Raw genomic sequence first — 72,089 nt, 5'->3', positions numbered from 1 at the left:
CATATGCTGATTATGTTGATTGTGATGTGGTACCCATGCAAGCATGTTCCTTATTACTAGGTAGACCATGGCAATTTGATAAAAATTCTGTACACCATGGTAGAAACAATCAGTATACTCTTGTTCATAAGGATAAAAATATTACTTTGCTTCCTATGACTCATGATTCCATTTTGAAAGATGACATTAATAGAGCTAATAAAGCAAAACAGGAGAAAAATAAGAGTGAAAATCAGATTGTGGCAAATGAATTTGAGCAACAAATGAAACCTAATAATAAACCATCTAGTGTTGTTTCTGAAATTAAATTGAAAAGTGCATGTTTACTTGCCACAAAATCTGATATTGATGAGCTAGATTTCAGCAAATCTGTTTGCTATGCTTTTGTGTGCAAAGAGGCATTATTTTCATTCGAGGACGTGCCTTCCTCTTTGCCCCCTACTGTCACTAACATTTTGCAGGAGTTCGCTGACGTCTTTCCACAAGACGTGCCACCGGGATTACCACCTATTCGAGGGATTGAGCATCAAATTGACTTAATTCCCGGTGCATCGCTACCCAACCGTGCACCATACCGTACCAATCCAGAGGAGACGAAGGAGATTATGCGTCAAGTACAGGAGCTGCTCGACAAAGGTTATATACGCGAATCTCTTAGTCCTTGTGTTGTTCCTATTATACTAGTGCCTAAAAAGGATGGTACGTCGCGTATGTGTGTTGATTGTAGAGGCATTAATAATATTACTATTCGTTATCGTCATCCTATTCCTAGGCTAGATGATATGCTTGATGAATTGAGTGGCTCTACAATATTCTCCAAAGTTGATTTGCGTAGTGGATACCATCAAATTCGTATGAAATTGGGAGATGAATGGAAAACTGCATTTAAAACTAAGTTTGGTTTATATGAGTGGTTAGTCATGCCTTTTGGGTTAACTAATGCACCTAGTACTTTCATGAGACTAATGAACGAAGTTTTACGTGCTTTCATTGGACGATTTGTGGTTGTCTATTTTGATGATATACTGATTTATACAAATCTTTGGAAGAACATTTGGAACATTTACGTGCTGTTTTTATTGCTCTACGTGATGCACGTTTGTTTGGTAACCTTGGGAAGTGCACCTTTTGCACCGACCGAGTATCTTTTCTTGGCTATGTTGTTACTCCCCAGGGAATTGAAGTTGATAAAGCCAAGATTGAAGCTATTGAGAGTTGGCCGCAGCCCAAAACGGTCACACAAGTGCGGAGTTTTCTTGGACTCGCTGGTTTCTATAGGCGTTTTGTGAGAGATTTTAGCACCATTGCTGCACCTCTCAACGAGCTTACAAAGAAGGATGTGCCTTTTGTTTGGGGTACCGCACAGGAAGAAGCCTTCACGGTATTGAAAGATAAGTTGACACATGCTCCTTTACTCCAACTTCCTGATTTTAATAAGACTTTTGAGCTTGAATGTGATACTAGTGGAATTGGATTAGGAGGTGTGTTATTACAAGATGGCAAACCTGTTGCATATTTTTCTGAAAAATTGAGGGGGCCTAGTCTGAATTATTCTACTTATGATAAAGAACTATATGCTCTTGTTCGGACTTTAGAAACATGGCAACATTATTTATGGCCCAAAGAATTTGTTATACATTCTGATCATGAATCTTTGAAACATATTAAAAGTCAAGCTAAACTGAATCGTAGACATGCTAAATGGGTTGAATTCATTGAAACTTTCCCTTATGTCATTAAACACAAGAAGGGTAAAGAAAATGCTATTGCTGATGCATTGTCTCGTCGCTATACTATGCTTTCACAACTTGACTTCAAAATATTTGGTTTGGAGACCATCAAAGATCAATATGTGCATGATGCTGATTTTAAAGATGTATTGCAGAATTGTAAAGAAGGAAGAACCTGGAACAAGTTTGTCGTTAATGATGGATTTGTGTTCCGTGCTAACAAGCTATGCATTCCAGCTAGCTCTCTTCGTCTTTTGTTGTTGCAGGAGGCGCATGGAGGAGGATTAATGGGACACTTTGGCGTGAAGAAGACGGAGGACGTACTTGCTACACATTTCTTTTGGCCAAAGATGAGACGGGATGTTGAGCGTTTTGTTGCTCGCTGCACTACATGTCAAAAAGCTAAGTCACGACTCAATCCTCATGGTTTATATATGCCTTTGCCTGTACCTAGTGTTCCTTGGGAGGATATATCTATGGAATTTGTTTTAGGTTTACCTCGAACAAAGAAGGGGAGGGATAGCATATTTGTTGTCGTGGATAGATTCTCGAAAATGGCACACTTTATACCATGTCATAAAAGCGATGATGCTGTTAATGTTGCTGATTTGTTCTTTCGTGAAATTATTCGCTTGCATGGTGTGCCAAATACTATTGTTTCAGATCGTGATACTAAATTTCTTAGCCACTTTTGGAGATGTTTATGGGCTAAGTTGGGGACTAAACTGCTTTTTAGTACTACTTGTCACCCCCAAACTGATGGACAAACTGAAGTAGTCAATAGAACATTGTCTACTATGCTTAGGGCTGTTTTGAAGAATAATAAAAAAATGTGGGAAGAATGCTTGCCTCATATTCAGTTTGCTTATAATCGTTCATTGCATTCTACTACTAAGATGTGCCCTTTTGAAATTGTGTATGGTTTCCTACCTCGTGCACCTATTGATTTGTTGCCTCTTCCATCTTCGGAGAAGGTTAATTTTGATGCTAAACAACGTGCTGAATTGATCTTAAAAATGCATGAGTTAACTAAGGAAAACATTGAGCGTATGAATGCTAAATATAAACTTGCTGGAGATAAGGGTAGAAAACATGTTGTGTTTGCACCTGGAGATCTTGTTTGGTTACATTTGCATAAGGATAGATTTCCTGATTTGCGCAAATCAAAGCTAATGCCACGTGCTGATGGTCCTTTTAAGGTGTTAGAGAAAATAAATGATAATGCATATAAACTTGAGCTGCCTGCAGATTTTGGGGTTAGTCCCACTTTTAACATTGCAGATTTGAAGCCTTATTTGGGTGAGGAAGATGAGCTTCCGTCGAGGACGACTTCATTTCAGGAAGGGGAGGATGATGAGGACATCAATACCATTGTTACACCCACAGGCCCTGCTGCTATACATACTGGACCAATTACTAGAGCTCGCGCACGCCAATTAAATTACCAGGTACTTTCGTTTCTTGGTAATGATTCTAATGTTCATGAGAATATGATGCTGCCTAAATTGGATACATTTGTTTTGCTTACAAATGAAGGGCCTAGCTTGGAGAAGGATGAACATTGGAGCAAGAACAAGCATGGAGATGATGGCATGCGCATGGGGAACAAGAACGGAGTTACAAGTGATGATTTCAGGACGTTGAAGCCACCATAATGCGTGCATGAAGCCTTGGACGAAATATACAAGATGCTACTTCATAACTTTCGTCCAGAGGCTATTCTAGGTGCTGCGTCACCTTATTATTGAGCCAGGCCCATGTAATTTCGAAATACATAAGTATAGGCTGTTTTTAGAGTCCGTATGTGTGGGGAAACAAGAGATAGGGTTGGTTTCGGACCCCTTCCTCAAGGGCAATGAAATTCCCCCCTCTTCCTCCATATATACAGCCCTTAGGGCGTCGTTTAGACTTTGGGTTTTGTTTAGATTAAAAGTTCGCCATAGCCGCAACTTCGCGTACTTCGTTTGTGTTCAGCGACCAGACAAAGGCGTCACAGAACTCCACCTTGATCAATAAAGCTTTCATCTTATATTCGCAATATCCAGATTGCAATCTCAGTTTCTTGCTTGTTCTTCGTTTGCTCGCAGGAAACAGACCCTCGTGGTCAGGTTGATCGTGCTCCGGCGTGGTCAATAACCTCTCGGAGTTGGTTTAGCGATTGCTAAGGCGCGACGTCCTCGCACGTTCGTAGTCGGATCGTCAAAGTCGACTTCCATCAAAGCGATATTCATCATCTCATCGAAAGACGGGACACCTTTGCCTCTATCAGTTACATTTGCGTAAGGATAGATTTCCCAATTTACGCAAATCAAAGCTAATGCCACGTGCTGCTGGTCCTTTTAAGGTGTTAGAGAAAATAAATGATAATGCATATAAACTTGAGCTACCTGCAGATTTTGGGGTTAGTCCCACTTTTAACATTGCAGATTTGAAGCCTTATTTAGGTGAGGAAGATGAGCTTCCGTCGAGGACGACTTCATTTCAAGAAGAGGAGGATGATGAGGACATCAATAACATTGTTACACCCACAACCCCTGCTGCTATACATACTGGACCAATTACTAGAGCTCGCGCACGCCAATTAAATTATCAGGTACTTACGTTTCTTGGTAATGATTCTAGTGTTCATGAGAATATGATGCTGCCTAAATTGGATACATTTGTTTTGCTTACAAATGAAGGGCCTTGCTTGGAGAAGGATGAACATTGGAGCAAGAACAAGCATGTAGTTGATGGCATGCACAAGGGGAACAAGAACGGAGTTACAAGTGATGATTTCAGGACTTTGAAACCACCATAAGGAGTGCATGAAGCCTTGGACGAAATATACAAGATGCCACTTCATAAATTTCGTCTAGAGGCTATTCTAGGTGTTGCGTCACCTTATTATTGGGCCAGACCCATGTAATTTCGAAATACATAAGTATAGGCTATTTTTAGACTCCGTATGTGTGGGGAAACAAGAGATAGGGTTGGTTTCGGACCCCTTCCCCAAGGGCCACGAAATCCCCCCCCCCTCTTCCTCCATATATATAGCCCTTAGGGCACCGTTTAGACTTTGGGTTTTGTTTAGATTAAAGTTCGCCATAGCTGCAACTTCGCGTACTTCGTTTGTGTTCAACGACCGGACAAAGGCATCACAGAACCCCACCTTGATCAATAAAGCTTTCCTCTTATATTCGCAATATCCAGATTGCAATCTTAGTTTCTTGCTTGTTCTTCGTTTGCCTGCAGGAAACAGACCTTCGTGGTCAGGTTGATTGTGCTCAGGCGTGGTCAATAACCTCTCGGAGTTGGTTTAGTGGTTGCTAAGGCGCGACGTCCTCGCACGTTCGTAGTCGGATCGTCAAAGTCGACGTCCTCCAAAACGATAGCCACCGTCTCATCGAAAGACGGGACACCTTTGCCTCTATCAGTTGGTCTATCCAACAATTCGCAACCTCAAGGTCACAAAGATGTTGGTCAACGGCGGGGCTGGGTTGAATCTGATTTCCCCAAAGGTTATCGGCAAGCTTCAGATATCAGAGGAATAACTCAAGGTCACGGGCACGTTTCATGGAGTTTATCCCGGCAGGAGTCATCCTAAGGGAAAGATCACATTGCCCGTGACATTTGGGGGAGAACTGAACTATCGGACTGAGAAGGTTGTGTTTGATGTGGTCGACCTCCCCCTGCCGTACAATGGGATCCTTGGACGCCCAGCTCTGGCAAAATTCATGGTGGCATCCCACTATGCATACAACACCTTGAAGATGTCAGGGCCAGTAGGAGTCATTTCCATTCCGTCACATGAGAAAGGCGCAATCATTTGCATGGATAAGATGTACAGGGACGTAGTCGCGGCAGAGGCTTTCGCAGCGACAGTTCCCGCCAAGGAGAACAGAGGAAAGAAGAAGGATAGCAGGGACACCAACAAGGAATCCGGGAAGCGTACCTCTTCGGAGTGCGCTGCGCCTGTTGATGACTTGCCGGAGAGTTCCAACAGCAAGAGATCGAAGGTCGCTGCATCACATGTGAAGAAGGTTCCGGCAAGGCTGGCTGGCGTTGATGGTACCTTCACTATCAGCGCCACCCTTGATGAAAAATAGGAAAGCACGCTCGTTGCCTTCCTGTGGGCGAATGTCGATGTGTTTGCCTGGCAACCATCTGATATCCCCGGTGTTCCCAGGGAGATAATCGAGCACCACCTTGTTGTCTGCCCACATGCCCGACCTGTCAAGCAGAAGGTTCGAAAGCAGGCCTTGGAGAGGCAACAGTTCATTGCAGAGGAGATTAAGAAGCTTGAGGCAACTGGTCTGGTCAAAGGAGTACTACATCCGACATGGTTTGCAAACCCAGTGGTCATTCGCAAGGCTAACGGGAAATGGAGGCTTTGCATAGATTTCACATATCTCAACAAGGCTTTCCCGAAGTACCCATTTCCCTTGCCGCGCATTGACCGGATTGTGGATTCCACTTCAGGTTGTGATTTGCTCTCCTTTCTGGACACATACTCTGGATATCACCAGATCTTCATGTCCAAGGAAGATGAAGAGAATACCTCGTTCATCACCTCATGTGGTACGTACTGCTTTGTGCGCATGCCTTTCGGGTGAAAGAGTGCCGGTTCCACTTTTGCAAGAGCAGTCCAGATTGGTTTGGAGCTGCAGTTGCATAGAAACATTGAGGCTTATATGGATGATATTGTGGTCAAGACTAAGGAAAAATCAACCCTCATCGAGGATTTGGAGGAGACATTTGCTAATCTGCACAAGATCAACTTGAAGCTAAATCCAGAAAAGTGTGTGTTTGGCGTTCCCTCCGGCAAGCTACTTGGGTTCTTCGTGTCCCATCATGGGATCGAAGCCGACCCCGACAAGATCAAGGCTATCAAGCAGATCCATGCACCCAGGACAGTCAAGGATGTGAGGCGTCTGACAGGGTGCGTTGCCGCACTTAGCAGATTCATCTCCAAGTCTACCGAGCGCACCCTGCCGTTTTTCAAAATTTTGAAGAAGGCAGGGCCCATGAAGTGGACCCCGAAAGCAGATGCAGCTTTACGAGAGTTCAAGACCTACTTGTCCTTTGTGCCCACTTTGGTTGCCCCTAAACCACAAGAGCTGTTGCTGCTGTATTTAGTGGCAACTAATCAAGTGGTCAGTGCAGCCCTAGTGGCATAGCGGGAGGTAGAGGAGTCAGAGAGTGAGCAAGGTCCGGCAGGACCGAATGAGGATCAGGACAGAGAGGAGCACGATAGCAGGGGCAACCCCAAGGACACGGCAAGGAAGAAATTGGTGCAGCGCCTAGTGTATTTTGTTAGTTCCCTGTTACAAGGGGCTCGATCGAGGTACTCTGGCGTGCAAAAGTTGATTTTTGGCCTCGTCATGGCCTCAAGGAAACTGCGCCACTGAGATACTCCAAAACCCTGAGGCTACCGGCAGAATAGTGGAGTGGGCTTTGGAGTTATGCAGCTTTGGCCTAAGGATTGAGAGCACATCAACAATTCAGAGCAGGGCATTGGCAGAGTTGCATAATGGAGGCCAACTCCTGATGAAGAAGTGTTGGAAACAGTGATCCCCGACAAGGAAGCGCCCCAGGAATGGATTATGTATTTTGATGGAGCATTCTCCCTACAAGGTGCAGGGGTTGGTGTGCTTCTCGTTGCCCCCACTAGGGAGCACTTGAAGTATGTCATCCAGATGCACTTTCCCCGGGAGGAGGCAACCAACAATACAGCAGAGTATGAAGGGCTCCTTGTCGGGCTCAGGATTGACACATAATTGGGAATCAAGAAGCCGATCATTCAAGGAGATTCACAGCTTGCGGTGAGACAAGTCAACAAGGATTACCAAAGTCCATTGATGGAGGCATACGTTGAGGAAGTGAGAAGATTGGACGAGCGCTTTGATGGATTGCAAACAGAGCACGTACCCCGTGCGGAAAACAGCATAGCTGATCATCTGTCAAAGTGTGTTGCACAAAAGCTTCCTGTGGAACCAGGAACTTTTGTTCTCCATCTTACACAGCCCTCCGTATCCCCGGCAACAATGGCCAGAAAGAGGAGGAAGTTGGACTCTGGTAAGACTCTCCCGGTAGAGCCTCCCGGGGCTCCTGGTAGGGACCCTGCCAGAAACAACTCCCCATCGATTGTCGGGCTGCGCCCTCCTGCTGGACAACTGGTCCCAGCGGTCGAGGAACGCGCTCCCGCAGATGAGGAGGTGCCGCTAGTCCTTGTTACCAAGCCCCAGGATCCAACTTGGGCAAGGCACATAGTCCATTTCCTCCAAACTGGAGAACATCCCGATGAGCAAGATGAAGCTGAAAGAGTAGCCCGGAGGGCCAGTATGTATTAGTTTGTCGATGACACTCTATACGGAAGGAGGCCCAATGGTGTGAAACTGAAGTGCATCTGCCCGGAAGAAGGAAAGGAACTGCTGGCTCAAATACACAAAGGCATGTGCGGCTCCCACATTGGATCAAGGGCATTAGTTGGGAAAGCATTCTGGCAAGGATTCTATTGGCCCACAGCCCTCCAAGATGCGGTCGAGCTAGTCACCAAGTCTGAAGCCTGCCAGTTCCTTTCCAAGAACATCCATCTGCCTGCACAAGCTCTTAAGAAATTCCATTTGTCATGGCTGTTTTCGGTCTGGGGGCTCGATATCCTCGGCCCTTTCCCCCGAGCTGTCGGGGGCTTCGAATTCTTTTTCGTTGCTATCGACAAGTTTACAAAGTGGCCGGAAGTAGCTGACGTGAGAAAGGTAACTGATCAGTCAGCTATCAAGTTCTTGAAAGAATTGGTGTGCCGCTTCGGGGTCCCTGCCCAGATCATCACCGACAACGGCACCCAATTCACGAGTCGCGCCTTCATGCAATATGTTCATGCCCTTGGAAGCAAGATCTCATTTGGCTCTGTTGCACATCCCAGAAGCAATGGACAAGCTGAGAGGGCGAACACTGAAGTGCTGCGAGGACTCAAGACGAGAACCTTTGATACGCTGCAGAAGTGCGGTAGGCGATGGATCGATGAGCTGCTGGTAGTTCTCTGGTCCCTCAGAATGACACCAAATCGAGCTACCGAACAGACTCCCTTCTCCCTAGTCTATGGGGCAGAAGCAGCTATCCCCATGGAACTCATTTACGGGTCACCTCGAGTGCTTGCCTAAGATGAAGTAACATAGGAACAACATCGGCGTGACGACGTTGTGCTTCTCGAGGAGAACCGTCTCCGGGCTGCTACTCGTGCTGCACGCTATCAGCAAGCCCTGCATCGCTAACACAGCCACAGGGTTTATGCCCGGTGTTTTGAGGAAGGCGACCTTGTCCTTAGGCGCGTTCAGTCCGCCAAGGGTACAAACAAGTTGACGCCGAAGTGGGAAGCCCTTACCGGGTAGTTTGAGTCATCAGACCTGGCGCAGTCCGTCTGGAGACCGGAGAATGCATTCAATTGCAAAAGTCATGGAATATTGTGCATCTCCGCAAGTTCTACCCATAAGGCGCGGCTGTCGGGCCCTGCCCGGCAGCCACCCTTTTGTACAGGCCTTGCCTCAGTTGCATGTAACCCCTTGTACAAAGCCGGGCACAGACCCTGAGCAACAGAGAAAATGAATGAAGCGCTGGGGCCCCCAACAAGTAAGCATTTCATGAGCATTGCATATGCATATAGATAAAATTGCATCTGGCATCATTTCCATCTGCATAAAACTGCACGTTCCTGCCGAGAACTTGGCCTCTGAGGAAAGCTGGAAAAATGAGCCAACACTGTGATATCCGGCAAGCCAAACAGATAAGTTTTACCTCTTGTCCATACATGTTCCGTAAGCAAATACTTGTGCATGAGAAAACCTCGCCGCTTTTTGAAACTTAGGTGCTCCCATTCCTTGACTCGAATGCTGCTTCGGTCAGGATGGTCGCAGTGCCCTTTGATGAAAAAAATTGGCGGGGGGCTGCCCCTCATCACAATTTGTGCCCGGCAGGCTTAGTCCCCGGCAACAAAATAGAGGGTACCGGCAGGATAGCCTGCCGGAGGAAACTCGTTTATTTACAAATATAGAGGCATTCCACCTCTGCATGGACATATACATGCACGAGTTCCCGGCAAGGTTCATCTTTTTCATTGATATGTTGATCAAACAATTGCAGACCTTACAGGACACAAACATGGACTTGAGAGATTACATTATTTGGACTAAAATTTGGCAAGTGCCTACAGGTTTAAGATTGAAAAAAGATAAGTGCCCCGTAATGCCCTTTCTTGTCCCTCTCCTCCTAGGCACGGCAATCGAAGGTGAAGGGGGCAAAAGGAGCGCCTGGGCAGAAACCCAGCCTGGCCCTGTCGGGCTCCAAGAGAGGTAGCCTGGGGGCAGGAGGGTGCCGGCGAAGGCATCGATGGAGAGCATGGTGGAGGCGACCCGTCAACCGCCACCACCAGGACCAGTAGGACACGGCATGGCTAACGGAGCTGCAGCCCGAGAGGAAGCCTGCCGGGGTCCACCTGGAAGGCTGCTGGAGGAGCCGAGGGGCAACATCCCCACCTCTGCATCCAACTCCCCGGCAAATCACCTTGCCGGAGAAGAGATGCAGATGCAGATGGTGCTGCCGGCACCTGATGAAGATGGTGCGGCCGACGCTTAGCCGGAGTCAGAGTCGTCACCCTCCCGGTCGGTGCCGTCGTCATCATCGTCACTATCCTCCTCGTCGCTATCGCTCGAGGAGGAGCTTTCGTCATCGGTCAAGCTCTCCGCGCAGCACCCTAAGCGAACACCCGAGCTCCCAAAAATCTTGACAGATAGGAAATCATCCTCCATTAACTTAAAATGGAGGACGTGCCCTACCGACAAGTTATGGGCACGAGCAAAGGTCTTCCAGCCACAGCGGAAGTACATAACATGGGGGGCGGGGAAGTCTACGTCTACTCAGAAATTGCCATTCCCACAGCCCCTCATGTGAAGCCTCAACGCTCGCGGTCGTTCAAGCTCCATCCCCTTGCGAATGGAGTAGGAAGGCGGAGGCGACCGCGCAGAGGCTTGTACAGCCTAATGAGAACTCCCGAGGTTGGGTCCCAACATGGCCCTCCAACGGAGGAGGAGCGTCTGACGGAGGCACCGCCGGAGCGCCTCCCCGTCTTCCTCCTCCTCGAGCACCGCGACGACCACGATCTTGCCCCCTCCCTCCTCCTCTCACGGCGTGCTCCACCGCCGCGTGATCCGGAGAAGGGGGGATGCACTGTCGAGCAGAAGCTCTCGTCACCACCACTGGAGTACCACCGCGCCCTCGACCCCTCACCATGGTGAGCAAAGAAAGTTTGAGGAAGGGGAAGAAGGAAGTGTGTGCGAGCAAACACGCCGCTCCTGCCCCCTTTTATAGAGGGACGAGACAGGGGGGTGGCCTCTCACTCAGAGAGCAGCCACCCCGCTCCCCCAATACGGCCTCCCTACGCCTTCAACGGCTCGAGGAATTAGGACCAACCCTCTGCTCCAACTAACGACGCCTGGTTTTCTGCCGTAGCACTCGTCCCCGCGCTCTCCGCATCCACCACCTACCCTATCCAATGCATGAAGTACCTGTGGCGGGTGCGCATGAAGGGGAGAGCAAGTGGGATGGCAGTTTTCACCCCGTGATCGTGGGGCGTGGGCAATCCGCGGGCCACGATCTGAGTTTTTCCGTAACGTTGCGCACGATGCGCGGGAAAACCAAAAACTGGCCCGGATTCAAGATTAATAAAGAAGAAAAGAAGATCTCAAGGGGCCAGCCACCTCCACGCCCCTGCCTGTGCACTTATTAGGGCCTACCCCGATGACGCCCGGCAGCGCGTTCGGGACAGGCCCGAGGGCTTCTGCCGGTGCAACAAACCCTGGGTCCATTGCCCAGACTGTGCACAAGCGCAAGAACAAGATCACAACACCAAGGTCAGACCAAACCACAAGAGATCAGTTCTTCAAGGGACCAGCATGCAGCACAAGAGGACCAAGACTAAGCCAGGGAAGCAAGATATTGCTAAGGAAGAGACCTCCCTTGCCAGGCAGGCGAGCCTGGCAAGGATGGGGTCACCCTCGGAAGCAAGCCTTCTGGTCGTCCCGGCAAGCCTGCCGGGGCTTACGGAAGCGGAACCACCTCACCGCACCACCTCATCACGACACAAGTCATCGATCAGTGCAGTGTCAAGCCGCAAAGTGACTAAGTGGCGGCCATTTGCCACATGGCAGCCACCTCCTACAGAAAACACCTACAAGCCACCTGTCCTGCAACGTGTCGAGCGAGCAGGCGCGAAGCTAGCAAAACAGCCCGGCAGGGCCTGCCGGGCAAGCTACGATGTGACGTTGAGCGGCGCATTTAATGCACTCTATCAACCTGCAGAGTTAGGTATGATAGCACTGTTTGCTATCTAATCAGTGTGTAATGACTGATTTGCCACTGTGGTGACCCCTTTGCCTATAAAAGGAGGCCCAAGGCAACCATAGAAAGGGTTGGCTAATCCATCCCCCCACACACTCATACGCGCGTAGCCGCCCTTGCCCCAAGGCAACCCTGTCGGGCAAGCGTGTTACGTTCATCGCCATTTTTTCACCATCAATCCACCAAAGCAGGAGTAGGGTTTTATGCCTCACGGCGGCCCGAACCTTGGTAAAACTGTCCGTGTTATCTCTGCCAAGCTGTTCTACGCTCCTCTGCTCTTTGTGCAACGTGCCATCCCCCCGCCGAACCAGCAAGGGACTCTTGGTCCCATAGGTGGCCGTGGTTTCCCGCGACAGGTGCCTTGGGCATCCCCAAGCTTAGGTTCTTGCCACTCCTTATTCCATAGTCCATCAAATCTTTACCCAAAACTTGAAAACTTCACAACACAAAACTCAACAGAAAACTCGTAAGCTCCGTTAGTATAATAAAGCAAATCACCACCTGGGTACTACTGTGAACTCATACTAAATTTATATTGGTGTTATATCTACTGTATTCCAACTTCTCCATGGTTCATACCCTCCGATACTACCCATAGATTCATCAAAATAAGCAAACAACACAATGAAAACAGAATCTGTCAAAAACAGAACAGTCTGTAGTAATCTGGAAACTTTCCATACTTCTGTAACTCCAAAAATTCTGAAAAATTATGACAATCTAGGCAATTTGTATATTAAGATACTGTAAAAAATCAAAAAAATTCGACGCTCCAGTGATTTTTAAAAATTATGTGACTGGGCGCAAAAGTTTCTGTTTTTGGACAGAGGTGAATCAACTATCATCCGCACTATCCCAAAGGCTTTACTTGGCACTTTATTGAAACAAAAGCTATAAAACATGATTACTACAGTAGCTTAATCATGTGAACATTCAAAAACAGTAGGGGTAAATATTGGGTTGTCTCCCAACAAGCACTTTTGTTTAATGCCTTTATAGCTACGCATGACGATTTCAATGATGCTCACATAAAAGATAAGAACTGAAACACAAAGAGAGCATCATGAAGCATATGACTAGCACATTCAAGTCTAACCCACTTTCTATGCATAGGGATTTTGTGAGCAAACAATTTATGGGAACAAGAATCATCTAGCATAGGAAGGCAAAACAAGTGCAACTTCAAAATTTTCAACACATAGAGAGGAAACTTGGTATTATTGCAATATGTAGAAGCATATGTTCCTCTCTCATAATAATTTCAGTAGCATCATGAATAAATTCAACAATATAACCATCACATAAAGCATTACTTTCATGATCTACAAGCATAGAAATTTTACTACTCTCCACATAAGCAAAATTCTTCTCATTCATAGTAGTGGGAGCAAACTCAACAAAATAACTACCATGTGAGGCATAATCCAATTGAAAATTAAAATCATGATGAAAAGTTTCATGGTTATCATTATTCTTTATGGCATACATGTCATCACAATAATCATCATAGATAGCAACTTTATTCTCATAATCAATTGGAACCTCTTTCGAAATAGTGGATTCATTACAAAATAAAATCATGACCTCTCCAAATCCACTTTCATCAATATTATGAAAAGATTCAACACCCTCCAAAATAGTGGGATCATCAGTACCTAGAGTTGACACTCTTCCAAACCCACTTTCATCTACATAATCATCATAAATAGGAGGCATGCTTTCATCATAATAAATTTGGTCATGAAAACTTGGGGGACTAAAAATATCATCTTCATCAAACGTAGCATCCCCAAGCTTTTGGCTTCGCATATCATTAGCATCCCAAAGAACCTAATACTCGTCCGACGGCTGATGCATCAACCTGTGATCAGCCAGCCCAACTTTGTGCCGTACAGGCCATGTCATCATCCGCCCCAGAGCAGCCAGTGGCGAGGCCTACAACTGTTGAAGACGCACCACCGGTTCAGATGTCGGCCGCTGAAGCAGCGGGGGGAGACCCAGCTGTAGCACATGCTCAGCAGACCAACCTCGTGGAACGGACTGCTAAGCAGTCTGATGCTTTTGAACCGCCTGCTAAGCAGTCTGTAGGTCCAGAACCAACTGCTCATCAGTCCGTCGGTCCGCAGCCGCGTGATCAGCATACCAATGCGTCAGCACTTCCTACTCAGTAGACCAACGCGTTGGCACGGCCTCCTCAGCACACCGACAAGTTGGCACCACCTGCGCAGAAACCCGACATAGCTTCGACGCATGGTCAGCAGTCTGATGCCTCTGCTCCTATAGCCAGCAGTCTGTCACAGCAGCACCGCCAGCTCAGCGGTCTTGCATAGCTAAATCGTCTACTAAGCAGTCCATCGAAGCTTCACCGTCTGCTTGGCAGTCTGCCTTTCAGCCAACCAGACATTGTACCAGAAGTGCTTCAAGTACCAAGAAGGAAGCGGGCAAAAAGGCTGCACCCGTGAGGAAGCGCGCCGTGAGAGCGAAGAGGAAAGAGAACGATGGCCTCTTACTTAAAGCAATCATCACCCAAAACCAAATTAACAGCAAGTTGTTCGAATCGGGGAGTAATATTATTTCTGACGGCATGGATGATGAAGAAATAGATTTGCTGCTTGCTAAAACTAAAGCAGACGTACTTGAAGCACGCAATTACGTCCATGGCCAGCCATTTCTTGTTGGCGAATACTTTGATGAGTGCAGCTCCAGTTGCCGCAAGTTACATAAATATTGCATGGATCAAATGTTAGCAGGTCATCATGTTCTGCTAGTCCACTACAACAGAGATCATTTCCGACATGATCCTGGTTCCATTAGTGTGAGTTTCGAGGACTTACATCTCTTCTTCAACTTCAACGAGCTCGATGCCACTCTTGTTAGATGCCTGATTCTGTAAGTACTAGCAGAACATGATTCTGTAAGTACTTAACAAACTCTGATCAACTTCCCCATACAAGGATGTAAATGCTAAACAGTTAACTACATTTTATTCCTCTCAGGGGATTGAACACGCAGAGAAGAAAAAGGGGGAGTTTGTATTTCATAGATCCTGCATTAGCAAATGCGCAACATTAGATGGTAAGGACTAACGGGACTAGGACATTAACACGGTCGTCCGTATCTTCGAAAACACGTCCCATGCAGAATCATTTCTTTGGCCATATCATGAACGGTAAGTCAAGTAAACAACCACGCATACACTGATTGTCTTTCAGATTTTGACATAATTCGTAAGTTCATGGATTTCTTAATATGTAGCAATCACTGGATATTGGTATTCATTTTTCCAAACAACAACACAATTTACTACATATATTCTCTCAAAGAGTCAACAAACGCTCAGGATCTGACGCATCTTCAGCAATTCATGGATAGGTATTGAATTCTATGATGTTTATATTAATTTGCATTCATATCTGGTTCAATAATTGATGTTGTAAAAAGTCATTATCTTCAAAATATTTTTGTATGCACTTTGATTTGACTTCATGAACAGAGGGAGATCTCCACAAAGCAAAACCTACCATGTGCATTTGCATTCAAGAGCAAATTATTTATATGAATATCTTCAGGCGGGCCCTCCAATTTCATGAAGCTAATGACCACTTCTTTAACTTTCATATATTTTGACCCCGTTGAAAAATTCAACCAGTTTGTCATCAATCACCAAAAAGGGGGAGATTGTAAGTCCATCTAGTGCCACCCCTAGTTGGTTTTGGGGTATTGACGACAAACTTGGTTGAGGAACTAATGTGTTTGTGAGATTCACATGAGAACATAGGTAGAAGTCTCCATTGATTCGGTTTACCCATCGAAGATGACCCCTAAAAATGTATGAAGACATTGAAGACATTGGTGGTTAGCGAAGACATTCGTGTCGAAGATAATGATGCGTGAAGACATTGGCTTGAAGACAATGGAGTGCGAAGACATTGTTTCTTTCGTAGTTCCATTCTCTTCTTTCCTGAGTCATAGGAACCACCGAACTGTTAAGTGGGGTCGAGGTAAACAAAGTCAAAAGACTGACGTGATGCTCAACCTAAAATTCTATGTCTTCGAGTGAAGATTATGAGAGAAAATGTTATCCTGTATTGGATGAGTCAGCTTTACCTGGAGCCCAGTCAAGCTATCGCGTGTGTTTGAAATCTGATCGTTGGACACGTGTCGGTTGTCCATTAACCCAGGGTCATTTCAGACATATCATGTCGGGTTGCCTCCTGGCTATAAATAGCCCACCCCCTCCACCATAAAATTAGTGGATGCTCCGAGTTAGTGCACGGCTTTTGTCGTTTGAGAGCAAGCCACCTCCGAAGCCTTTGAGAGAGAATCCTTGCAAGGACAAAACCCAAAACACCCAGAGCCAAAGAGTGTTTGGCATCACTGAAGTCTTCCTTCCGCGCGAACCGAAGACTTATTACACTTGAAGACTGTGATCTTCCAGTCGGTTAGGCGTCGCGTCTGAGCATCCAAGAGTCATTGTAGATCGCCGGTGAATGAAGTCTATGAAGGTTTGGAAGTCTAGCTTGAAGACTTACCTGGGTGATTGGGCGAGGTCTAAGTGACCTTAGCTCAAGGGGGATAAGGTGAAGACATGGTCTTCTGAGTTCAATCTCAGCCTCCCTAACTAGATGTATAGTTGTCACAGCAACTGAAACTGGTCTACCAAATCATTTTCTTCATTGAGCAATTGGTTCTATCACTTCACCCCTTTACTTACAGTTTAGCTTCGTGAAGTCATTGCTTGTCTGCCTTGGTTGAATACATTGTGTGAAGACATTCACTCCGATTGCACAATTGGCTTCATACTGTCTTCCGATTCTGATCTGGTCTACCTAGCAATTGCTTGTCTTAGTGCCTCTTTTGTACTGTTCTTTGACCCTTTTGCATGGCTAGTGTAGTTTATCTTCCGTTGTATCCTGTTTAGTTATTGTATAACTGCCCGTCTTCAAAGACATTGCCTGTTTCGAAGACTTTCATAAAAATCGCCTATCCCCCCCCAGTCGATAACTAGCACTTTCAGTCTTAGTTCCAAAGATTGCCAGATCAAAACATTAGACAAAATTTTGTCCTATTAGTTTGTGCAATGTTTTGTACAAGATTGCTTTCAAAGTTTTACCAATCGCTTGAAGGTGATTCTTGGTGTTCTAGTTTCCGAGTTCCAGAGTGCTTTTGTGCCAGGTAGACTGATTACTGACAATAATTTGATTGCTTTTGAGTGCATGCACACTATTAGAAAACAGCATTCGAAGCAACCTTTCTTTGCCTTGGAGATTGACATGATGAAAGCCTATGATCATGTGGAATGGAGTTATCCTCATGGTTGTTTGAGTAAGCTTGGCTTTGCTCCTATTTGGATTGAGTCTGTCATGAGATGTGTAACCAATGTCCGGTATGTTGTTAGAGTTAATGGTGAACTTACTAATCCCGTTGTTCCTTCCCGGGACATCCGTTAGATGGACCCCATCAGTCCCTACCTGTTTCTTTTATGCATTGAAGGCATGTCGAGTCTGTTATTATAGAAGGAGACTTGTGGCGAGCTACATGGTATCCGAAATGGCCTCTCTGGCCCACCTATCTCACATCTCCTGTTTGCCGACGACAGCATTTTCTTTGCCAAAAGTGACAATCATAGTGTGGCTGCTCTGGAATCTACCCTACAATTATATTGTGAAGGATCTGGGTAACTTATCAACAAAGACAAATCCCCTATCTTCTTTGGGAATCATTGTCCTGATGTTGTGAAACATCGTGTTATGCCCATGCTGGGTATTAATAATGAAACTCTTCATGACACATATCTTGGAATGCCTACTGAAGTGGGATGGTCTCCTATTAGTACTTTTAAATTTCTTCCCGATAGAGCGTGGCAACGCATTCATGGCTTCTCGGGTAGACCTGCTCCCGCGCAAGTAAGGAAACACTGCTAAAGTCAAGTATCCAAGCTATACCAATCCATATCATGAGCTGCTTCCAAGTCCCCATTGGAACATGTGAAAAAATTCGTCAAATCATTTCTAGTGAATGGTGGGGTAGGAGGATGGTAGGAAGAAGATACACCGGTATTCATGGGAATGGTTAACGACACCAAAAGCTCTTGGCGGAATGGGTTTCCGTGACATGGCACTTTTTAACTAAGCAAGGTTGGCGTCTCATCACAGAGTCGGATTCTTTATGTGCAAGGGTATTTAAAGGGAGATACTACCCTAGGGTGAATTCTAGACTGCGACGGCACCGCGATCAACTTCCTTTAAATGGCGGAGTATTTTGCATGGACGTGAGCTCTTAAAACAAGGAATTTGTTGCAGTATTGTTAACCGTAAGCGAACCCGGATTCTTGCTGATCATTGGGTTCCTTCAATACCTCCGAGTATGCTTAACCCAATTTCTCCAATTCCAACCAACACAATAGTTCAATGTTTAATTCACGAGGCTTCAGACACATGGAATCATGAAACCATGCATGCTTTCTTTGACGTACATGTTGCTGCAGCAATTCTCACGTACCTGTTAATAAATATGCATCTGAGGAGTTTGCTCGTTGGCCATCTACTAAGTATGGAGAATACAGTGAAATCTGCTTATAATTTGGTGCGCTCAAATCATTTCTTACTAGCTCTTCTAACAGAGCTAATGAAGAGAAATTTTGGAAATCCATCTGGTCGATCAAAGCTCCTGATAAGATGAAGATTGTGCTCTGGCGTTTCGCGCATAATTGCTTGCCTTCCGCTGAACAACTTCTTTGGCGTCAAGTTCAAGCTCGAGCTTGTTTCTGTTGCAGACTGAAAAGTATTGAACACACCATCCTGTTCTGTCCCCATGCTCATAACATCTAGGATAGCGTAAAATATTCTTTCAATATTAATTTGTGCCACTTAGATTTTCGTTCTACCATGCAGTGGCTATTTGACTTTCTTCTTCGGTCTTCTGACCGGGAAGCCACTATCCTTGCAGTAGCGATATGTGGCACGTATGGGAAATGAAGCTATTTATCACCATCCACGTGTTTCTGTTGCGAAGGTTCGTGCTTATGTTGAGATGATACTGACGCATTTATACAAGCCAATACATGTTAAAAGACGTGAGACTCATGCTTCTAGCTCTTGTTGCTCTCTGCCACCGGCAGGTACTGTTGTAGTTTATTCTGATGCTGCTATTTTTGTTAATCTCAAAAGTCTAGTTTAGGATGGCGTAAAATATTCTTTCAATATTAATTTGTGCCACTTAGATTTTCATTCTACCATGCAGTGGCTATTTGACTTTCTTTCTTCGGTCTTCTGACCCGGAAGCCACTATCCTTGCGGTAGCGATATGTGGCACGTATGGGAAATGAAGCTATTTATCACCATCCATGTGTTTCTGTTGCGAAGGTTCGTGCTTATGTTGAGATGATACTGACACATTTATACAAGCTAATACATGTTAAAAGACGTGAGACTCATGCTTCTAGCTCTTGTTGCTCTCTGCCACCGGCAGGTACTGTTCTAGTTTATTCTGATGCTGCTACTTTTGTTAATCTCGAAAGTCTAGTTTAGGTGTGGTGTCTCTTGATCATGATGGAAATTGCCTCGTGGCATGTTCTGAGCCCATCACTGGATACTTCGATCTGGAAATGGCAGAAGCACCTGCACTACATCGAGCGTTCACACTGGCCAAGGACAAACCATTCACACATGTGATATTCGCTTCAGATTGTCTCTCTTTGATGCAACAAATTAACTCCAACATACGGGATCGATCTAATGTGGGCTCCGTGGTGATAGATATCAAACAAGAAGGCATGGCTTTTACTTCTACATCTTTCAAGCATGTTCGTCGGTATTGTAATGTAATGGTCCATGATTTGGCCAATTTTTGTAAGAACTCTATTTTGTCATGTGTTTTCCATTCTGTTCAGGATTGCATCTTGGAGACTTTGTATGACTTTATTGCTTAATCAATAAAATGCCGACTTCCAGAAAAAAAACATATGCTAGCGCTTCGCTGAACATTCTCTGCCGTTGCTAGTGCCTAGGGAGTAAATGAAGACGACTCTTAGGGCGCGTTCGGTGTCCTCCGCTCCGCTCCCGGAGTGGACGGAGCTGGAGTTATAATCCCTGGGGCGAGCTAACAGCTGCTCCGTAGATTCTAGGATTTGAAGGAGCAGTGGACTGCCGAACGCGGCCTTAGATTCAAATGCAAGGTCCAACGGATTTTCTGATAAATCAGACAATCAGGAAAATAGGCACATCCATAATTCTGAAATTATAAACACATGCACTCCTTTGTCAGTCAAATAATGCTTCTTTGTGATTATAAAAAAAAAGGTAATGCTTCTAGTACAGATGCATTCATGCATCAGCAGGTCATCGTAAACATATTTGCACACAAAGATACATATTCTGCATCTCATACACCAGTGGGCTACCACGTGTAGTGTATGATCGTTGAAACCCGGCGATTAGAATTGCCGCAACACAGTCGGCAAAAGAATAAGGTTACAACATGGTATAAGGGCTTCGGCTGTATCTGCACGGCTACTCTGTCTCAGTGACCGGAGGCACTGCATCCACCTTGTACCGGAGGGTCTGGCATATGCAAATGGAATGGACAATCATTATCAGAAGAGAAGAAATAAGTTCTATTGAATTACATGTTGGGGGGGGGGGGGGGGGGGGGGGTTGTCTTTTCATGTCCCGGGAGTTGACCGGTTTAATATCTAGCGTTTTTCTCCTTTACTCATTTTTTAGCCTTTTGCTTTTGCTTCCATATTATTCATATTAGCAAAAGAGCCCGTGCGTTGCAACGGGAGAAAAAACACAACACACACTCTTAACCGAACAACCATCACTCAAGACCACAATAGGTCCATCTCCTTTATTTTAGCGACGCGTCATATTTGTGTTGCCGCTTATCCTTCTTCTCACCCTCGCCGGCGGTGGTCTTAGTGTTCACACAAACCAAAACGTGTTAGAATGTGGTTAATCCTAAGACATCTCTCTCTCCCTCTCTCCTCCCTCTCCCCCTCTCTCGCTTTCTCTCACACTCGCGATGAAAAATCTGTTGTTTTCCCCTGCAACGTATTCAGAGGTATGCATGTGTAGTTCTCGATGTTTTCTTTTCCCTATATGATTATAGTGGGTGTTTATTTGCAATCCGGATCGCCGCCTGTATGAAAGAAAAATGGATCGTGCGCTATAGTTATAAGTTTGCTTCCAAAACAATATTTAAAAAATGTTTAACAGGTAAAATTAACATCATATACAGATTTCACACATTTTTCTAATCAAATTTCATATATAACATATTAAAACCGGAGTTACGGTTTAAAAGATACGTATAATTTAGAAAACCATTTATTTGAATTAAATATCTTCCAAAATAATATTTATAAATACTAAACAGGTTAAAATAATCTTATATTCATATTCTACATATTTTTCTAATCAAATTTCATATATAACATGTTTAAATCGGAGTTACGGTTTAAAAGATATGGATGGTTTAGAAAAGCATTTGTTTGACTTAAATATGATCCGCGGATGGAATACCTAAAACGTCAGTTTTTTTTTTGAAAAACTGTAAAATAACGGTTCGGTGTGACTTAAATCTGGACTGCGGGTTGATTTCATGAAAATGCAGGGGCTTTTTTGCAAATTGGCACGACGAACGGGCAGAAACCCTACGAGCTTTATTATTAGGTAGAGATTTTGTGCTACCCAGGCCTTTTGCGATCTTTAATATCCATGATTTAGGGAGTTTCTTCCACTTTTGATGCCCTAGGACTTGACCGGTTTAATTTCTAGAGTTTTTCTCCTTCACTCATTTTTTGCCTTTTGCTTTTGTTTCCGTATTCTTCAAATTTTGTGCTACCCAGGCCTTTTGCAATCTTTAATATCCATGATTTAGGGAGTTTCTTCCAAATAGTCGGCAAAAGAAGGGTCATGCCATCCATGTCCAGCATGGCTGGTTCCAGCAATAGTCACAGAAACTGAACCTAGTAAACACACTGCCAGTGGGTTTCATAAGCAGTAGTTATTACGAAGCAATATGTGTTAGCCTTATAAATTTTATTACTTTATAGTTTAGGCAGAAATTCTAGCAGTCTTGGAGATGAACTGAGATGCTTGCTAGATGCAAATCAGGAAAAGGAGTTACAGTTTCTCCAGGACATTATAAACAAATAGGAAATGGCTAAAAAGTCAAGTCACTAAATATACAAACTGTAAATGACGAACAGGATTCCAATCAATACCTTTTTGAAGAATGTTGAATATGAATTGTCCCATACAAGCTTGTACGATCCAGCGAAAACAGTGCAAAAGTTACCCTGTGCAGGACAAACGAAATGTTAAGCATTAGATGAGCAGATACGGGTTTTACTCTTACACCATGGCTGCTAAAAGCTAAAGCAACAGTACTCTTGCCCAGGGTTTTTTCCTGTGCAAGGCGGTCGGATAATTAAAGCAAAAATAGGACAAACATTACCCTGTTTAAATCATTCCCTACCGGTTGGGATTGTACATCTAGCAATTTATTAGCAAAACCATATGTTTTCACATTTTTCTGAACCAAAACTTTAGGGGAGCCCCTACAGTAAATTTTATTGCAATATATACAAAACAAATGACTATGACATCAATGATGTTGGATAGAGGTATAAATTTGGCTGGTTGGACAATAGTAATCAACTATGGTGCCGAACTGCACACGTTTCTGATTACCTGATGATGAACCGAAGGTCTAGATCAAGGTGGGATTCATACTTTTGATTGGCTGGTTACTGTTGCATTAATAATACAAACGGCCAACAGACCATGTGGTTCGCTCGCTGTGGCCCATGTTATGACGGCCGAAGATGTATTCCACCAGCCTAAACATGCAAACTGCTATGCTAAGAATAATACTCCCTCCGATCCAAATTAATTGTCACAGCTTTAGTACAACTACTGTGACAATTAATTTGGATCAGAGGGAGTACAACATTTGACTGATCTGTCAAACACATAAACATGCTAATGCTATAACCTATTAAACCCTTTTTTGGAACTAACTCACTTTGAATGAGAACTATATTGATTGGACCACAAACCTGAAAAGTAGAATGTTTCGAAGCAAAAGAGGATAAGCATTAAAGTGAACTCACTTGGTCAGCTTCATAACGTCGGTAGGGAAGAATCAACTGGAAAACATATACATTCATTAGAGAAAACAATTAACAGATATAAAGGTCAAAATAAATTTATAGAACATGTATATGGAACAGTCAGAACATCTCTGCTTCCGAAGTCCCACGACTCCCGACGTTCCGAGCCTTACAAGGTTTCTCGGACTCCGAATCACAACCCCCCTTTCGAAAGTCGATTCTAAGGAGGGGGTAGGGGGGACTCTTCTTGAGTTTGTTCAAGTGGGGCGTGAATGAGTTACATGCCCATGGGGAGCTATTTATAGCACAGGGATCGTTGACAAATGACAAAGGCTGCCCTTGAGATGAGGAGGTGGGAGGGCAGAAAGAGGTAATCTTTGGTCTATGAGTCAATGGGATCCTAGTGGGCTAGGAGGGAAATTGTGACCCATGGGAGGAGGGATTCCCTCCACCATAGCTTTCTGGCTTGTGCTCCATCTTTAACTTAGTCTTTTATCTTCTCTTCTTCCATCAACTTGTTGACCATGAGGGCTCAGTTGGACTTCTGTTGACCCGCGCAGCTTGCTTCGGTTCATGGAGCTTGCTTAGACTTTTGTTGACCACCTTGGACTTGGGTTGAACCTTGAACGTCTTTGTGGGTGGTATGTAGGACTCGGGTGGGACCCCGGTTATAATTTTAGCTATTCTCTCAACACATATTCTCTTGTATAGGATCTTGCAGGCATATGTAGCTAACAAAGACAATGACTGGTTTGTAAAGCCACAGGCAACCTGCCCGTTACTAGGTAAACAAACATATAAAAGTTAGTTCAACTGGATGTGTGATTTTGAATACTTTTCATAGCAAAATGGAAATGCTCAACTTTCTTCCGAGATAACAACTGGCCAACCGATTAATCATTTAATTAATTTGAGGTATAGGTGTGCCAGTTACAAAGTAGTTTTTTTTTACCTACTAACAAGACAACAATCAGCACTATTTAATCATTAGAAACTAGCTTCGAATCTAAGCCCAAACCATGATAACTACTGCAGTCATACTACTACTAATTGAATTAATGTCATCAATATCCACAAATGACAAACTGTAGATATCTTCAGGATATTTCACTTTCTTTTGTGAACAGAAAAAACATACTCACATTATCCCAAAATTTAAAAACCTACCGTTTTCTCCCGCGACGGGCTTATGTACTCCACATGAAAGCCAATATCCTGTCCAGATAAAAAATTTCACTTCAGAATTGTAAAAACACAAATCACATACAACAGTGAAGAGAAATGTACATCAAACTGCCAGTTTCTGAAGGTGAAATAACGATATCATACACAATTTATTTTTTTCAGTCAAGTTTGAAGGATTGAAACGAGAAAAAGGGGAACTTTTCCTAGAAAGTCAGAACAAATAATACTTAATACCTACTCCCTCTGTAAACAAATGTAGGACGTTTTCGCAGTTTAATTAATGCCCTACATTTGTTTACAGAGGGAGTAATTATTTGTTGCAACAGACCGAACTAACTCGGTCAGGTATTCTTGTATGTGTTTCGATAAGTGAGATGACCAATGGGTTTTTCCTATTTGGATAGGACCAAGATGACTTGAAAGTGCATCTAGGCCCCTAATGATGTTTTGGTATTGATGACACGATTATAGGGAGTAATGCGTTTGTTATTGCATTGTTAGGTTTTAGTCCCCTTTATGATGATTGTCGAGTCATTGGCGACAACCCAAAAGGAATAGATCTAGTCGTAGAAGCCCAGAGGTTTCGAGAAGGCTCTATTTTATTTTCGTTGAGTTGGTAGGGATCCCGCACTATTACGAGAGGATGTGTTTGGTGAAGAGTCTTGGTCAAAATGACCAACATTTTTGCTAGACCAAAAAGAACCAAAGCCAAAAAGCCCAAATACCCTCAAGAATTTCTCCGAAGATCGAAGGAAATGAGATTGGGGGAGTGGGAAATCTAATGCGGAGCATCCACGGCCATTCCCATGGACATTCCATCACCACCGCAAACACGAGGCGGACCAATGACGAGCCCGTAGACGTGCCATCGAAACCGATGTTACCTCTTTCCTCTTCGAGCTTCCTTTGAGCTCATGAGAGAAATGACTTCTACCTCAAGCGGAGACTTTATGCATGCTTAGGTACCAAGGAGAAGACCATGGAGAAGCAAGGAAGGATCACCAAGTCCACGGGGAGCCACAAGAGGAAAGAAGAGAAAGAGAAACTCCAAGACGCAAAACACCGGAGGCTCTCCCGACACCCAGGGTGCCCGGACTTGCGGCCACCGGAGGGCAAAGTTTCTAGACACCACGGGTACCTGGCCCCTCCGCCTGGCACCACCCCGGGTGCCCGGACCCTCCTCCCAGTCGACCACCCTAGTTGCCCGGACCACCCCGACCATGCCTGCGTGCATTAGGGGCAAATGACCCTTGTACCCCTGTTTTTCCCCCAAATCTTCCCTAGGCTATAAGTACTCGTCCCCCAGCTCAAAATTAGGGTTAGCAAAGTCTATGAGACTATCTAGGGAGAGCTTTGCTCATCTACCACTCCTCTTGGAGATCAAGACCTCCTAGGAGAAGATCCCAAGTGGATATCAAGACCTCCTCTTGGAGAAGACTATCATCAAGACCTCACCTCCTTTGGAATGGGAAGAACCTTACCTTTGTGCTATTTTCCCTTGATTGTTCTTGTATACTTGTGGATCTCATGTATGCTATTCTAGTGGATGTGTGATTTGGGTTTGTTTGAGTGTGAAAAGATAATCCATTAGGGTTCCACCCTACATCAAAATCTTTCTCCAGAGTAGATATGAAAGAAATACTCAAGAGGTAACCCTATCTGAAGTGGGAAGGGGTATTTATAGTGTGGGGAAGAAAGTAGCCATTTTCTGCAAAATTCCACATCCGAGTGTTATGGGAACAACTCGTAATTCCATGGGGCCATAGGCCAGTATGTATACATGTACAAGTGCAGGAAATATGCAGAAAGTCCCTGATACAACAGGGAAAATACAAAGGCTACACAACACTATATTATAACTCTAACACCTCTCTTAAACTCATGCGGGTCAACAACACTGAGTTCGGAGAGATAAAAGCCATTATGCTCTAGTTTATGCCTTCGTGAAGAAATCCGCCAACTGTAACTCGAAAGACACATACTAAAGAGCAATCACCTAATCCTGCACACTGGAGCGCACAAAGGAAGCATCAACACCATATGCTTGGTGAGCTCATGCTTCGCAGAGTCGTGTGAATACTAATAGCACATGTACTGTTGAAAAAAAGAGGAATGGGTGTAGTGACAAACAAAATCCTCAAGCAACCACCGTAACCAAGTCAGCTCTTCTCTTAGAAGAGCCATAGCACGCAACTCAGCCTCTGCACTCAAATGAAAACTGCAATCTGTTTCTTCGTCTTGCAGGCAATGAAAGAACCACCAAGAAAAACACAGTAAGCAAAAAGGGGTTGTCGATCCGAAGGATCGCTAGCCCAAGTAGCATCCAAATAGGCCTAAAGATGGAACGAACTAGAGCGTAGAAAAAAGAGATAGTGAGAGAGTCCCACAAAGATACCGTGAAACACAAAGGAGGTGACGGTAGTGCACCAAAGTGGAGCAGAGACATACCGACTCAGAATGTGAATGGGATGAGGAAATATCCAAATGAGTAACAGCTAGATAGACAAGACTCCCAACAAGATGACGGCAGCACATCAGGTCAAATAGAGGGTCACCGTCAAAAGCACGGAGGTGGACGTTGAGCTCCATCGGAGCCTCAAAAGCGCTCATCTGTAAGAGCAACACGAGCAATAAGATCGTGAATATACTTCTCTTTTGAGATAAATAAGCTATTAGAGGCGGAAGAAACCTCAATCCAAAGAAAGTAGCGAAGAGGACCAAGATCAAACATAAGAAACTACTCACTACGACGAGCCTTCACAAAGGCAATGTACTCGAGAGTTGTCGCTAGTGATGATCATGTCGTCGACATATAGAAGAAGAGTCTGACCACAAGAGGTAGGGTGGACAAAAAGCGTGGGATCATGAGCACTCGCCGAAAAACCAGCCGCAGTCACCATTGAGACGAAATGCTCAAACAAAGCACGAGAGGCTTGCTTAAGGCCATAGAGAGAGCGGCGAACACGGCATACCATGCCATCAGGAACAGAATAGAATACTCGGGTGGTGGTGGTGGTTGCATGTATACCTCCTCACGCAACTCACTATTAAGAAAAACATTCTTGACATCAAGCTGAGAGACAGACCATTGGCGAATAGAAGCCACCGTGAGAAGGGTGCGGACAGTTCTCATCTGGGCCACAGGAGCAAATGTCTCGTTTTAGTCACAACCATGCTCGTCGACAGCTCCCCCGACGCCTCCCAGTTACAGCACCTCGTCAAAGATGACATCGCGGGAGACATGCACGCGCTTTGAGGCGGGGTCGTACATCATGTACACCTTGGAGCCGGTCTCGTAGCCGATGAAGACCATGGGTGAGCTCCGATCATCGAGCTTTAGATGAGGGTGCGCCATCTTGACGTGGCCTACACACCCGAGAACACGAAGGAAATGTACATCAGGCTTCACACTGTGCCACGCCTCGTACGGTGTCATACCGTCGACGCTCTAAGTAAAGGACCAATTGAAGATGAAGACGACCATGAGCATCGTCGCCCCCCAAAACATGTTGGGCACCATGCCGAGTATGGTCTGGTTTCACCGCTTGACGACAGCATTCTGCTATGGCGGTGAGGTGGTGCTGCACGCCCTGCTCGGTGCAGTACTCATAGAAGTTGGCCGAGGTGAACCTGCCACCACGATTAGTGTGTAGCACCCGCGGCTTGTGGCCGTACTCCAGTTCTGCCACAGCTTGGACTTGACGATGGCGCACTCTGCCTCATACTTCGATGCCTGGAGGACCGCCAACATACACCAGTTGCAGCACTCGCCTGGTGCCGCCGGTGTGATCGGGCCACAGAGGTCGCCGTGTACGAGCTCGAGGGGGTGCTCCGCCCTGTACCGTGCCTTCTGTGGGAATGACAGGGATGCTACTCCTTTGCAAGGCACGCCTCACAATGCTCGTCGGCGTGGTCAATGTGCGTCAGACCATGGACGAGGCCACTGTGCGCCATCCTCTGCATGCCGTCAGAAGTAGGTGCCTGAGCCGAGAGTGCCAGCGCCAAGTGTCGGAGACATGGCCCACGGCAAGGCACATCAGCCGAACAGGACGTAATGACAGTTTGTAGAGGCAACTCAATGAAAGCTTTGCCTTGAAGAGTAGCCGGTTGCGCTGGTCGCAAACTGTGAGCACCCCACATCAAATCGCGATGTCATACCAATTCTCGTCAAGCTGACCGAGACTGACGACATTGCTCTTGAATGTACGGATGTAGCAGACGTCAGTGAACACCTTGTGGTCTCCCCCCTCAACGGCGAACACAACTGTCCCCTGGCTGTGGATCTTGAAGTTGGAGCCGTCCACAAACCGCACGGTGCCGAATATGCAGCGGTCCACCTCGGCCAACACGTCGACGAAGCCCATCATGTGATTGGTTGCCCCGGTGTCGAGGAACTAGACCTTCCCGCGCTGTGGATCTTGAAGTGGGAGCCGCCCACAAACCGCACGGTGCCAGATATGCAGCGGTCCAGCTCGGCCAACACGTCGACGGAGCCCATCATGTGGATTGGTTGCCCCGATGTCGAGGAACTAGACCTTCTCGCGCTTTTCATTGGCACGGGAGGGTGTGATCACCGCCCTCACTTTCTTCAGGAAGACATGGCCACCCATGCGTGCGTGTGACTCGGCCTGCGCCAGCGGCGCGATGAACACGCAGGCGCCCTGTCGGGCCCCTCGTCCTCCTTCACCTGAACGAGGTTCGCCACCACAGCCGCCTCGTCATGTTTTTTCGGCAGTCACGAGGCCAATGGCCTTTCTTCTTGCAGTACCTGCACGTATCACGGTCGTCGTCGCTCGCTGCCAGTGCCAGTCACTACGTCCTATTCTGCTGCTAGGGCACCCATGGTTTGCGGCCGCGACCATGGCCTCTGCCACCACCCCTCGGCAGTCGCTCCCTTTTGTGAGTAGCAGGTGGCAGGGCTCTCACGGCTATCCTCGAGGCGATCCTCGACCACCCGTAGACGCCCGGTCAGCTCCTCGGTCGAGAGCGTGCTTAGATTGATCAAGTCACAATGCAGATTGCCACCTGCGTGCAACGAGAGGAGACGACGCGCAAGAACTTCTGGACGATCTTGGCATCGTCAACAGTGTCACCGAGGGAGTGAAGCAATGTCGCAAGGTCGGTGACCCACAGCACCAATCCTCGATCCGCTTAAGATCGTCTTGAACTCTCCCCGAAGACGTTCGTTCACCTCGCGCACACGGTCACTGCCGAGGCACGACCCAGCGCCTTGTCATTCCCGCGAGCATGATGTGCATCTTCGGCAGGGTGGAACAGAACAGCGCCGCCACGGTCGGTTGATCATCCTTGCAAGGCACGGTGTCGTCCTCGATGGCGTCCCATAGACCTATAGCATGTATGTTAAGCTCACCAATGCCCAGGCGGAGTAGTTCGAGCAAGTGAGCATCAGGAATGTGAGGTTGGTGCTGCCACCGGCTCGCGCACCACCAGTTGTACCACGATCTCGCCGCCGCCACCACCTCGTGTCTTCGTGCTCGTCTTCCCCGCGAGCATGATGTGCATCTCCGGCAGGGTGGAACAGATCAGCACTGCCACAGCCTGCCGATCGTCCTTGCGAGGCACAGTGTTGTCCTCGATGGCGTCCCATAGAACTGCAACATGCATGTTAACCTCCATCACCAACGCCCAAGCGGAGTAGTTCCGAGCGGGTGAGCATCGAGGTGAGGTTGGTACTGCCGTCGGGCTCGTGCACCACCTATTGTGCCACGATCTTGCCGCCGCCACCATGTCGTGTACTGCTGTACCCGTGGCTCGGCGACCCCACCCACCCCTCCCCCCCCCACCCCGCTCCTGCAGCGGTGGTGTCTTGGAGCCAGATGCGGCATTCCTATGTTGTCTGTTGCCGCTCAACATGACCACCGAAACGAGGCTTTGATGACAATTGTTAGCCCTAAGCTATGAACGGGCGAGAGAGTGAAGCGGGAGTTGCGCTACAAACAACTTGCAACTTTTCTCCTGTTTCTTCTTTTTATTTTGTTGGAAAACAAACATGCCTAGCCATGCACTCCACTACGGACCGTGCCATCCCACGACCCGAGTTCATACACGACCCCCTACAATCATGCCAGTGGCGCACATACCACATCCTCCTGGCCTAATAAAACAGCCTAAAAAATCGCTAACAGAACAACTCGATAAAAGGGCTGCCATGGCAGACTTTATTTGTCTGCTCTCGAAGAAAGGTTTAAGCCCACAACCAAGTACTACCTTAACAGGTAGTACTTGTTATCCTAGGAAGTCTGGATTTTGGCTTATTAGCTTTGAATAAAGTGATGATAGATGGTCCAGATGTTCATAGGAAGTCTGATGGTTATAAATGTCTCCCTAACTGTTCTTTGATAACATCGCTCACCCTAGTTATGTTTAGGCACAACCTTGTTATCTGCAAAGCCTAACTTGTTAAAGAAAAATACTAAAACTTTGTTAAGTTTGGGCAATACTCTTTCTTACAAAGTATAATGTCGGATAGTAGTATCATGCCTGTTAAAGAGATGGAACTACATACTTAAAGAGTTTAAACATAAAAGCGTATAAAATTTGTTAGTATATTAACATACCATACAAAAACTCCGTCTATGTTGTCTCAACATAGCTGGTCCCAAGCTTGAACAAAGGAGGATTGTGATAGGCTTGGCGAGCCAACGTCAAAACTCAACCACTATTATGGAGATGAAACCCAGAAGAACATCATTGGGGCGTAACCCTCTTAGCGACGCGCCATATCGGAACCGGCCACCCCCTTGGTGGCTCGCCGTATCTTGATCTAGATACGGTGACAAGTGAGCAAGGATCGGGTCATCGCATCCTTAGTGACGCGCTACATCAACACCCAAGTGTAGTGAAAAATGAGCAAGGGCCTTCGCATTTGACTCGACGAGTGCGAAGGGCAAGGAAGCTAGCCAAGCCTAGGAGGGTCCGCTTAGGTAGCTGGAAGTACGGTCCCTGACAGGTAAGTTACGGGAGCTAGTTGATACAGCGTTGAGGAAAGGCGTTGATATCCTTTGCGTCCAAGAAACCAAATGGAGGGGATGGAAGGCGAAGGAGGTGGGGGATACCGGCTTGAAGCTGTGGTACACGGGGATACCTGTAAACAGAAATGAGTAGGCATCTTGATCAACAAGAGCCTCAAATATGGAGTGGTAGATGTCAAGAGGCGTGGGAACCAAATTATTCTAGTCAAGCTGGTAGTTGGGAACTCAGTTCTCAATGTTATCAGCGTGTATGCCCCGCAAGTAGGCCACAATGAGAACACCAACAGGGAGTTTTGGGAAGGCCTAGAGGACATGGTTAGGAGTGTACCTATTCGCGAGAAACTCTATAGGAGGCCGCAAGTAGGCCACAATGAGAACACCAAGGAGTTCTGGGAAGGCCTGGAGGACATGGTTAGGAGTGTACCTATTGGCGAGAAGCTCTTTATAGGAGGAGACCTCAATGGCCACGTGGGTACATCTAACACAAGTTTTCAAGGGGTGCATGGGGGCTTTGGCTATGGCATCAGGAATCAAGAAGGTGAAGATGTCTTGAGCTTTGCTCTAGCCTACGATGTGATCGTATCTAACACCCTCTTTAAAAAAAGAGAATCACATCTAGTGACTCTTAGTAGTGGTCAACACTAGCCAGATTGATTTCATCCTCTCAAGAAGAGAAGACAGGCGTGCTTGCCTAGATTGTAAGCTGATACCTGGAGAGTGTTGTCCCTCAGCATAAGCTTGTGGTGGCTGACTTCCGCTTTCGGATTCGTCTCCAGCGGGGTAAGTGCACCAAAGTCGCTAGAACGAAGTGGTGGAAGCTCAAGGGGGGGGGGGGGGGGGGCAGCTTGGACTTTCAAGGAAAAGGGTCATCAAGGAGGGCCTTTGGGAGGAAGAAGATGCAGACAATATGTGGATGAAGATGGCAACTTGCATTCATAAGGTGGCTTCAGAGGAGTTTGGAGTGTCCAGGGAAAGTAGAAGTGAAGCTAAAGATACTTGGTGGTGGAGCGATGATGCCCAGAAGGCTATTAAGGAGATGAAAGATTGTTTCAGATGCCTACACTTGGATAGGAGTGCAGACAACAAAGAGAGGTACAAGGTGGTAAAGAAGGCCGCAAAGCGAGCTGTGAGTGAAGCAAGGGGTCAGGCGTATGAGGACCTCTACCAGCGTTAGACGCGAAGGAAGGCGAAAGAGACATCTATAAGATGGCCAAGATCTGAGAGAGGAAGATGAGGGATGTCGACCAAGTGAAATCCATCAAGGATGGAGTAGATCAACTCCTAGTGAAGGACGAGGAGATGAACCATAGATGGCGGGAGTACTTCAACAAGCTATTCAATAAAGAGAATGTGAGCTCTACCATTGAAGTGGACGACTCCTTTGATGATACAGGCAGGTGTTTTGTGCGGTGAATATAGGAGTCCGAGGTCAGGGTGGCTTTGAAAGGATGAAAGGAGGCAAGGCGATGGGCCCTGATTGTATCCCCATTTACACCCCATTTACATGTGGAGAGGCCTCGGAGACATATCAATAGTATTGCTAACTAAGCTTTTCAACCTCATTTTTCGGGCAAACAAGATGACTGAAGAATGGAGGTGGGGTATATTGGTACCAACCTTAAAGAACAAGGGGATGTTCAAAGTTACACTAACAACCGTGGAATTAAGCTGATGAGCCATACAACGAAGCTATGGGGGAGAGTCATTTAGCACCACTTAAGAATAAGCATGACGAAAAATCAGTTTGGTTTCATGCCTGGGAGGTCGACCATGGAAGCCACCTTCTTGGTACGACAACTTATGGAGATAGATATAGGGAGCAAAAGAAGGACATGCATATGATGTTCATTGACTTGGAGAAGGCCTACGATATTCCGCAGGATGTCATGTGGTGGGCCTTGGAGAAAACCAAGTCCCAACAAAGCACATTACCCTCATCAAGGACATGTACGATAATGTTGTGACAATTGTTTGAACAAGTGGTGGCGACACTGATGACTTCCTGGTGAAAATAGGACTGCACCAAGGGTCAGCTTTGAGCCCTTATCTTTTTGCTTTGCTGATGGATGAGGTCACAAGGGATATACAAGGGCATATCCCATGGTGTATGCTCTTTGCGGATGATGTGGTGCCAGTCGGGAGGGGGTCAATAGAAAGTTAAGAGCTATGGAGACAAACCTTGGAATCGAAAGGTTTTAGGCTTAGTAGAACTAAAACCAAGTACATGAGGTGTGGTTTCAATAGCCTTGATGGGCATGTGGTACCTCAGAAGGACACCTTTTGATATTTGGGGTCAATGCTGCAGAACGATGGTGATATTGATGAAGATGTGAGCCCTCGAATCAAAGCCGGATAGATGAAGTGGCACCAAGCTTCTGGCATTCTCTGTGACAAGAGTGTGCCACAAAAGCTAAAAGGCAGGTTCTAGTGATTCAACTCGCAATGTTGTATGATGTTGAGCGTTGGTCGACTAAAAGGCGACATGTCCAACAGTTAGGTGTAGTGGAGATGCGCATGTTGAGATGGATGTGTGGCCACGCAAGGAATGATCAGGCCTAGAATGATGATATACGGGATAGAGTTGGGGTAGCACAATTGAAGAGAAGCTTGTCCAACATCGTTTGAGATGGTTTGGGCATATTAAGCGCAGGCCTCCAGAAGCTTCAGTGCATAGAGATGGCTAAAGCATGCTGATAATGTTGAGATAGTGGGATAGACCAAACTTGACATGGGAGGAGTCTGTAAAGAGAGATCTGAAGGACTTGAATATCACTAAAGAACTAGCCATGGACAGGGGTGCGTGGAAGCTAGCTATCCATGTGCCAGAACCATGAGTTGGTTGCGACATCTGATGGGTTTCCGCTCTAGCCGACCCCAACTTGTTTGGGACTAAAGGCTTTGTCGTTGTTGTTGTTGTATTAACATACCTTACAAAGTATAATGTTGGATAGAACTATCATGGTTGTTAGAGATGGAACTACGCACGGAAGAGTTCAATAAATATGAAACATGTAATCACTTTGTTAATATATTAACATATATACTCCCTCCGTTTCTTTTTACTCCGCATATAAGATTTGTCTGAAGTCAGCTTTATAGGAAAAATACTAACATTGATAATACGAAATCAATATCACTATATGCATCATGAAATTAATTTTCATATTGTATGACTCAAGTATTGTGGATGTTGATATTTTTACTATAAAGTTGGACAAACTTTATGAAATTTGACTTCAGACAAATCTTATATGCAGAGTAAAAAGAAACGGAGGTGACACATACAATAATAGTTTCAAGTGTAAGTCATATTTTGAAGGACAGTATGTGCGGTTCACTGGGAGGCGGCGCATAAGGAGCACCAGCCATACCACAGGGCATACTCAGGAGAGGGGTCGGCACAATGCATATATATTGTTAGAGTTATATTTATGGTGGCTTTTGGCCTTTTGTATTCTGGCCTTTGGCCTTCTCTGTACATGTATATATGACGGCATTTTGCCTCTGATAATACTAAGTTGCATATTTTCCTAACATGGTATCGAGCTTAGGTTCTTTTTTCTGCACGATTGCAACTCGTGCTAGATCCATCTAGTACTACTGCCGCTGTCTTCTTTCAGGCCGGCTGAATTTCTTCAATTCTCTCCGGCTTGGCCGTGCCGCCTGGCTGTCCTCGCTCCTCAAGCAGCCGGTTCTCCTTCTCTGGCCTCCCCGTCCAGATTGAAGAGGCCGCCTGTACCTTGTCCGCTGCTTCCTGGGAGGAGCCGCTATCGGAGGTCCGCATCTCCGTCCCCGCCGTCGCCTCACTCCCAGGCCAGGCTGTCGCCGCCGCCGCCTCGGCTCTTTCCTCCGGTCTTGCCGCCCACCCTCCTGGTGCGCCGCCGCCGCCCGTCCGGCTAGGCCGCCGCCGCCCGCCCTTCTTTTGCCCCGCGCGCGATCTGGTCCAGCGCCAGCCACCGTTCCGCCGCTTCCGCCTGCTGCTCTCCCGAGCCGGCTGCCGCTTGATTTCCGCTGCCCTCGCGTGCGTTGACTGCAGGGTCATGATCGATCCACCTGCCCTGTGTGCGTGCGTGCTCCCTGCACGGGGTCGCTCCTCTTAGGCCACGCTGCTGGTGGTTTACTCTGTCAATAGGCCTGCTACGTACGGGTGCCTGGCTTGAGGCCGTGTAGTTCCTTCGTTGTCTAAAAAAAAGAGAGAAAAAAAAGAGAAAAAAAGGAAAAAAAAAGAGCAAAAAAAGAAAAAAAAAGAGAGAAAAAAAACAGGTACAATGCTTTCTGCGGGTATGCCTCCTCCTCGCTGCCCGGTGTTTTCTGACGGTGTTCCGTATATTGATCCCGTCTCACACATGCGCCTTTCTTCGGTGCTTGGTGCTCACCCACTTGAAGGTGGTGTTTGTCGCTCTACATCGACACCTTTTGTGACATCCACCGGTACTGCTGGCCGCTCTACATCCACTCTTCTCACGACTTCCGCACCTGGTGATTATCGCCCTACGTCGATTCCTCTTGCGGCTTCCGCGCGTGGCGCCGACCTCTCTACATCAACTCCTCCAGTGGCTTCCACATGCGGCTCTGTGTCGACCTCTTCTGTCGTGTCGCTGTCTGCGCGTGAGATTGCACAGCTGCGATGCCTGCTTGATGCTTGGGATTCTTCACCGACAGTTTCTGCAGGTTCCGTGACTGACTCTTCCGGAAATGCGAAACCAACTTCTACCCATTCAGGTGCATCCCCATGGATTCTTGATACTGGAGCGCCTTTTCATATGACTTATGATTCTTCCACTTTGACCTTCGTCCGACCTGTTGAGTCTCCTCTTCGTGTTCTTACGGCTGATGGCACTCCCCTCCATGTAGCTAGTCGAGGCACTCTTAGCACTTCTTCATTTCATGTTCCCTCTGTTGCTCATGTTCCTCGACTTACCATGCAGCTTATATCTGATGGTCAGATTGTTGACTCTAGTTGTAAGGTCATTCTCGACTTTGATTCATGTTCTGTTCAGGATCGTCGCACGGGCGCTCTGATTGGTGCTGGCCCTCGACGCTCTGATGGTCTCTGGGAGCTTGACTGGCTTCGTCTTCCCTCCGCTGCCACGGCCTCCAGTCTCACAGCTCCTGTTGCTGCATCTACCAGCTCTTTTCAGCAGTGGCATCATCGTCTTGGCCATTTATGTGGTTCTCGTCTCTCTGTCTTTGGTTCATCGCGGTGTTCTGGGGTCTGTCTCTGGTAACGCTTCGCTGGATTGTCTAGGTTGTAGGCTTGGCAAGCAGATTCAACTACCCTATCCTCACAGTGAGTCAGTGTCCGAGCGCCCTTTTGATCTCGTTCACTCTGATGTTTGGGGACCGGCTCCCTTCGCTTCGAAAGGGGGTCATCGGTACTATATTATCTTTATAGACGATTTTTCTCGGTACACTTGGATCTATTTCATGTCTTCTCGTAGTGAGGTCTTATCTATATACAAAAAATTTGCTGCCATGGTTCATACCCAGTTTTCCACTCCTATTCGTGTTTTTCGCGCAGATTCAGCTGGTGAGTATATCTCTCATGCGCTGCGAGGATTCCTTGCCGAGCAGGGTACTCTTGCTCAGTTTTCTTGTCCTGGTGCTCATGCTCAGAATGGTGTGGCTGAGCGCAAACATCGTCACCTTCTTGAGTCGGCACGTGCAATGATGATCGCCGCCTCTCTCCCACCTCACTTTTGGGCTGAGGCTGTTACCACTTCCACCTATCATCAACCTTCAGCCATCTGCTGCTCTACAGGGTGGTATTCTTCTTGAGTGTCTTTCTGGTCATTCTCCAAATTATTCGGCGCTTCGTTTGTTCGGTTCTGTTTGCTATGTTTTGCTTGCCCCTCATGAACGCACCAAACTGACCGCTCAATCTGTTGAGTGTGTCTTTCTTGGATATAGTGATGAGCATAAGGGCTATCGGTGTTGGGATCCTGTGGGTCGCCGGATGCGTATTTCCCGGGATGTCACCTTTGATGAGTCTCGTCCCTTCTACCCGCGTCCATCCTCCTCGGCCTTCTCCATGGAGGACATCTCTTTTCTTACGTTTCCGGATACACCTCCCTCTGTGCCCAGTATTCCTACTCCTCGTCCCGCTGTTGCAGATCCGACGCCCTCCTCTCCTATGATTTCTTCTCCCTCATCGCATGCCTCTCCACCTTCATCACCGACACCTTCCTCCTCTCCACCTTCATCACCGACACCTTCCTCTTCTCCACCTTCATCACCGATACAGTCCCCGTCTCCACCTCCAGTTATTCCACCTCTCCCCTCCTTTCCTTTCCATTATACTCGTCGTCGACGTGTTGCGGATGAGTCTACTGATGTGCCCTCTACTTCTGATGTGTCGTCTTCCTCCTCTCAGCCGACTTATGGTCTTCGTTCTCAGCCTTGTCCGCCCCCTGATCGATATTCTCCTTCTCGCTATGGTCTTTCGACTGTTGTTGAGCCGACTTCTTACCGAGATGCTGTTGTTCATCCTGAATAGCAGTTTGCCATGGCAGAAGAGATTGCTGCCCTTGAGCACACCGGCACGTGGGATCTGGTTTCTCTTCCTCCCCGTGTTCGTCCCATCACTTGTAAGTGGGTCTATAAGATTAAGACTCGCTCTGATGGTTCTCTTGAGCATTATAAAGCTCGTCTTGTGGCTCGTGGCTTTCAACAGGAGCATGGTCGTGATTATGATGAGACTTTTGCTCCTGTGGCCCATATGACCACTGTTTGCACACTTCTCGCCGTGGCCTCTGTTCGCCGTTGGTCCGTGTCTCAGCTTGATGTTAAGAATGCCTTTCTTAATGGTGAGTTGCGTGAGGAAGTTTATATGCAGCCACCACCTGGGTATTCAGTTCCTGATGGCATGGTTTGTCGTCTTCGTCGCTCTCTATATGGCCTTAAGCAAGCCCCCCGCACTTGGTTTGAGCGTTTTGCCTCAGTGGTCACTGCAGCTGGTTTTTCGCCCAGTGCTCATGATCCAGCGTTGTTTGTCCACCTTTCTGCTCGTGGTCGCACTCTTCTTCTATATGTTGATGACATGATCATCACCGGCGATGATCTTGAGTACATTGCCTTTGTCAAGGCCCGTCTCAGTGAGCAGTTTTCTATGTCTGATCTTGGTCCTCTTCGTTACTTTCTTGGGATTGAGATTTCTTCCACCTCTGATGGCTTTTTTATTTCCCAAGAAAAGTATATCCAAGATCTTCCTGCTCGTGCGGCTCTTACTGATGAGCGCACTATTGAGACTCCTATGGAGCTTAATGTTCACCTTCGTACTTCTGATGGTGAGCCCTTGTCTGATCCAACTCGTTATCGTCATCTTGTTGGGAGTCTTGTCTATCTCGCTGTCACTCGTCCGGATATCTCCTATCCTGTTCATATCCTGAGTCAGTTTGTTTCTTCTCCCACTTCGGTTCACTATAGTCACCTTCTTCGTGTTCTACGATATCTGCGTGGCACGATCTCTCACCGTCTCTTCTTTCCTCGTTCCGGCTCGTTACAGCTCTAGGCCTATTCAGATGCTATCTGGGCTAGTGATCCTTCGGATCGCCGTTCACTTTCTGCTTACTGTGTCTTTCTTGGTGGTTCTCTCATTGCCTGGAAGACGAAGAAACAGACTGCAGTTTCCCGTTCGAGTGCAAAGGCTGAGTTACGAGCTATGGCTCTCCTCACGGCAGAGGTGACTTGGTTACGCTGGTTACTTGAGGATTTTGGTGTTACTGTTACTACACCTACTACACCCTTGTCAGACAGTACAAGTGCTATCAGTATTGCGCGGGACCCAGTGAAGCATGAGCTCACCAAGCATATTGGTGTTGATGCTTTCTTTGTGCGCGCTAGTGTACAGGACCATGTTGTTGCTCTTCAATATGTGCCTTCCGAGTTACAGTTAGCGGACTTCTTCACGAAGGCACAGAGCGCAACATGGATTTTACCTCTCCAAACTCAGTGTTGTGGATCCACCATGAGTTTGAGGGGGGGGGGGGTGTTAGAGTTATATTTATGGTGGCTTTTGGCCTTTTGTATTCTGTCCTTTGGCCTTCTCTGTACATGTATATATGATGGCATTTTGCCTCTGATAATACTAAGTTGCATATTTTCCTAACATATATCTCCGTAGTTGGGTTAGTTGGATGAATATCTTTGTACCTGGATAGCTCCGGCATGATCTTAACAGATTGGTTACATCAGACTATATAAACACAACATTGTCATATCTTTGCATAAAGTAATTGAATAAGGAAGTCCCCGGTACCCACACTCATGCTCACTAAGCTATCGAAAACACATAGAAGTATAACACAGCAATCAAAACAGTTAAATTCAACTCCAAATAGCATAAAGATTATGACTACACAATAGGAAATTGCTGATTATTTTGTGTTTCTTTGCAGTAGGGGTTGGACAGAGTACCAGCAGTGTGCTGAGGGCCCCTTGTTGCAACGAGAAATCCCATGCAATATATGAGTTGACAGCCTCAACACTTAAAATAACCTGTAGAATAATGATTGGCAGAACATAAGCATTTTGAAACCCTAAAAGTCATAAAAAAACAGCTAATAGATGTTCCAAACTAATATTCAAATATTTAGGTAACTGTAAACCAAATTTGCATTTCGTACTCCCTCCAATCCAAAATAGTTGTCGTGGTTTTAGTTCATTAATGAGCCCAAAAAAACTGTGTCCAACTAAAATGGTACCTCATGTGTCTTTCCCGCTGGAATAATGGTTTCTCGGTACTCATCGTTTTTCCTACATGAAGTGTAAAAACAAGAGTCTTTCAGTTCTGAAAGCCCTTCCAAAACTTCTCCATGCTTCGTAGCGAGCTAATGCTAAATAAGCACAGAAAAATGCATCAAATTTGCACTGAATCGAGTAAGCACCTCGAATCAGCACCTGCATCCTCAGCAGATATGAAGAATGGGGCATTCACAAAAACCTCACTGCAATGGTTTCTCTCAGCAGTTAACAGAGTGTTAAGTGTTAACAGTCATAAATAGAAGTAAGAAATTCTGCATGTCATATATTAGGATCTATTCAGGCTGAGGCTGGTGAACCTGCATTGCATGATCAGCATCTAACTTCCTACAGTAGATTAGACTTCTTCGTGTTATTTATAGGTTACATTTGATAATTATTTGCTGAAACCAGTAGGCACCAAATGCTAAATAATACTCCCTCCGTCCGGAATTACTTGTCGGAGAAATGGATGTATCTAGACATATTTTAGTTCTCGATACATCCATTTTTATCCATTTCTGTGACAAGTAATTTAGGACGCAGGGAGTACAATAAAGTAGGTCGACAATAAAGATGCTAAGATCAAGTTAACAAGTTAAACAATGCCTCAAAGTAAAACACTCAGAGCAAAAAGAAAAGAAATAGCTATTAGGTTCAAAATGTATCAAAATCATGTGAAGAAGCAGGAAGCCAAACTTATTGAATCTTGTAGCCCACAGAAATAAGGTTGTACAATATTATGTATTTCTTCTTTGAATCTAAGTATTTGCAGAGTATGAATAGAAGATGATTGCGAGTTAAAATTTAAAACGTATATGTGAAGCACTAGTATGGAACATGGGAACATAGAAAATCAACATACTATTGTTAGAGCACAATAACAACTGTTAGCTAGATAAGGTTGATAATGAAATTGTTAGAGCACAATAACAACTGTTAGCTAGATAAGGTTGATAATGAAATTATAGTACCCGATGAATGTAGTGAACTTCCCAAATTCCTCGGTGTATATAACCACTGCCTGATGCAACACAGCAATGTCATCCTTCCCTCTGTTTATTTTTTAAATAGAGTTTCAGAGTTATTAGAATTAAAAGGGGCATATGCAAACAGAGCTAGTTCCTGCAAGATATTCTATGGCTAGTTAAAAAGTGTATACTCTTCTTTCAAATAAAAACTTGCTCACATTTTCTTCTGTCCAAATCGTGCCAAAGAGAGATGTAGATACAACCGAACTGCAAGCACCAGTTTTGTAAGTGTGTATAGTGCTGGCCCATAGCGTTCTCTTTGCACTTCCATAGGTCTGACAAGAAAATTCAATAGAAAGAAATGTCATCAATAATAAGTACTTAAAGGAACATTCAATATTTGTCCTTCACTCCATGTACACGGTAGTACATGCTAACTTGTGTTACGATAAAAATAGTAGCATGCATACCCATTAGCATCATTTATTTGTCGAATAAAATCCAATAACACCTGCAATGGTCAGCACAAGAAACTGGGTGTTACTATGCCACCATGTAACATTGCATTCTAAAAGGAGTAATAATAACTAAATAAGGGAACATTCAACAATTTACATCTTGATAATGATATGCCAATATTAGATGGAATGAAATTCGTAATAATTCAGTGTTATCTCAAATTTAGAATAACGATGTTCTCATTATCATCATCAAATATGGTGAATATGAATCGAACAATTTGGCTAACCTGTGGAACACCAACCAAGTACCTAACAAGTGTCTTATATACACCTGTTGCAGAACCAAGCTGCGCTAATTGCACCCGCCTACATACCAAAATGGAAAGTAATTATAAATTTATTGACAATGAAAATTTGTAGACCGATAAATGAAAGGAGAAGAACCTATCCATTTGCTGCTTCCATAGCAATGCGTATCTATCATGAATGCTTCCACCAGCACTAACTACAGCATCAACCTCCGCTTGCTTATTTCTCTCAGAGCGTTCTCGCTGTTGCCTGATCAGTGTACCGCGGAAGTCTTGTGGCATGTATGTCATAACTACAGATGTTGTAAATGCAGGTCAAATACCAAATGATAAGGCAATTAACATGACAAAAGAAGTACTGTTTTACTATACAAATTTCAGTTCCAGAAATCAATAGTTCAAAAATGACAGGAAGGCAATATGGTACAGACTCGTCACAAAATAGAACAAGAAATATCATAGAGCATATCACAGTAAGCTAGTTGGTCTAAAAAATATCATAGTAAGCTAATATTTGGGACTGTGGGATTAACAACTGAGGAAAATCTCAGGAAAGAGTGAAGGGCTCCAGAGAAATTATATGGGAAGGAGATTCAATCATCTATGTCCAGGACATGCTAGAAAACAACCAGTACAAAACTATTGGGTGCACAGTAATACAAGTTTCAATGGGTAATTGTATCTTTTACCTCTATTTATGAAACAGTTAACAGTAAAGTAAGCAGAAGGAAAGAATGTGAACCTGTATTGAAAACATTATCAGCATTTTTTAGCTGAAACTGTTCTAACTTCTTCAACATCTCTTTCAATTTAGTTTCACAATCATCAAGTGTGGAAACTATCTCAGCGTCTTCTGGTGTGGACTTCTGTTGAAGCTGGTCGCAAGCACATGACAAATGTTAGCTACAAAATTGGAAGGTAGGAGTCATCCTTGCAGCAAGATTCAGAACTAAACTTACAGCAACTGGACGACGAGATTTATTAAGCAGAAACAGAATCTCTTCCATCTGTTCTCTGTTCTTCCACATGTTCTCATCTATTTTATGGGCAGGTACAACAGATGCCTCTTGTTCCAAGTGCTCCTCCTCTTGGACATGCAAAACAGATAGATTTATCATGTCAGAACAATACTTGCTTCAGAAAGATCACCCAAGCAATGTTCCATAATTAGAAGCCAAAGAGTCGCAGTTGATGTCCTAGTGAAAATCTACTTCTTTTCTTAGATAGTAAGGTACAATATGAAATGGTTTTAATCTTAGTGTTAACCCTTACACATTCGTAAAACTTCTGCTAACAACACCCTGCATGGATTTACAACACACGTCGCAAGAAACCAACGCATGAGATCTGCCACTGATAACTTATGTTAGCATGCATATTTCTCTATCTTCAATGGGACTTGACCTTTTTCTATGGACTAAGTTCATCTTGCTTTTTCACTGATCGTCTCACTGATAAGTGGGGTCCGTACCAGAGTATGTCAACTAAGTGGCCAAAACGTATTCATTCAGGATTTACGGCCAAAATGGAAATTTCCATTTCAAAATGTTAATTAAAAAATCATTGTCCCTGCTCCCAATTTCCCGCCTACTTTCCCTTTCTAAGAGAGTTGCATTTGTTTTTTCCACTCCTAATGTGAGCATCCACCATACAAGTACAGGGGATTTTCCCTTCATATTTCTGATACTCCCTCCGTTCCTAAATATAAGTCTTCGTAGAGATTCCACTATGAACTACATACGAAGCAAAATGAGTGAATCTACACTCTAAAATGCATCTACATACATCCGTATATGGTCCATAGTGAAATCTCTACAAAGACTTATATTTAGGAACGGGGGGAGTAATTTATTTTTGTTGTTTGTCTTAACTAAAATTAACCATATGGCACCCTTTGTAACGCACAGGTCTTTTACAGGTAGATCGCATACAATCTTACTACAGAGATGAAACATAAATGGCTTCCAGGACTAATGAGCAGCACCCGAATGTAACAAATTAGACGCCCCTGTCAAACCAAACATCCACGCGGCTAACAAAAGCACTATAGAAAGGCCAATTATAATTAGTGCATGCCAAGGATCAAATCCTGCTGCAGTTTCAGCTTCTAAGACTAAACTTTCAAGTCAAGTAGTACAAGATAACAGCACATAGTTACTAGTTAGCCACTGACTAAATTCTGCATATAATAGGGAAAAAGAACCGAACTCGTACAAACCCTGAGAAGCATACCCACCTCAGTTATTGTGCTGGCAATAACTGATTTTAATCGTTTTGAGTCTGGCTAGACCGAAGAAAGGGAAGCAGCCTCCAATTTCTAGCATTCCCCCGAGCAGGAAACTACCCGCACTAGAAGAACCGAACAAGATTACTGTACCCATTCCACTCTTCAGGAATCGTAGTAAGATCAAAGGTAGCAGCAGCGAGGTCGAGAAGCATGCGAATCGCAGCGAGGCATCAGAAAAAGCGCTCACCGGGGGAGAAGGGAGAGGCGGCGGCGAGTTCGGCGGACAGAGCGCGGAGGCGGGCAGCGAGGGCGGTTACGCCGTCGGGGATCGGGGGCAGCGGGTACTTGTCGTAGTAGCGCGCGAGGTAGTCCCGCGTGATCGGCACCAGACCCTCTGTCGTCATCTCCGGTGGGAAGATTGGAGAGCGACGGGGACGAGTTCGCCGGCGGTAGGTGGAGGTGACGTGGGAGAAGAGTAAGGAAGTGGAGGCAGGAAGGGCACGTGAAATAGACGTGCCGTTGGAAGGGTGGGTATGGTCACCGGGGACTGGGATCAGGTGACTTGCCCACTGGCAGTCACGCCGTAACATTCGGCCATCAATCCAGCGTCCATTCAACATCCAATGGAGGGGATTGATCCATGAGAAACCAGGCGTGACTGCCAGTGGGCAAGTACCTGATCCCAGTCCGGTCACCGGGTGGTGGAGAGGTTGGTGCCGTGGCTGCAACAGCCGGTGGTTGCTTGCCTTCAAGCGAGCGGAGACCTGGGAAAGTTCTGTACTCGAATTTGACCATTTTCACCCAGGACACACTGGTGTTTTCTTGCAGATCGGAGTTCGAGTATAGTCGGGGAGCGAATTTCCATGATCTCATTAGGATGGGCTACTTCTATAAAAATATGTTCTGTGTCTAATGATTATGGTTCTTTTTTTTTTTGCGAAGAACCCTTACGCCCAATTTGCATGTACTTATCCCTCCGTCCGGTGAAGAGTGTATGTTTAAATTTAAAAAATTCACAAAAAAGTGTATTTCTATCTTTTCAATGCATTGAATGTAGAAAAATGCTTTTCTCTAATCACAGGGTAATCAAGATCAATAACAGTGTACACATGGTCTCTTTAATTTCTATATGTATTTAGCTCATTGAGGGTTGGGTAAGTAAAACGGAAAGAGATGGTGGCTTGCAGGGGCGGAGCTGAAGCTAAAGTTACCCTGATGCACCCCTTTAACAGTATCCCTTTAACATTGCATAAATTTTATATCGATAATGTTCCAAATTAGAAATAAGAGTATGTTTTATAACTTTTTGTTTAGATTGTCATTTAATACTCCCTCCGTTCTATATTAGTTGTCGCTCAAACCGATGTATCTAGCACTGAAATATGTCCACATACATCCGTTTCAGCGACAACTAATATGGAATGGAGGGAGCAAAAGACAATTGTATAAATACGAAAAGGTAACAATTATGCTTACTACAATAATAAAACAAAGGACTGGATTACTTGCAAATGGAGTCCTGCATTTCCAAATTCAAAAATACATCATGTCGTCATCAAAGACCACGGGTCAGTAACCTACATGGTGACTTAATTTTTTCCAGAAAAACACAGTGGAATGTACAAATAAAAGTAATTAAATATATTTACATTACCTTTTAGTACATTTTGTCCACAACTTATGTTTCTTGGAGCAGATATCATGATGGTTTTCTCTTGAGAAGAAGCTTGCCCATAGTATACCTGCATTTGAAAAATAAAAATTATACATGAGACGTGGAAATAGCCTAAGCGAATAAAATACACCATAATTCTATATTTTTTTTATCAATACATGAGAATTCCAGTATGTTCAAGATAGGATTGCAGTCAGCATTGAATCTGCCATAGGGGCCAGAAATCTGGCAACATGACCCTAGCTAGCTAGTGCCTAGGTTCTGCAAAAACTTGCGTATTTAAATTCGGATTAATCTACTAACTACAAGTTCATACAAATCACACGAGAATTGTGAATATTCGTTGCAAAAAGCATTTAGCAAAAGATGGATAGACGAGGGCGCTACCGGGGCAGAATTGTTGTCCGCTGCTACCTTCATCTACCTTCCGCCTTGGTTATGCGACTGGTCGTGGCGTCGCCGTGGGTGTTGAAGTGTGCCGCCGTCGATCGGCCTTGCCGGCTGAGTGCTTGGGTGCGTGCTGGAGAATGGAGCAAACAAATCGATCGATTTGCGTGGGGACTGAGGAACGTGGGGCATGGTTGCGTACCTGCCATGGATTGGCCGTTATACCCGCCATGATATGCACAGAGTCGTACATTTTTTTAGTTAAATCGTACCTGTGCGATTGCGTACAGGTTTAGAAGCACAGGGGACCAATCGATTGGATCGATCGAACACACACGAGCATGCGGCCTGGCCACGCGGCTGGAAACTTGGGCCCTGATGCACGTGTCATGGCCCAACCTGATGCACAAGGCCATTTGAGCTGATAAGTAGCTGTAATAAAAAACTGGACCCGTATTCCTGTGCATCAGGGTAGGCCCATTGGGCTCCGCCCCTGGTGGCTTGCATCTTTCCATTGAATTTTTTAGTCCACTCCATAATTTGTGCTAAAATTTCTGGATGTATACTTTTCACCAGACGGAGGGAGTATGCATTGGAGCCCTGAATTTGGAATTGCTATTGCTGGGCCTTGCTAACGGCAACTCCAACGCGTCGACGCAAAGCGCGCGTCTGTTTGGATCGAAACGGGCGGAAACCGTGACTCAACACACTAACGCAAACGGATAAGCGTTCGTATTTTGTCCGGGAGCGACCCATTTCTGACTCAAATTTGGGTCGGGTTGGTGTCGGCGCGGACATGAGGAGGACACGCGCGACGCACACCCTTGTCCTTCCCCTGGCCCGCCTGATGAGGACATCAATACCATTGTTACACCCACAGCTCATGCTGCTATACATACTAGATCAATTACTAGAGCTCGCGCACACCAATTGAATTACCACGTACTTTCGTTTCTTGATAACATTTCTAATGTTCATGAGAATATGATGCTGCCTAAATTGGAAACATTTGTTTTGCTTACAAATGAAGGGCCTAGCTTGGACAAGAAAAATGAACCTTGGAGCAAGTTCAAGCATGGAGATGATGGCATGCGCAAGGGGAACAAGAATGAAGTTTCAAGTGGTGATTTCAGGACTTTGAAGTCACCATAATGAGTGCATGAAGGCTTGGACAAAATATATAAGATGCCACTTCCTAAATTTCGTCCAGAGGCTATTATAGGTGCTGCGTCACCTTATTATTGGGCCAGACCCATGTACTTTCGAAATACTTGAGTATAGGTTGTTTTTAGAGTCTGTATGTGTGGGGAAACAAGAGTTAGGGTTGGTTTCAGACCCCTCCTCCAAGGGCCACGAAATCCCTCCCCCCATCTTCCTCCATATATACAGCCCTTAGGGCGTCGTTTAGACTTTGAGTTTTGTTTAGATTAAAAGTTCACCATAGCTGCAACTTCGCGTGCTTCATTTGTGTTCAACGAACAGACCAAGATATCACAGAACCCCATTTTCATCAATAAAGCTTTCCTCTTATATTAGCAATATCCATATTGTAATCTCAGTTTCTTGCTTGTTCTTCGTTTGCTCGCAGGAAATAGACCCTCGTGGTCAGGTTGATCGTGCTCCGTCGTGGCCAATAACCCCTCGAAAGTTGGTTTAGCGATTGCTAAGGCACGATGTCTTCGCACGTTCGTAGTCGGATCGTCAAAGTCGACTCCCACAGAAAACGATAGTTATCTCATCGAAACATCAGGACACCTTCACCTCTATCAAGTGGTATCGGATTTCTAGGCTGCTCGGTGAGATTTTCCAGTTTTTCATAGTTTAGATCGAGTATGTTCTTCATACCTACAGTCCTCGAAAAAGCCACAAAAAATTAGGGTTAGTTCATCCTATCCGAACCAATCTGAGCCTCTGCATAATCTTTTTAGGGTTTTGCTTTATTGAATTCGCGGTTGCATCATCGTGTCTAGTTGCTGGTCTTAGCGTCTAGTCCTTTAGAGTTTCGAGTTCTGTCACAGTTAGTCACACCGCCGTCGCACCATCTTCATCGCTGCTGCCATATACCACCCCCGCTGCCATATCCTACCACCGCTGCCATATACCACCACTGCTGCCATATCCTACCACCATATATCCACCACCAATCTGATTTCTTCTCATATTCGGTTTGTTTTCGAGATACATCTATTTTTCGATTCGTGTTTCCTTGCTTGAGTAGGTTTCGAAAAAAAAGTCTGAAGACCCCCGGGCATTTTTTAGGCCAAAATTTCAGCGATCGAAAATATTTTTTCCTATCCTGTTTTTAGGTCCCAGGGAGCGTTTTGAGACACTCGCCATCATAGTGATTTTTGTCGCACTTTTTGGTCGTCGCTGTCCTGATTTCCGAAAAAATAGTCAAAAAAAATTCGCGCCTATCCTGTTATTTTGACTTGGAAGAGTTTTGAGACACTCACCATTATAAGTGATTTTTCACACAAAAATAGCGAAAAAAAATTCCAGTGTTTCCCTTGTGAAAGAACATGTGGTGCCCCCATGTTTGGTTTTGGTAATTGACGACAATCTCTATGGACTAATGGTTGCCTTTAGTTATATTTGAAGGTTTTGTCCATAGGCTTTTCTTGAAGTACATGTGTTGGTTTCAAGGAGAGTTTGTGTTGACCAAGGTGCTATTAAGGAATTATCCAAAGATTGGTCATGTGAGAGTTGAGCTTATTGCAAGCATGTCTTGAAGAAGAAGATTGTGTGATCATTCATGTTTACCTTCAAGACATCATCCAAATGAAGAGAGTTGGAAAGATTCTAGGTTGATCAAGACTAAGTCAAGAGTGAATCAAGTTGATCAACTCGCAAAGCGTAGAAAGATGTACCGAGAGGGATCAAGTGATCCCATGGTATGGTAAACATTGTCCATTGTGCTTTGTGTACTAACCCATGGTCTATGTGAGAGTTCTATGTGGGGTTAGGTACGTGTTCATGGGCTTGCGTCAAGAGGAAGATATCACTCAACCCATGGAGAGGATGACATCAAGTGGTGATCGTCATCAAGATTGCCGTGTGCAAGTTCAAGTGGAGCATCACGAAGAGATTAAGTGCTTGAAGCTTGCCGTCCATTGTGGTGACAATGGACTTGTGAAGATGTGCCGAAGAGTGGCTCACCCATAGTGGACTATGGGGGAGTAATCATCTAGTCTTCATCGAGCCAACGCAATCAAGAAAGGTGGTCCAACTTGAGGGTGTCAAGATCGTCATCATCTAGCTCAAGTGGACCATGTGCAAGGCAAAGGTTTGCCCTTGATAGGTTTTCTATTTTACCGGTCTCATGGTGGTGGTTGGGAGACCGGGTTATAGGATCGATAGCCGTACTATCAAGGGGGGCTCTCAAGTGAGTAGCTTGATCGTATCGTTCGTCGAGAGCTCAAACCATTGCATCCTTGCATCATGTTTCTTGGTTCTTGTTTGGTTCTCTTTGTGAGTCTTAGATCTTATGGTCATCTTGATGACAAGCTTGAGTTCATCGAAAACGGAGTTTGCATCCGTCTTCTATGATGTTTTCGATGTTGGAGGTTTTACCGGTCTTATCCGAGGAAGGGTTCTCACCATTTTCTTTTGGGCCTTTTCTCATTTGCTTATTATTGGTATTTCTATCAAGATTGTGTTAGCCCTTGTCGCTAGCTTTCCAACAAACTTGGTTTCGTCGAATTCGGAGTCCGTTTGCAGAAGTTGTGTCAGCTTTGGTGTCCTTTAAAGGGGCTGCTGCGGATGTAATCTTTTAGTACCGCTCTTGGGAGCAGTACTACCGCTTGGAGCGGTACTACCGCGGCTCCTGAGCGGTAGTACCGCTCTGGACCAAAATCTCGTGTTTTGCTCAGCAGAAGTAGGCACGGAAGTATTTTTTTTGTACCGCTCGCAAGCAGTAGTACCGCTACCACTTGCGGTAGTACCGCTATCCCTAGCGGTAGTACCGTGAGGACGAGCGGTAGTACCGCTCCGGCGGTTCTACTGGCCTTTTGCCTCCTCGCTGTTGGTTTTCAAAGGGGTACTACCGCCCTAGCGGTAGTACCGCTCTGTGCGGGCTGTGAGCATAACGGTTGGATTTTTCCCCACCTATAAAAGGGGGTCTTCTTCCCCATTGAACCTTATCCTTTGAGCTCGTGTTCTTCCCCCATTGTTGACCTTCTTCGAGCTTGCTAACTCTCAATCCCTCCATGGATTCTTGCTAGTTTTTGAGGGAAAAGAGAGAGGAGATCTAGATCCACATTTCCACCAATCACTTTCTCCTCTATGTGAGGGGAACCCCTTGGATCTAGATCTTCGAGTTCTTGGTGTTCTCCTTCTTGTTCTTCCTCTCATTTTCCTCCCTAGCATTAGTTGCTTCGGTGGGATTTGAGAGAGAAGGACTTGGGCACTCCGTGTGCCCTTACCATTGCATTTGGTGCATCGGTTTGAGTTCTCCACGGTGATACGTGGAAGTTACAAGTTGAGAAGCTTATTACTCTTAGGTGCTTGGTACCCTTGAGCTTGTTCCTCTTGGGTGCTTGGGCGCCCTAGACGGTTGGTGGTGTTCGGAGCTCAATCATTGTGGTGTAAAGCTCCGGGCAAGCGTCGAGGTCTCCAATTAGGTTGTGGAGATCGCCCCGAGCAATTTGACGGGTTCCGGTGACCGCCCCCAAGGGTTGCCAAAGTGTACGGGTTCGGTGACCGCCCCCAAGGGTTGCCATTTGTACGGGTTCGGTGACCGCCCTCAAGGGTCCCTTAGTGGAATCACGGCATCTTGCATTGTGCGAGGGCGTGAGGAGATTGCGGTGGCCCTAGTGGCTTCTTGGGGAGCATTGTGCCTCCACACCGCTCCAAACGGAGATTAGCATCCGCAAGGGTGTGAACTTCGGGATACATCGTCGTCTCCGCGTGCCTCGGTTATCTCTCACCCGAGCCCTTTACTTTGTGATAGCCATATTGTTTCTTGTCATATATCTTGCTATCACCTAAGTAGGTTTTCTTGCTTATCATAAGTTGTTGGTGCACATAGGTGAGCCTAGTTGTTGTAGGTTTTGTGCTTGACAAATTAACCGCTAGGTTTATTCCGCATTTGTCAAGCCTCAACCGTAATTATTTTAAAGCGCCTATTCACCCCCCCTCTAGGCGTCATCGACGATCTTTCAATTGGTATCAGAGCCTCGTCTCTCTTTGTTAGGCTTAACCGCCTAGAGAGTAAAGATGTCGACTAGGGGATTAGGATTCTGTGACACACTTAGTTTCGATGGCACAAATTTTGATGTTTGGGTAATTCGCATGCTTAATCTCTTTAGGGTCATGGACCCAAATTTAGAGCGAATTGTAGATATGGGTTTTTTTCCTCCAAAAGATCCCCAAAGATTATCTTTAGAGGATGAGAAAAACTCTTATCTCAATGCTCAAGCTTCTAATATGATTTTCGATGCTTTGAGCAATGTAGTTATATTTCAACTCATGCCTTTCCGGGATGCTCATGAGTTGTGGACAAAGCTTCAAGATAAATATGGCGTGTCCAAGTTTTGTGGGGATGATTGTTCTCCCTCCACCTCCGGTCGTGTTGTGTTCTCAACTTCTTCTACTTCACCTACATGTGGTTTGCCACAAGGTAATGACATGGTGAGTAGTGGTGTTCATTGCAATGATGATAGTGGGCTTAGTTTTGATAATCCTTCATCACTTTCTTGTTGCGATGCTTCATCTTTGGACTCTAGCACTTCGAGCACTCCAAATGTTTCACATGCTTGTGTTGATAGTCCTTGCATATCATGTACAAATTGCTTGACTAAATCTCATGATGATATGCTTGCTATGTCTTGTTGGCATGATAAAAATGCATGTATTTCCTCGAGTTGTTGTGCTAACAATGTAGAGGAAACCCAACACTCCATGGAACAAGATGTGGTCTTGAATGGTGCTTCAAGGGATCCCACATCATCATCTATTGCTTTTTGCCTTATGGCCAAGGCTTCAAAGGTATCTCCCACTTTGAATCCTAATATATCTTGTGATAATATTGATGATGGCAAGAGTGATGATGATGTCGATTATGATGAAGAGAATGATGATGTTGCCTCCTTAAAAATTAAGGGGGAAATAATTTTTAAAGCTCTTCTTAAGAATAAAATTGCTCGTTCCAACTTCATGGAAATCATGTCTATTGCTATTGAGGGCAAGAAATATATTGATGAGTTGGAATCTCGTCTTGAGGAGCATGAGGTCACCATTGATAAAATGGAAGGTCATGAGCGTGATTACGCTAATGTGATTGCGGATCTCTCTCAAGCTCTTGGACTTGAACAAACCACCAAGGAATCTCTTGAGGAGACTTTTGCTCTGGAGTTATCTAGAGTGAATGATAGAGCTCTTGAGGTGGCCAATGTTTTTGAAACTAAAAATGCTAAGCTTGAAGTTGATCATGCTAGACTCCTTGAGGATTTTGAGCACCTCGAAAATGGCTCAAGGGTCATCAAGGGTGAGCTCATCAAACTCACCGAGTCTCATGCTGAACTTGAAGCTTCTTATTTAAAAGAGCTTGCCAAGTTGCCTTCTCCTCTTGTTGTTAATGATGATGCTTGTGCTACTAACTCTATTTCTTGTGAAGCATCCATTTTAAAGGAGAACGTTGAGCTACGGGCTCAACTTGAGTTGTTATCTAGCAATTATGGGAAATTGGAAGAAAGCCATGAAAAGCTCTCAAGCTCTCAGGATGATCTTCTAGTATCCCATAATGTGCTAAAGATAGCTCATGAGGCCATGATTGCTAAGGTAACATCTAGTGAGCCTCATGTGGACACTAGCACTACTTTTAGTCAAAATGCTATATTGCCTTGTGCTAGTCCTCGCGATTCATCCATGCATAACGTTGGTACATCTTGTGATGAATTGCCTTCCTTGCCTTGTTGCTCTAACGATGAAGCTTATACTTTCTCTAGTGCTTGTGTTGAGACTAACCATGTAGAGGAAATCAAAGAGCTCAAGGCCCAAGTCACTTCTTTGAAGAAAGACTTGGAGAAGAGTCATGAAGGGAAATTTACACTCAACAACATCTTGAGAGTGCAAAAATCCCCCAATGACAAAGGTGGACTTGGATTCAACTCCAACAAGAAGAAGAAGTCCAAGATGAACAAAAAGAAGGGCCAAGAACAAGTCAAGAATTCGGCCAAGATTGTTTGCTTCAAGTGCAAAGTAGAAGGGCATCATGTTAGATCTTGCCCATTGAAGAAGAAGGCCATTAGTGACAAGCAACAAGGGAAGCGGCCACAAGTTCGATCTCATGCTCAACCACAAGTTGAAGAAAGTCCTCTTCCCAATAATCCTCAAGCTAATGCTTCTCAAGTTGAGAAATCAAGTGAGAAGAAAGTGAAGAGTAGACGTTGCTACTTATGTCGTGAGAAAGGTCACCTCGCCTCTTCATGCACTAGTGGTAACTTATCCAACCCAATTATTATTGATGATATCTATTCTCTTGGGAAGGATAATGTTGGCCATGTGTTTGCCAAATTTGTTGGTGCTCAAAGTGGTGTCAAGAAAAGAACCATTTGGGTAGCCAAGCCTATTGTGACTAACCTCTTAGGACCCAACTTGGTTGGGGACCAACTAGCTCAAACTTGATCAATAGGTGTTGTTGGAGGGCATTGGAGACTTGGCTACATTATGAAGATTTAAGGGGACTTCATCATTCTTATTGTCTCAAGCCAAGTCAATTGGGTTATCAAGTTTCTATTCTAGATCCAATGTGCCTCCTTCCGGTAACTTGTACTTAAATTGTTTACATCGAAAGTTACTTGCCCCTTTGCATGTTTTGGTTTTGTTCCTTGCATGTGGTTGTATATGTTGTGCCTCCAATTTGCTTATCTTGAGTAATCAAGTATGTGTGTGTTGGTTTGCACATCATGTACGTGTGTGTAGTGCGTTGAGCCTTTGCGCATCTTGTTTGTATGTTAGTTGGCTCTTGTGAGAGATTAATGGAACATCCCATTTTGGGGGAGTGATGTTCTTTGTGCACCTCACGGTCCCATAAATATGTTTACATGAGGAATACCACCTAGTATTGATATTGCAAGCTTATCTAGTCACTATGTGGTATGTCTTCTCATGAGAAATTCAAATTCTAAATAGTCCATTAATTATCTCTTGTTGGATCCTCTCTTTGCCTCTTGTTAAGTTTTCTTTAATTGGTATCACATTATGGGGGGAGTAATATGCTATGTATATTACTAGCCTAGAAAATGTGTACATTTGAGATATTGTCACCTAGAATTGATATTGTAAATTATCTTGTTCCTACGTGGCATGTTAGCTCTACAAGTTGCAATTTGCTTGTGTTTGGTGTGAAGATGATGTCGGATATCCTTGCTATCTACCACCAGGAATTATTTCCAAATACTTCTTGTCTTTTGACAATTGGTACTCACTTATGTGTGGTAGAAATTATTGATCATCTTCACGTTGGCGTTTGCTTTTTATTTGCCTTATCTCTTGCCAGGTTTGTGTCAACTCCCATTGCCTTCCGTGCCACTTGAGGATCTTGTTGTTTTCTTGATCTTGTCTAGTGTTTTCCTTGATATAGTGAACGTGGTGATCCTACCTTGTGCATTTTGTATTCAAATGCAAATTCTCTATAATGCACAACTCGTGGGGGAGCTATCCTATTTTCTATAAAACACTAAACTTGTGATCCATTTTAAGTGTGTGTTGGTGGACGGCAAGCCGTTTCTTTTTGGTACTTGTGCCATCATGAAACTTTGTAGAGAGCTTGGTTTGTTTGGAACCATCCTCTCTTTTGGGAGTTTGATATCATTTTATGGGTTCCAATGGATATCTCATTCCTCGATGTATCTTTTAATGATATCTCCAAGTGATGATTTCTCCATTTGGTATTCTTTTCACTTGGTATTTCCTTGTATTTTGGTATCGGTTCTTGAAAGTCTTGAGCATGCATATTAACTTCATGTAGTTTCCGTGGCATGCTTTCTCTCTTTGACCCAATATATAGGGGAAACTCCACCAAGTCTCAAATTGGATGAGATGTGCATGAATTTCATTTCCATATCTATATGCACATATTTATGTGGAGTTTGTCCTATGTATTGTTGGTGTTTCTAACTCTTTGGTCCCAATGAGTTTGGGTACCATGTTGTTGTTCTAGGAACAATTGGAGATGCATTGGATGCTTGGCTCACTCACAGGGAAGGTGTTGTCACCATGTGCTTTTTGGAGTCAAGCTATGATGATCAATGAACTACTTTGTACCTTCAATTGGTATCTACTACATCCTTCCAATGTTAACTCGGTAACAAGTATCTTCATATACTTCATGCACACATTTCTTGCATCAACCTTGTGTAGGTTGTATCATGGCATGTTATTCATTCTCTCTTGTGATACTTGTTTCCTTTCTCAAAGCATCCCAACAATGATCTCTTGTTGCTAGTTGTGATGTCTTTGATGGTTGTGTGGTAGGAATTCATTTATGTACAATAAGACCATATCTAGCCATGTGCTATGCTTCCAAGCAAATATCTTATTGGTATATCTATGACTTCCTTTGGATATCTTGTTCCTTCGTGTTGTAACTATTTCGGGTGTACATCCTTCTTTGTAGATATATATCATCATGATCTCGTCTACCTAGAACCTTATACACTTGAGAGAAATTACATCTCTAGATGATATCCTTTCTTTCACGTCCACCTTGTCTTTCTTGTTATTTCTTTGGTGGCTCCGTGAAAGCTTTTGCCTTGAGTGCATGTCTTATCTCGTTGCATCTTGATGCACTCCTGTGTGGTGAAGATTATTTTCCTCATGCTTATCTCTACGAGGCTTTTGCCATCTTAATTGGTATCCCTCGTCTTGATGAGGCTTTCATCTTCTATCTTCACCATGGGTTGTCACAAGTGTTGGTTATTCATTTTGCATTTTTAGTGTGCTTGTGAACCCTTTTGCTTGGAGTGTGTGGGGAGGACATGTCATGCACCTTGTATCTCCACTATCCAAGACTATGTTGATGCTTAATGCTCATTCGTACATTAGTCTTCTCAAGTGCTTTGCCATGACTCACACACATCATTTTGGTTGAGCCTACTCTTAAGTTGCCTCTTTTATATGTTGCTCAACCATTTGTTTGTTGCAAGTGCTAGGCTTTGTTTCCTATATGCTCACTTGCACTTGTTGTGATTTTCTATTGATTTTCGGGGAGTGATGATCCTATTTTGTGCACTCGGTATCCTAATGCAAATATTGTAAGAAGTGCACAAATCATGGAGAGCTTCACTAGTGTCTTTAGAACACTCTGTTGCTCTCTTGAACTTGTCGTGAGGTTCTATTGATCTTGGGGGAGTGACGATCCTATTTTGTGCTCGTTGTATCCAGTTACAAAACTAAATTGTGCACAAATCATGGGGAGCTTCTCTAGTTTCTCTAGAACACTCCTTTGCTCATATCATAATTTATTTCATTCATGTGGCACGTAGGATCATTGGTCTAGTTGGCTCAATTGATATCCGTTGATTGCTTGCTTCAATTGGTATCTTTTGATTGCTTGTTTGCTTATTTCTCTCTTTCTTATGTCTTTGTGGCATATCTTTCTTTTGTAAACTTTGGGCCTAAATATAGTTTGTTTTCCTCCTAGTATTTACCGTCAAACTTGTGTATTGCATTCCACTCTCTTGTTGAGAAATACACAAATTATGGAGGAACACAATTTATATTAGCCTTCTAATCTTTTCTCCCATTTTGGCAATCGATGCCAATGGGGGAGAAGTTTCAGAGAGTTTTATGGAGAAGTTTAGAGAATTCTCTCCTCTTGCTTTGGTTTTGTTCCTAAGCATTTGCATCTCTTACTCATGCATCATTGGTTGTTGCATTGCATGGTGATGCATAATTCCTTATATAAACTCTCTTGAAAGTGATTGTCATCAATTACCAAAATGGGGGAGATTGAAAGAACATGTGGTGCCCCCATGTTTGGTTTTGGTAATTGACGACAATCTCTATGGACTAATGGTTGCCTTGAGTTATATTTGAAGGTTTTGTCCATAGGCTTTTCTTGGAGTACATGTGTTGGTTTCAAGGAGAGTTTGTGTTGACCAAGGTGCTATTAAGGAATTATCCAAAGATTGGTCATGTGAGAGTTGAGCTTATTGCAAGCATGTCTTGAAGAAGAAGATTGTGTGATCATTCATGTTTACCTTCAAGACATCATCCAAATGAAGAGAGTTGGAAAGATTCTAGGTTGATCAAGACTAAGTCAAGAGTGAATCAAGTTGATCAACTCGCAAAGCGTAGAAGATGTACCGAGAGGGATCAAGTGATCCCATGGTATGGTAAGCATTGTCCATTGTGCTTTGTGTACTAACCCATGGTCTATGTGAGAGTTCTATGTGGGGTTAGGTACGTGTTCATGGGCTTGCGTCAAGAGGAAGATATCACTCAACCCATGGAGAGGATGACATCAAGTGGTGATCGTCATCAAGATTGCCGTGTGCAAGTTCAAGTGGAGCATCACGAAGAGATCAAGTGCTTGAAGCTTGCCGTCCATTGTGGTGACAATGGACTTGTGAAGATGTGCCGAAGAGTGGCTCACCCATAGTGGACTATGGGGGAGTAATCATCTAGTCTTCATCGAGCCAACGCAATCAAGAAAGGTGGTCCAACTTGAGGGTGTCAAGATCGTCATCATCTAGCTCAAGTGGACCATGTGCAAGGCAAAGGTTTGCCCTTGATAGGTTTTCTATTTTACCGGTCTCATGGTGGTGGTTGGGAGACCGGGTTATATGATCGATAGCCGTACTATCAAGGGGGGCTCTCAAGTGAGTAGCTTGATCGTATCGTTCGTCGAGAGCTCAAACCATTGCATCCTTGCATCATGTTTCTTGGTTCTTGTTTGGTTCTCTTTATGAGTCTTAGATCTTATGGTCATCTTGATGACAAGCTTGAGTTCATCGAAAACGGAGTTTGCATGCGTCTTCTATGATGTTTTCGATGTTGGAGGTTTTACCGGTCTTATCCGAGGAAGGGTTCTCACCATTTTCTTTTGGGCCTTTTCTCATTTGCTTCTTATTGGTATTTCTATCAAGATTGTGTTAGCCCTTGTCGCTAGCTTTCCAACAAACTTGGTTTCGTCGAATTCGGGGTCCGTTTGCAGAAGTTGTGTCAGTTTTGGTGTCCTTTAAAGGGGCTGCTGCGGATGTAATTTTTTAGTACCGCTCTTGGGAGCGGTACTACCGCGGCTCCTGAGCGGCAGTACCGCTCCAGAGCTGTACTACCGCGCCTCCTGAGCGGTAGTACCGCTCTGGACCAAAATCTCGTGTTTTGCTCAGCGGAAGTAGGCACGGAAGTATTTTTTTTGTACCGCTCGCAAGCAGTAGTACCGCTACCACTTGCGGTAGTACCATGAGGTCGAGCGGTAGTACCGTGGGGACGAGCGGTAGTACCGCTCCGGCGGTTCTACTGGCCTTTTGCCTCCTCGCTGTTGTTTTTCAATGGGGTAGTACCGCCCTAGCGGTACTACCGCTCCAAGGAGCGGTAGTACCGCTGTGTGCGGGCTGTGAGCATAACGGTTGGATTTTTCCCCACCTATAAAAGGGGGTCTTCTTCCCCATTGAACCTTATCCTTTGAGCTCATGTTCTTCCCCCATTGTTGACCTTCTTCGAGCTTGCTAACTCTCAATCCCTCCATGGATTCTTGCTAGTTTTTGAGGGAAAAGAGAGAGGAGATCTAGATCCACATTTCCACCAATCACTTTCTCCTCTATGTGAGGGGAACCCCTTGGATCTAGATCTTGGAGTTCTTGGTGTTCTCCTTCTTGTTCTTCCTCTCATTTTCCTCCCTAGCATTAGTTGCTTAGGTGGGATTTGAGAGATAAGGACTTGGGCACTCCGTGTGCCCTTGCCATTGCATTTGGTGCATCGGTTTGAGTTCTCCACGGTGATACGTGGAAGTTACAAGTTGAGAAGCTTATTACTCTTGGGTGCTTGGTACCCTTGAGCTTGTTCCTCTTGGGTGCTTGGGCGCCCTAGACGGTTGGTGGTGTTCGGAGCTCAATCATTGTGGTGTAAAGCTCCGGGCAAGCGTCGGGGTCTCCAATTAGGTTGTGGAGATCGCCCCGAGCAATTTGACGGGTTCCGGTGACCGCCCCCAAGGGTTGCCAAAGTGTACGGGTTCGGTGACCGCCCCCAAGGGTTGCCATTTGTACGGGTTCGGTGACCGCCCTCAAGGGTCCCTTAGTGGAATCACGGCATCTTGCATTGTGCGAGGGCGTGAGGAGATTACGGTGGCCCTAGTGGCTTCTTGGGGAGCATTGTGCCTCCACACCGCTCCAAACGGAGATTAGCATCCGCAAGGGTGTGAACTTCGGGATACATCGTCGTCTCCGCGTGCCTCGGTTATCTCTTACCCGAGCCCTTTACTTATGCACTTTACTTTGTGATAGCCATATTGTTTCTTGTCATATATCTTGCTATCACCTAAGTAGGTTTTCTTGCTTAGCATAAGTTGTTGGTGCACATAGGTGAGCCTAGTTGTTGTAGGTTTTGTGCTTGACAAATTAACCGCTAGGTTTATTCCGCATTTGTTCAAGCCTCAACCGTAATTATTTTAAAGCGCCTATTCACCCCCCTCTAGGCGTCATCGACGATCTTTCACCTTGTCTGTGTGCCGGGCCGTGATTTTGTTAGTGTTCTAGGCTCGCGGTCTTTTATTCAACTTTGCATCTCGAAATTGATTTTTGCTCACCCTTTTCTACCATATTATAAGCCTTCCCAGCTCCACATACATCTACGCCGTGCGTTTGACTCTCCTTGGTAATCGCTCTATCCAAGCTTTGAGAGTTATGACTACAATGTTTGCCGATCACCACCTGCTGCTTGGTAAGAACTGGTAAGAATTTGAGATTCGCTTGACGGATTTGTGACTTTGCACAACACCACCGCCACTTCCTAGCAATCTATAGGATCGTATTCTTGTGTTTTTCTCTTGCTACTAACCATGCCAGGATCACAAGCGGATGAGCTGGACTAGGAGAACATGACGAACAAGGAGCTCCATGATAAATTTCAGTAAATGTTGGGTCAACAGGTAGAAGACGTGATGGACAGTTTTGGCAAGGCATTAGCGAGGATTGATGACGTTGAGAAGACAATTGACAACAAGTTGGATGCCAAGTTCGCTGAAGTGCTTGCGTGTTTACCTCCACCTACTGCCTCTGCTGCACCATTGCAACAACAACAACAACCACCACCTCCACATCGCAAAACAGCCCTCCGCGCGTGCGAGCCGTGTTCCTCTTGAGCCTGGCCAAACTTCCGGTGCCACTGTTGATGCTTCTGTGGCTCCTGCTGCTGCGGAGGAGGATTACACGGGCGGTATGAGGATGAGGTTGGTCAAAATCAGAACTACGTGCAACCACCAGCACCACCACCAGGTCGTCCACATGCAAATAATCTCAATGGTAGGCCTGCACCACCACCTCAGGTACGAGACCATGACCATCTTCCTAAACTGAAATTGAATATTCCACCATTCGTGGGTAGATATGTTCCTAATATATATCTTACTTGGGAGTTAGAAACTGAACAACATTTTACATGTTTACAATATCCCGAGGAAATACATGTTGCTGTTGTTGTTTGTGCTTTCACTAGTTTTGCATGTGTTTGGTGGTCTGAACATTGTAGATTATATCCTATTCCAGCTACTTGGGCTGCTTTGAAAACTGCTATGCGTACTCGTTGGGTTCCACCATATTATCAACGTGAATTACTTCAGAATTTGCAACGTTTAAGACAAGGAAATTTTTTGTAGAGGAATATTATCATGTATTGCAAACTGGCATGATTAGATATGGTATTGTTGAGGATAATGAAGCTATGCTTGCACGTTTTATGGGTAGATTAAATAGAGAGATACAGACTATTTTAGAGTATAAGGAGTATAATAGTATCACTCGTTTATTCCATCTTGCTTGCAAAGTTGAACGTGAAGTGCAGGATCGACAGTCATTGGCGCGGACTAACTTTTCTGTAGGTCGACCTTCATCCTGGACACCGCGTGCATCCTCTACTTCCACACATTCTGCTGCACCGGCATCTCCGTCAGCTGCCATCTCCAGCCGTGATACAAGAAAGCAGGCACAATCACCACTATTTGCCAAGAGCACACTTGTCGGGCCTGCACATAGCTCTTCTTCATCCATGGCATCAACAGGGCACACACATGATATCATTTGTCGTCGTTGTAAGGGTAGAGGTCATTATGCGAGAGAATGCCAATCTCTGCGTGTTATGATTGCTATTGAGAATGGTGGGTATGAGTCCGCTAGTGACTATGATGAGGAGACTTTGGCTCTTACTACAAGTGAAGAACATGGTGGAGATGATTATGATCATGAGACGCAAAATATGGCTGCTGAAGATGCTCACATGTATGAAAGTTTAGTTGTTCAACATGTTTTGAGTGTGCAAGTCACACAAGCTGAGCAAAATCGGAGGCATAATTTGTTCCATACAAAGGGAGTTGTGAAGGAACGTTTTGTTCGCGTCATCATAGATGGAGGGAGCTGCAACAACTTGGCTAGCATGGAGATGGTGGAGAAGCTATCTCTCACCACAAGACCACATCCTCATCCGCAAGGTTAAGGTAACACGTACTGTTCGTGTGCATTTTAGCATCTCTACATATGCTAATTATGTTGATTGTGATGTGGTACCCATGCAAGCATGTTCCTTATTACTTGGTAGACCATGGCAATTTGATAAAAAAAATTGTACACCATGGTAGGAACAATCAGTATACTCTTGTCCATAAGGATAAACATATTACTTTGCTTCCTATGTCTCCTGATTCCATTTTGAAAGATGATATTAATAGAGCTAATAAAGTAAAACAGGATAAAAATAAGAGTGAAAATCAGATTGTGGCAAAAAAATTTGAGCCACAAATGAAGCCTAATAATAAACCATCTAGTGTTGCTTCTGAAATTAAAGTGAAAAGTGCATGTTTACTTGCCACCAAATCTGATATTGATGATCTAGATTTCAGCAAAACTGTTTGCTATGATTTTGTGTGCAAAGAGGCATTATTTTCATTCGAGGACGTGCCTTCCTCTTTGCCTCCTGCTGTCACTAACATTTTGCAGGAGTTCGCTGACGTCTTTCCACAAGGCGTGCCATCGGGATTACCACCTATTCGCGGGATTGAGCATCAGATTGACTTAATTCACGGTGCTTCACTGCCAAACCGTGCGCCATATCGTACCAATCCAGAGGAGATGAAGGAGATTATGCGTCATGTACAGGAGCTGCTCGACAAAGGTTATATACGCGAATCTCTTAGTCCTTTTGTTGTTCCTATTATACTAGTGCCAAAAAAGGATGGTACGTCGCGTATGTGTGTTGATTGTAGAGGCATTAATAATATTACTAATAGTTATCGTCATCCTATTCATAATCTAGATGATATGCTTGATCAATTGAGTGGCTCTACAATTTTCTCCAAAGTTGATTTGCGTAGTGGATACCATCAAATTCGTATGAAATTGGGAGATGAATGGAAAACAACATTAAAACTAAATTTGGATTATATGAGTGGTTAGTCATGCCTTTTGGGTTAACTAATGCACCTAGTACTTTCATGAGATTATTGAATGAAGTTTTGCGTGCTTTCATTGGCCGATCTGTGGTAGTTTACTTTGATGATATACTGATTTCTAACAGATATTTGGAGGTTTTGCACCGACTTAGTATCTTTTCTTGGCTATGTTGTTACTCCTCAGGGAATTGAAGTTGATAAAACCAAGATTGAAGCTATTGCGAGTTGGCCGCAGCCTAAAACGGTCACACAAGTGAGGAGTTTCCTTGGCCTTGCTGTTTTCTATAGGCGTTTTGTGATAGATTTCAGCACCATTACTACGCCTTGTTGTAGGGTAGAACCCTAGTTCATGATCTTCTCACACTTGGAGGGGGAAAATGATGTGACACCGTCTTCGGAGAAGAGGGTGTACAAGGGGAGATCCGATCTTCACGGCGTAGGATGGATAGTTGGATGGGGATAACTAGTTGCAAGCAGCCGGAAAATGGAAAATAAGAGATTTTGACCCGACAAGGAGGATGCTCGTCGAAACGTGCAATCCGAACATTCGCCGATCCACAACAAACAATTACCCTACAACCACGCTCAAGTCGTGGATCATGGGATAGGTGTAATTCGCAAGGGAAACCATGAATCTAACCCACACAACACGATCTAGTCGTGGAGCATGAATTAGGAGCAATTTCTCAAGGAATCACGAGAATAAGGATAACAAGACCTCTCCAATCTTAGGAGGAGTCTATGTCTTTGATCTTTGATAGAAATGGCAAAAGTCCCCAAAGAAGGGAAGATCTAGCATGTTTATAATCAGGACAACCCCCTGGATAGGTGTGAAATCAAACTAGCTTTGGGAACCAGCTTAGGTGTGAAAGAGAACCAATTTTCGTTTGACTGAATGGCTTCGAGACTTAATGAGGTAGCTTCTAGAAATCTCTTGTTAGAGGTTGGTGGTGGTTCCCGACCAAACATTGTTCATTGGAGTCAAACAACGTTTCCTTCGGCAACAAACTCGAGTTCTGAAAATCTTTCACAAGTTTGGATATCCAAACTCATGCAGAACATTGTTTCACCAGCACCAAAACAATGTTTCTTCAACAGATGACTTATTTCTTCATGAGCTCCTAACTTTTTTTTGCCATAAAACATTGTTTTGCATGGACTGAAATGTGTTTGGACCTCTTCGATATTGCACCCGATTTCAATCAACAAAAAAGGAGATGAAAGCGCAGCCAAGTGTTCAAGATTATAGTATGAACTTAAGTTAGCATTCACCTGACAATGTATTCGTTTGACACAGATTATTATGATTTCTCCTTTGATGAACGAGGATGTATAAATGGTTGTCATGTCCTCATCATCCTCCCCCTCTTGAAAAGGAGTCGTCCTCAACTTTAAGGGTTTAATGGTTTTCATGTCCTCCTCATCCTCCCCCTCTTGAAAATGAGTCGGCCTCGACTCTAGCTGGTCATCATACAAAATAAAAATAGGCTAGTACAAAGAAGCAAATGCAAAGATTTTATCAAATGCATAAGTTTAGCTTTCACCTTTGCGAACTTCAAATATTTGGTTTGACTTAGAAATTCCTTCCAGCTAACATTTCCATGGAGTACAAACTTGTAATCAGGCACATCCATGTTCATATCATCCTCCCTCTCTTGAAGAAAAGTCGCCCTCGACTTCCTTCGAACTACAAAATAATAGCACGAGGACAATACAAAATATCTTGGCCAAGGAAAAGTTGAATAAGCATATTTAATTTTTAGTTTTGTTGGCTTCTTGATGGTTCGTTGTGACTAACAAAAGGGTATTGTTGGATGGATGACATATAAAACACCTATTCTTTGATTTTATCACACCAATGCTTTAAGAGTTCATAAGTGCATAGCTCTGGGTGCTTCAAGATGAATGGCCTCTTTTCTTTTACCTCACGGAGTACTTCCATGCCTACTTGAATATCACTTACCCCACATGATGTTTGTTTGATGGTACTCCATGTGCGCCATAATTGCTCACGGGTCTCATCCTCCCATTATTGTAGGAGGGCAGCTAAGTATGATTTTTGCATATGCACATACTTCAAAGAAAGAGAGCTTTGTGAATGTTTAGTAATTGAATAATCATCTCCCTTTTATCTGGTGGATCACTCGTCTCTTTGATATTGGGTGGAAACACCTCAAGCTCACTTTTGGTGGACTCGCACAACTCACTAATCCTCCTCTCTTGGCTGATGTGGTATATTATGTTGTGATTCACTCATTTCTCTAATCTTGTGGTGGAAGACCTCAACCTCACATTTAGTGGACTCACACAATTCACTAATCCACTCTTGCCGATTGTGTGGTATATTTGGGTGGAGATATTTTATCTTTATAATCTCAAATGTCTTACCAAAATCAAGAAGCGAAAGCAAAGGGGTTGATGTCAACCTCAACTTCAGTTCTTGGAAGGACTTGTCTTGAGCATCACCCCATTTCAATGGAGTGCCTTTCTTCAGTAATTCATTCATTGGTGCAGCAAGGATGCTGAAATCCTTCACGAACTGGTGGTAGAAATCTTTATTAAGAAGATCTTCTACTTGCCTCTGAATTTCCTTTGTCCCCTCTAGGTTTGTTCGGCATGGTGGTATGTTGGGTAGTGGGGCGCCCGGAACCAAGTCAACTTGGTGTTCAATGACTCGCTTTGGTGGCAATCCGAGTGGCACCTCCTTGGGAAACACATCCTCATACTCCTGCAAAAGATCAAGTGCAACACTAGGAAGAGTTGAGGGTAGGTCGTTAGGAGCCAATAAAGTTTCCTTGTACGTGAGTACAAAGAATGGAGCATCAGGTTCTCTCAATTCCCGCATATCCCTTTTCCTAGCTATCATAACTAATCCCTGTTTTTCCCGGGGCTTGGTCATATTTGGCTGTGGAGATTTTGGTTGTGGAAACACTCCCTCACTATGTTGGTGGCTCACTCTTTGTGTATGATCACTCTCTCCCTTTTTCTTTCCTTTTCTTTCCATCTCATGCTCAATAATCTGATCCTCGCATTTGGTGGAATCACTCACCTCACCTCTCTTATTCAGTATGTGGATGTTTGTTGGAAAGTGGACACTCTTCCTCACATTTGGTGGAGTCACTCAACCCACCTCTCATATCCCTCTCAATATGTGGAATTTTCAGAAGTGGACACTATTCCTCACATTTGGTGGAATCACTCAAATCACCTATCTTATCACTCCCAAATTTTGGAATTTTTGGAAGTGGGCATTCTTCCTCACATTTGGTGGATTCACTCAACTCTCTTTTCGTGTCACTCTCAAGTGGTGGGATTTTGTGATATGTACACTCTCGCTCATATTTTGTGTAGCCACTCAACTCTTCTTTCTTGTCACTCTGAAATTGTGGGTTTTTTGGGGTGTGGATTCCTCTCTCTCATATGGGTTTGGAAAGATTTTGCTCTCCAGAGAAGTTGCCGGTGGAGGAGAATAAGCTCCAGCCAAAGCAATGCCATCAAGGATGAATTATTGGTAAAGATGCCATCAAGGATGAAGGGTGTGGTTGTTGCCATGAAGGTGTAGTGGGACAATTTTTGAAATTCTGGGACCGACCATTACACATGTTCTTCTTCTCCACTCTCATAGCTCGACATACAACATCAGACATCAGATCATAAGGAAACACCTCCACACAATCAGATATCTCGCCATTCAACCCATGTAAGAATCTCTTTAGCTTTGCTTCATCACTCTCTTGCGTTTTTGTCCGGATCAACAGCTTCTCCATCTCATTATAGTACTCCTTGACAGTGAGAGAACCTTAGATAAGCCTCTACAACCTCTTGTACAATTTCTTCTCATAGTATGATGGAACAAAACAACGCCTCATAACTTGCTTCATCAAAGTACAGATGTAGATATAATTATTACCCGACATCAAACGATCACCTTGCAGCTGGTTCCACCATGTAAGCGCATAACCAGAGAACTCCATGACAACAAGATCAACTCTCTTTGTTTCATAAAAACCATGGATGCGGAAAATCTGATCGCACTTCTCCTCCCACTCAATATATGCGTCTGGATCCTCTTTTCCATGAATGATGGCACATGTAGCTTCACTCTCGCTTGGTTTTCATGGTCATCTTGATCACGGCGGTCATAATGATGACTATGGCGACCCAAAGCAGCAGCACGACGAGGCGAGGAGTATGGTTCATATTTCCCCATGCTTTCGTCTTCGTCACCATGCTCGGAGAGATCTTCATGGGAGATGTCATCACCATCATGTGCAGCTCGTCGTAGGTGACACTACAAATAATAGACACATCTGTGACATTTTGGGCCGAATGGATTTTTTTGCTGTCATGCTTATGACACTTCTATGACGATAATTGTGACAAACCCGGTATCATCATAGATGTGGTGGGCTCCTACTTCTATGACAAAAAATCATGACAGAAAATGGCTTCTCGTCCTGGGCGGGCCAGAGACGCAACTGCATGACATTCTTTGGGCCGTCCATGACAGAAAAAAAGGTGGTAGAAGCAAGGGCGAAGAAACTATCGGGGAGTTCCCAGCTACAGTGGGTGGTCGGGGCCGAGCGATGCACGGAGGTTTGCGTGTTTCTTTCGTACACATACGCGCATGTGTGCGAGGCGCTGCGCTCTAACTGAACCAGAGTGAGGCGTTGGGCTCTAACTGAACCCGAGCGATTGCACCAGCTACGTTACTAAACCCCGATCGATCCCTTGCTGTTAGCTGAACCCAAGTGATTCCTTCGCTACTACTGCTAACTGAAGCCGATCGATGCTGCCTCTTGATGAACAATGAGCGTTGTTGGGGGGGGGCTTGGATGAACATTTCCCGGTGGGGGGGGGGGGGGTGGACGAACAGGTCCCCGTGGTAGTAGAGGCCGTTGGCGCTGGATGAACAGGACCCCGATCGAGCCGGTTGGGGTGGATGAACAGGACCCCGTGGAGCGCTGGATGAACAGGACCCCGTGGAGGGCTGGTTGAACAGTAGCCGGTGGAGGGCTAGATGAACAATAGCCCATGGAGGGGTGGTTGAACAGGACCCCATGGAGAGGACTGGTTGAACAGTAGCCGGTGGAGGAGCGGTGGAGGCTGGATGAACAGGAGCCCATGAATGAACAGTCGCAGGTCGAGGCTGGAGGAGGTCGACGGTGGATGAACAGTAGCCCATGGAGGCAGTCGACGGTGGAGATGAATAGTATCCCGTGGAGTCCCGTTTTACGGTACGCCACACCCCTCCCGATGAACAGGACCCTCGTTTCGACTGTAGCGCTCCAACACAAGTCCGTTTCCTCCGTTTTGCGGTACGCCACGCCCCTCCCGATCAACAGGACCCCGTTTTGACCGTAGGAGGTCCAAGAGAAGTCCATTTCCTCTGTTTTGCGGTATGCTAGACCCCTCCCGATGAACAGGATCCCGTTTTGACCGTGGCCGGTCGAACACAAGGCCGTTTCCTCCGTTCTGTGGTACGCCAGGCCTCGTTTCGATCAGCTGTTCCATCCAAGCCGGTTGGCTCCCTATGAACACGACGACGTAGTTTCTTCGTTCCGACCCAGCCATTTACACGAGCCCTGGCCATATGTATGCGCAAGTAGGCTTTCGAGACCCCGCGGGTATGTACGTATGTGGCCGTATTTACTTTCTTGCACCCTGGCTGTATGTACGTGTACATGCTACGTTCATGCCTCTACTACGACACATGCCCTTCCTTACTCGGCCACGGTTCATCGCTGCAGCATGCAGACAGACCGATCGACTGGTATGTACGTACATGTTCGCGACCAGAATGACAACGCTATGTATGCTTCGACCAGGTGGGTCCCGACTGTCAAGGTGGATAAGGAGGCACTTCCTTGCGTGCGAAGATGTAGCAGGTGGGTCCCAACAGTCAGGGGGCGAATCATTTTTCCCCCGTAATATGGACGCACTTCCTTGCGTGCGAAGATGTAGCTGGTCGGTCCCAGCAGTCAGGGGGGAAACATTTTTTTCACGAAATACGGTGGCCCGGCCGGTGGGTCCCTGCTGTCAGGTGGAGGAATCATTATTTTGCGCGTAATAAGGAGGCACTTCCTTGCTGCGGCCGTGGACCCAACTGTTAGCCTCTCCACGTACAGTACTCTTCCGATGGAAGACGTTCCTTGACCACATTGACCACGCCGCGCCGAGAGCACCAAGGTGGTGGACAACGGCGAGGCCTAGGAAGGGGACGACGTGGAGCCGGGGAAGACGCGGCAGTGGATGCCCACGCGGAGAGGACTACGAGGGTTCACTTGTTCGACTGCAGTGTGAGGCTGCCGTCGCCGCAGAATAACAGGGGGTGTGGGTGAGTAGAGGGATGGCCTGGCCAGCGGTTGGAGTAGTAGGGGGCGGTGAGGCCTCCGCGGCAGCACAGCCGGCCACGGGAGGCAAGAGCACGCGGTGGTTTGGACGGCTGGAGCAAGAAAATCAGAGGTTGAAGAAGCAGGACTTTCGTTGGATGTTAACAATCCAATGGTCACTAGTGATAGAATCGTTTGTTGATTAAGTTGACAAAGCCCTCAGTCCGCGTCAACTTTGTAGGCCCATAAGTCAGCCTCCCACTATGGTGGGTCCCAGCTAGCAGGGGGAGTATTCATTTTTGTGTGCATAATATGGAGGCACTTGCTTGCTTGAGAAGATATAGCTGGTGGGTCCAGCTGTCAGCGGGAGTATTCATTCTTTTTGGCGTAATAAGGAGGTACTTGCTTATGTGCGGACATGGACCATGTGGGTACCAACTGTCAGCCTCTCCATGTACATCCCTCTTCCGATGTTGTCGTTTGTTGACAACGTTGACCACGCCGTGCCGAGAACACCAGCGCGATGGACGACGGCGAGACCCAGGAAGGGAATGACCCGGAGGCGGCGAAGCCACAACAATGGAGGGATGTGGGTGAGTATAGGGATGGCCTGGCCAGCGGTGGGAGTAGTAGGGGGTGGTGAGGCCTGCGCGGCAGCACAACCGGCCACGGGAGGCGGGAGCAAGCGGTCCCGCCGGTGCTGGATTTGGCGGCTGGAGCAAGAAGATCAGAGATTGAAGAAACACGACGACCGTTGGATGTGCTAGAATCATTTGTTGACGTATATAATAAGTAAAAAAATCTTGCATACACGTCAACTTAATAGGCCCACAAGTGAGACCATTCCCTTTTTTAATAATATATATAGCTCATTGCAACTTCTTATCCAATTTATTGCAGTCCTTTTTTTGTTGGCCAGGGCCAGGGTTAAAAATTTAAACAAAATTTTGCATATTTCTGTGGGTTCCAAACTATTTTTAATACCGAAATGTCGAGCTAGATTTAAAGTACTTTAAAGATATATTTAAATTAGGTTAAAGCCTAGTGAAATTGGAATCTGAAAATGTGAGAAAATTCAGAAATTATAAAGTAATTGCCAATTTGTCATCTGTTTTTATATTTATAGCCCATTTCATATTACTTTCAAGATTTGCAGGCATCTTGAAAGAGTTGTAGCCCATCAGGGCGTGGAAAAATAAGTAGGCCTGGATTGGGTATTCTTCAGAAAAAATAAACTGGGCTCATTTGCACAAAGAAAAAATAGCCGGGCTGGTCATGTGGTGAACATAAAATATAAGCCTGGGCTTGACGGGCCACAACCTAGTTGAAACTCTGCTCAGTCTCAACAATAACAAAAAAATACTGCTCGAGCAGCTACGTCCCAGGTGTCAGCCGATCTTGTGATGTTCTCTTGTCTATTGACTATATACGCTGACAATGTCGTGGGTCCCAGATGTCAGGAAACCACTAGGAGGAAGCATTTTGTTTTTCCATATGCTGACAATGGAGTATATATAACAAGAAATGAGGAATTTCCTTGCGTCCGGCCATGGACATGGTGGCCCCCTACTATCATCCTCTCCACCTATAGTCCTCTGCCGATTTCTCTTCTTTGTTGACCATGTTGACAACGCGAGAGGGCGGCGCCGCGGGGAGCGCACCAAAGCGCACGGAGGACAACGGCGAGGCCTCGGACATTGGCGTTAATGATTTAGGAGACGGCGGGGTGGCGATGCGTGCGCTGAGGCGCAGCCAGCCGTGGGAGGCGGAAGCAGGCGGCCCTGCTGGCGCTGGTTTGGTTTTGGCGGCTGGAGGAAGACAGGACTGAAGAAACACGGCAGATTGTAAAAGCAGCAAGAGTACTTAACAACCTTAACTGAAACCAGCAGGGGCACTTAACAACCATAGCTGAAAGCAGTATGAGTACTTATACAGGTTCAACCATACAAAGCACGCCTCGAACAGTGCTACTTTGCCTACAGTTAACCAAGGGTGAGGCCGCCAAGCCCCGGGACAAGGCCCAGGCGCCACCCCGCGCATCCACAACCTTCTGAAAGCAGCTTCATCTCGCAATGTGGTCAATAAATAGGATATTCGCTTTAGAGCCATGGAAAAGCAGGAACATAATCTTCTGTCCTATTCTCCAAGATGGACGGGCCTTCATTATTTGAGACCACCCATGAATAAGTATTTTCACCTCCAAGGGGAATGGAGTAGGTCGACATAAACATCATGTTGTGACCAAGCGCAAGTCTGACCCGACCATGGTCATGCATCTATATAGGAACAATAGAACTGGGCAGTTTCTGTTTCAAGAAGATCATAGATGTAAAACTGTGTATAGGCAAGAGTTTATGAACAACATATATAACAGAAAACAGCTCGTACCATAAGTTTCTCGACACAGTTGGACCTATTCAACGAGTGCAGCAGTGGCACACATATCCCACGTGGCCTTCCACCATTTAAACGCCCCACAAGGACCTCAAGATGATCAATAAAGTGTAGGAACTTGTGGATGTCGTCCCAGTCAACTTCAGTGCCATCAGTAACAATCGAGTTCTTATAGAATAACAAATGAGTAGCCTGGTTAACTCTGAAAAAACCTACACGTGCCACCAATTATAAGAAGATATTAGTTACAAGTAGCATCTTTGTGAGAGATTCGTTGCTACTTCTAAAGTTAAATTGTGATTAGTTAGACATAATAGGTGGATTAAGAAGTAATCAAGGCAACAAGCAAGAACCAGATACAAAACTAACATGGATGAACAATTGGAACGACGTCGGGGTGGAAGATTGCAGTGAAGATGAGACCAGGTTCTTCTATTTCCATCAACATTCGTGCGCCAACTTTCAGTCCGTAACACTTGAGAAAGTTTATACAAGTTCCGCCATAAGAGAAGCAGCGATCTTCTTGGTTCATGAACCCAACTCGGAACTTATATCCATGGCTTGTCTTCACTGTGACCATTAAACTGGTGTATTCAGT

General features: G+C 45.1%; 1 protein-coding gene across 5 annotated transcripts; it reads right to left on the bottom strand.

Annotated features, from left to right (window-relative positions):
• Positions 1-20,355: 20,355 nt before the first annotated feature.
• On the bottom strand, positions 20,356-44,704 carry LOC109762302 (uncharacterized). 5 transcript variants are annotated; one of them, XM_040401092.3, is made up of 16 exons: positions 44,351-44,642; positions 42,836-42,963; positions 42,619-42,751; positions 42,013-42,169; positions 41,856-41,934; positions 41,578-41,618; positions 41,326-41,442; positions 41,111-41,191; positions 40,283-40,342; positions 40,100-40,151; positions 39,813-39,893; positions 26,854-27,015; positions 24,388-24,435; positions 23,221-23,256; positions 22,330-22,404; positions 20,356-20,662 (listed from the first exon to the last, which is right to left on the bottom strand). In XM_040401092.3, the coding sequence occupies exons 1-16, from the start codon at positions 44,505-44,507 to the stop codon at positions 20,612-20,614; spliced, it is 1,458 nt and encodes a 485-aa protein (XP_040257026.1). In that variant the 5' UTR covers positions 44,508-44,642; the 3' UTR covers positions 20,356-20,611. The 5 variants fall into 5 exon arrangements, 4 of the variants coding, with proteins under 4 accessions (XP_040257026.1, XP_020176727.2, XP_073366527.1 ...); XR_005770027.3 differs by having other exon boundaries at positions 20,441-20,662; positions 23,167-23,256; XM_020321138.4 differs by lacking the exon at positions 26,854-27,015 and having other exon boundaries at positions 44,351-44,704.
• Between the last annotated feature and the right edge of the window lie 27,385 nt (positions 44,705-72,089).

Source organism: Aegilops tauschii, chromosome 1 (assembly GCF_002575655.3).
Source record: "Aegilops tauschii subsp. strangulata cultivar AL8/78 chromosome 1, Aet v6.0, whole genome shotgun sequence".
Lineage (NCBI taxonomy): Eukaryota > Viridiplantae > Streptophyta > Magnoliopsida > Poales > Poaceae > Aegilops > Aegilops tauschii.
This window is presented reverse-complemented; position numbering and strand designations above follow the sequence as displayed.

What these genes read in the sequence shown, in the direction of transcription:
- LOC109762302 (XM_020321138.4), bottom strand. Translation starts at nt 44,693, where the DNA reads ATGTTACGGCGTGACTGCCAGTGGGCAAGTCACCTGATCCCAGTCCCC. An exon ending in GATGCAGGTGCTGATTCGAG is followed by an intron (nt 40,152 to 40,282) that starts GTGCTTACTCGA and finishes CACTTCATGTAG; the next exon opens with GAAAAACGATGAGTACCGAG. An exon ending in GACGTTATGAAGCTGACCAA is followed by an intron (nt 22,405 to 23,220) that starts GTGAGTTCACTT and finishes TGTCCTGCACAG; the next exon opens with GGTAACTTTTGCACTGTTTT.